At 37.4% G+C, this 72,089-nt stretch overlaps 2 protein-coding genes across 6 annotated transcripts in view; both read left to right on the top strand.

Moving 5' to 3' along the window:
* The window catches only part of LOC109065508 (plexin-A2-like), a 206,592-nt gene extending 172,833 nt beyond the window's left edge, over positions 1-33,759 (top strand). For all 4 annotated transcript variants that reach the window (XM_042713475.1, XM_042713473.1, XM_042713472.1 and 1 more), the window contains 15 exons: positions 3,976-4,215; positions 4,402-4,545; positions 5,365-5,599; positions 7,317-7,459; positions 7,844-8,112; positions 13,784-13,850; positions 14,788-14,934; positions 15,328-15,487; positions 16,815-16,918; positions 22,554-22,653; positions 25,527-25,717; positions 25,860-26,029; positions 26,156-26,368; positions 26,563-26,713; positions 30,837-33,759. In XM_042713475.1, coding sequence (XP_042569409.1) covers positions 3,976-4,215; positions 4,402-4,545; positions 5,365-5,599; positions 7,317-7,459; positions 7,844-8,112; positions 13,784-13,850; positions 14,788-14,934; positions 15,328-15,487; positions 16,815-16,918; positions 22,554-22,653; positions 25,527-25,717; positions 25,860-26,029; positions 26,156-26,368; positions 26,563-26,713; positions 30,837-30,932 — 2,430 coding nt within the window. In that variant the 3' untranslated portion in view covers positions 30,933-33,759. The remainder of the gene's footprint in view (positions 1-3,975; positions 4,216-4,401; positions 4,546-5,364; positions 5,600-7,316; positions 7,460-7,843; positions 8,113-13,783; positions 13,851-14,787; positions 14,935-15,327; positions 15,488-16,814; positions 16,919-22,553; positions 22,654-25,526; positions 25,718-25,859; positions 26,030-26,155; positions 26,369-26,562; positions 26,714-30,836) is intronic.
* A 17,646-nt stretch (positions 33,760-51,405) lies between these two features.
* Positions 51,406-71,716, top strand: si:dkey-261h17.1. 2 transcript variants are annotated; one of them, XM_042713470.1, is made up of 5 exons: positions 51,406-51,615; positions 64,071-64,253; positions 64,338-64,459; positions 68,987-69,133; positions 70,133-71,716. In XM_042713470.1, exons 1-5 carry the CDS (start codon positions 51,540-51,542, stop codon positions 70,322-70,324), a joined length of 720 nt encoding a protein of 239 aa, XP_042569404.1. In that variant the 5' UTR covers positions 51,406-51,539; the 3' UTR covers positions 70,325-71,716. The 2 variants fall into 2 exon arrangements, with proteins under 2 accessions (XP_042569404.1, XP_042569405.1); XM_042713471.1 differs by having other exon boundaries at positions 51,407-51,615; positions 64,338-64,420.
* Positions 71,717-72,089: the final 373 nt, after the last annotated feature.

The following is a 72,089-nucleotide window of genomic DNA, read 5'->3' as shown; positions in this document are numbered from 1 at the left end:
CTCTTCCTTTGGTGGACCATAAAAGAAGACATTTAAAAAAGTATTTTATCATTATTTGTTTTGTCCCATACAATGAAAAGTCATTGGGGTCCAATGTTGTTGTTTTTGTACCTCACTGACTTTCATTGTATGGACAAAAACAGTTGAAACATTCTTTAATATATCTTTCCACAGAGAAAAAGAAAGTCATCCATGTTTGGAACAAATCAGGATGAGTAAATGATGACAGATATTTCATTTTTGGCTGAACTATCCCTTTGCGGCATTACTACCATTTTCACTGAGTAACTTGAGACAGATTTTAGCCAGGGAGCGCCATCTCTATGCAACTCAAGCCCAAGAGAAATGCTTTGATTGATTAGTTTAGGTGGGTAGGTCTGTGCTTTGTGCTGAGTCATGTGTCAGTCCATGGAAGGACCTGTATCCAATTATTTCAGAGAGACAGTAAAGGATCCCAATTATTTCCACAGCCAAATACCTGCAGCTACTGTAGCCTGGTCATGGAAGGACAGGAGAGGAACTCGGATGTTATTAGTCTGGTGCAGGCCCTGAAGTGCAGCTAAAAAGACATTTGGTTTTGACCAACTCAGTATCTGCATTTCCTTCTGCTTACAGCAGGTGTTATTTAAAATACAATTAAAACCTGCTAATTAAATCCAGCCATGTGGAAAGCTAAATTTGTTCCCCCACTGTTGAAAAACTGGTAGCTTGATGTGGGCGGAAGTGAAGAAACAAACTGGTACAGCAAGACAAACTGTGACAACAGCCAGTGCGCGTCCAGCCAGTTTGAAACAGATGGCATGCAGAGGCAGTGCTTGGCTCTTCCAGGCTGTGCCAGGGTGGTTGTGGCCGCAGCATCTGTCTCTGACATGGCACTGCCACGAAAGGACAGAGAAACACATACGGTTCAATCTCATTAGACCCTTATCTTGAATGTGTTGTGTGCCATTTACAATGGCTTTTCAAATTAATGACACAAATGTTGCAGGTTCAGTGTTTGGTAGGGGTGGTCCATGAACTGGAGAAGTGCTAGAACAGTCCTCCACTGTCATCATTGTAGTAAGAAATCATTTAATGCTCACTTTTGTCCTAAGTGACTAACAGTACACTTACTACAGCAACGATGTCCCTGAACCAATCTGGTTTAAGTGTCTTGCTCAAGGGCACAATGCTGGTAGTTCATGTATCAGGCCTTATGGGGTTCAAACTTGCGACCTTCAATCACATAATCCTACATATTTTAAATACATACATGTATATCGATGCTGAATTTTTCCAATCAGAAATACAGTAAAAACAATAATATTGTGAAATATATTTAAATGAACCATTTTTTATTTAATCCCATTCATATTGATTATCATTTAATTAATTAATCTTAAATCTTACTGACCCAAAACTTTCAAATATTGATATTATTAAAACCACTTACACTCTGCAAAATGGTATTTTTACCATGTTAATAAAAAATAAAAAACATTAAAGTAATTCATTAAAATAAATGCTCTAATATGATTAGCATATAAGCCCTAATATAATTTAAATGTCTTTTTTGTTTATATCAGAAGTATCTCAATACATTAATTTTTCTGTATTGAGTGACTAATTGAAAGTCCTATCAAAGGCTTTTTAGCTCCACTAAGAATCAGTTGTTCTACAATTTGACTAGATCTGCATTTTCTCTGTGCCCTCTCGGTTACCTCACGTGGGGTGCTGTGGAGTGTGTAGTGGGATTACAGGTTTTGATGACAGTGTGACTTTATAGTTATTGAATCCCATTCATTTTTAACCAGATCCGGTCCTTCTGAGTTACAAGAGAGCTTCTGTTATCATGCAAACACTGTGCGTAATATAAAGTGCCTACAGAAGAGATCTGAGGCCACGGTGGCAGCGTCAAATGTTGTTTAAACCTACATGCCGTTTAGTCACCTGCAGTGAAAGTTGTAATTTTGGAAGCATGTTTTTTTATGTTTGATTTTCTTAGAGAAATGTAGTAAGTTGGTGATTGTGGATGATTGATATTTTGCTATAATTAGAGTTGGTCAGGTCTGGTAACCAGAAGACTGGAGGTTCAAGCCCCAGTTTGAGTTTTTGAAGGATTTAGCTTGTTTTCGTGCCTTATTGTTTTTTCAGATTCTCAGTTTGTTTCAGAACCCCCTAGGTTTTAACCTAGCAAGCAAGTATAAGCAAATACCAGTTAATCACTGACAAGAAAACCATCTCAGTCTCAGAATTGATAAATATCACTTATTATACACTCCTGAAGGGCCAAGAGAAGAGGAAGAGCAAAGGAATGAGGATCCAAAAGCTATGGAATGAGATGCACCCTCAATCTCGCGCAAATCAAGTTTGTGTGGTCAAAATGAGTTGGTATCGATTGTGGCTCTGGCTGCGAGGAGGTGAGATGTGAGTAGGAGGTGTGGTGCTCGCCGGTCCTGCCGTGCTTTGAAGATATTTAGCTCTAATTAAGTTTCTCCCCTGAGTGTCGGGGAGAAGAAAGAAATGAGATGAAAACCTCGCGGCACAGTCAGAGTTTCACAGCAATCAATTTTATTGTTCGAGAGTCAGCGCTGCTTTTTGCTACTCCGAGGAAACGGTTCAGTGCCTGTGCACGTAGACATGAGTACATCTGTCAAGTGTGACTGCTGATGTTTATGCGGTACTGATCACAGTTGTTGCACACTTGAGGTATGAGAGGGCTACAGTTTGCATCATTTCAGCCCAACAATGTAATCACATTGGATTCGGGGCTTAGCGCTTAGCGATACATTGAGCTTGTGTTGTTTGTGTTGCAGGTTCCAGACAAACCCAGAGAGACCAATCAAACTCTAGATTGTTTAATCTTTCTGTAAAATGTATATATCACAGAAAATAAAACTTCTGTAAGGACCTTTTTTTTTATTGTGGAAATATTTTCATGCTAATTAATGACATTTCCCATTACTTGTATTTATTTAAAACAAAATCTTAAATTAATGTTAATTGAAAACAAATACCACTATTATGTACTTGCAATAGCGCTATTTTAGTATCATTGATATACTATTATAGTTTTTGTTACTATTTTGAATAAAAAAAAAATTATTCCATTTTTTAACAATTTTAACCATTTTAAGTTGTTAAAATGAAGTTTTAGTAATTTTGTTGTTTTTTTCTGATTTTTTTGTTTTGTTTATGTTTCATATAAAACTGTGTATGTCAATATAGTTCTTATTCATTTTTATTTTAGTCAACAGTTATTTTAGCACTTAGTTATACTAAACTAAAATGAGAAATGATGCCCTGGCAACTAGTGGGAATAAAATGAATTTATGATTTTTATATTTTTTTCCTGTTCATAATTTTTAAAAGGATTTTTTTTTTATTCCAAGTAACATTTTTTTAGTTTGTATTAATAACACTGCTTTGCAATTTAAGTATTTTTCTTTCAGCAAAATATGATTACTTATTTATTTTGTTCAAAGTCAAGTCGAGTCACCTTTATTTGTTTGGAGTTTTATTATTTTTTTTTTGTGTAAATGTGGTTTTTTATTTTTTTTGTTAAAAATAGTTTGTCAATAATGCAAGAAGACAATAACAAAGAATAATTTTTTCAGCTAAAATCAGGTGACCCGGGCATGTTTTTGACAGGTTTTGTGATAGATATGCAGCTCATTTTATCTTGTAGAACAAAGCCTCACAATAATGTGTGACATGGCATGATTCATTCAGAAGAGCGTCATTTACACTTTTAATGTTTTCCCCTGTGGGTTTGTGAGTTTTGAGTTTAAAAGCTACTCTTTCATTTGTTCTCCAGCCCTGTTGTTGTCTAACAAAAGGAAAAACAGTTCGGTAAAACACTTGAAAACAGATGGTATCAAAGAGATCTTAATGGGAAAGAACTGAAGTGAGATGAAACAATGAATAACAATTACTCTCGAAATATGCTGATTAAAATGAAGTATATTTCTCACTGTCTCTCTCTCTCATTTCCAGGTGTGTAAGGTTCTGAACATCACGACTATGAGCTGTTTGGCTCCCTCGCTGACAGCCGAGTACAGGCCGGGTTTGGACTCAGTAAAGCACGCAGACGAGTTTGGCTTCATCTTCAATAATGTGCAAGCTCTTCTAGTATACAACAACACTAACTTCATGTACTACCCCAACCCTTACTTTGAGCCTCTCAACACCAATGGCATACTGGAACAGAAACCTGGCTCACCAATCATTTTAAAGGTACTTCCATCATCATGCTTGACACTTGGACCTAAGAGCTACAAATCAGACTGTTATTATCTAAGCATGTACAATGTTTCTTGAAATATCTGTTAACCGTAAATATGCATATACACAGAAATATCCAGTAGTGTAAGCTTTTCAAACGTACCTAACCATCATCCACATGTGCTGTGTGTGTATTAGGGTAAGAATCTGGTTCCTTTGGCCTCTGGAGGAGTGAAGCTTAATTACACAGTTCTGATAGGAGAGACTCCCTGTTCTGTCACTGTATCTGAGTCTCAACTGCTGTGCGAGCCACCAAATCTCACCGGCCAGTACAAAATCATGGTAAGACGTTTGCAAAAATATGTATATGTCAAAAAAAATGAATAACAGTTTTCACAAAAATATTAAGCAACACAACTGTTTTCGTTTAAAAACTGTAAACGTTGATCATAAAAAGAAATGGTTCTTGAGCTGCAAATCAGCCTATTAGAATGATTCCAGAAGGGTCATGTGACACTGAAGACTGGAGTAATGATGCTGAAATTAAGCTTTGCCTTCACTAGAATCAATTGCATTTTTAAGTATATTAACATAGAAAAAAAGTTATTTTAAATTGTAATAATATTTCACAGTATTGCCATTTTTACTGTATTTTAAAAAAATAAATGCAGTCTTAGTGAGCATAAGAGAAGTGTTTTTTTTTCCTTTCTAATCTGTTTTTTGTAAAAGAAAATAGTCAGCTCTAATAATCTGATTGAAAAGGGAGTCAGATTTCTGAGAACAATGTGTTTTTATTTGTTTTACATGCTTGAAAGGCCCTTCAGTACTTGTTGACTAGATTTGAGACCTGTGCTGTTGAGGAGGGTGTTTAAATGTCTTGTTTAAACGCTCATTGTTTACTATTGTTCTACCGCTGGTTGAGACTCAGACCAGACCTTCAGCAATGCCACAGTCTTGCTGCTGTCACCTGGTTCCCTAGAAACAGAAAACCAATTACTGTTAGTGCTGCCCAAAACACAATGTGTATGTGTGTGGGTTTTTCTATATTTTTGTTGGTTCAGAGAGTTTTACTCTCTGTATCTCTGTGTGTGCATCTTTATGTGTGTGCATTTATTCTTGATTGATTCTCATGTGTATATATATGTGGGTTTGTTCTCTCAGGTGCAGGTCGGTGGTCTGCATGTGTCCCCTGGCTCAGTAAACATCCTCTCTGACAGCCTCCTGACTCTTCCTGCCATTGTCAGCATCGCTGCCGGCGGCGGCCTCCTCCTCATCATCGTCATCCTTGTGCTTATTGCCTACAAGCGTAAATCCCGCGAGAACGACCTGACACTCAAACGACTCCAGATGCAAATGGACAACCTGGAGTCCAGGGTCGCGCTGGAGTGCAAAGAAGGTGAGAAAGACGCTGACATCGCCTTTCCACTATGTTGCATTATTGCTTATTTGTGTTTATTTGGGAGAAAATAATTTTTTGTTTAATTACAACCACACAACAGGACTGTCATGTCCTGGAAACCATAGTTTAATGAGTCAGATTAGAGCATTTTAATTTGTTTTTGACAAATCCGTATGAGATTTATGAGCTTTTCTATCAGGCTCCTATTAAAAAATCATTGCACGTTTTTGAAAATTAAGCATTCAATAACTGACTAATAACCTTTTCTTTGCCATTAAAGTGAAATTACTGAACCTCAACATAGGAGCTTGATAAAGATGCTCATTTAAAATAAAAAATCTCAAAATATTTAACATATATATGTATTATCAGTAGATGGGTTCTTTGGGAATAGAACCCATGACCTTGGTGTTGCAAACACCATGCTCTTCTGATTGGGTTTGGGGATTGTGAAATGTCACAGGATGGATTTGAAGTGTCAAATGTTTCTGTTAATGTTTTTTCACCAATTAAATCTTTAGTCATAAAGTGATGCAACACACATCAGCATTTGAGGGTTCCAGGAGGCTAACAGATAAAACCGTTTCTTACACACATTGCAGAAGAGAGCGTCCCTGACCTACGGTTAGCAGGTCTGAGAGGATAAGGTTTGTGTTGACTGATTCTGGAGCCACAAGGAATTTAAGATGCAGAAGTATTAAAGGGGCAGATTGAGTCCTGCACTCTATGAACGCCTGTGAGAGAGTGAGTTTAAGAGAGAGAGAAGGCATAGAGAGAGACGCCAGGCCGAGATGAAGAGGAGGACAGGTGAGGGGAGATGACAGAGTGAAGACATAAGGAAACGTGAGGGGAGAGAGAGAGAGAAAGAGAGATAGATAACTCCCTCAGGGAAGAGTGCTGCCCCAGGCTCTGTCAGAATGGACCCAATTAAATACATCCCACCTCCAGTCTCCAGCAGCAGGGGACAGGCACTTCAGCAGCCTGCAATTTATTCTCTGTGTGTGTTTGCGTGAGTGAGAAAACCATAAATAGAGAGAAGCTGGGAGGTTATTTTGGTTTGCTCTCTTAGTTACCCTTCATAAAAACATCAAACTGGACAAAAAGTCTTCAGAGATGCTGATTAGCAGTTCAGCAGTTCAGGTTTTGTTGCATTTGGACCTTTAATATAACTACAACGTCTGAATAAAACTCAAGAAATGTTCACATACTATCCTCATATATATCATATTTAAAGTAAAAGTTTCTGTTTCAGTTCATATATCATATATTTAAAGTAATTTAAAATAAGACATGATATATTTTTGATGACAGTATGCTCTAAATTCTCATTACTATAATACTTGTTGATCTTTGAGGTTAAAATATTATTTGATAATACTAATAAGGTTATATTATTATATTGTGATTTTCAAATAATAGGCATTCAAATTAATAAAAAATAAAAATGTTCTATATATTTTAATGCACTTATACTTGTTTTTTTCATCAAAGATATATCAGCATAAAGTAAAGCATATATTAGTACAACAATAAATAGTTTCCATGTGGAGATTTCAAACTTGATGATAATGTGCTTGATTTATAGTAAAAAAAAATGATCATTTATATAATTTTTTTAATAAGTTTTTTTTTTTTTTTTTTGGGCAAAACATTGAACTGTGAATGTGTATTGAAATTGGTTGTCTTTTTTTCTCCTCCCCCTTTTTGTTTTCAGCTTTTGCAGAACTGCAGACAGACATTAATGAGTTGACAAGTGATCTGGACCGGGCCGGTATTCCCTATCTGGATTACCGCAGATATACCATGAGAGTGTTATTCCCCGGCATCGAGGACCATCCTGTTCTCAGAGAGCTGGAGGTGGGCTGCAGTCTATATTAAGAGGATTTATTTCATCAACACTTTTCTCTTAACAAGCTGTGCTAACCAGGTGCAACATGATGCACATTTCTGTGCCATGTGACACAATCATAGGCAATCAGATTGGATATTTAATTTACAATTATTTGAAACAGGATTTTAGACCAATGAGACTACCCAGAGCAATGCCACATAAATAGAAAGCAAATGACCATAAAAATGTCTAACCTGGTTAGGACATTGTGTAATTTACAGCTTTTCATGTAGCATGTGCTCTTGTTTTTTTATTTAAATATGCATTAATGATATTAGTACATTAACAAGTTGTAGTTGGCTTATAAAAATGTTTGTATTTAACAGCAAAGATGTTGTTGTGTGTTCCAGGTGTCTGGTAATGGGCAGCTGTGCGTTGAAAAAGCTCTGAAGGTGTTTGCCCAGCTGATAAACAACAAGGTGTTTTTGTTGACATTCATCCGTACACTGGAAATGCAGCGCTCCTTCTCCATGCGTGACCGTGGCAATGTGGCGTCCCTAATAATGACGGCTCTCCAGGGTCGACTGGAATATGCCACGGATGTGCTCAAACACCTGCTGTCCGACCTCATCGACAAGAACCTGGAGAGCAAGAACCATCCCAAACTGCTGCTCAGGAGGTTTGCAGCTTACTTTATGTTTCCGGTTTCATTTAGTTTTTAGTTTACTTTGTAGTGTTCAATGAACACGTTACTAACTGAACTCAAAGTTTTGTGGTGTTGTCTAAGCTGAGCATAATAGCTATATTGATTCATGATCCATAAATCTACATCCCTCCAGTCTCTCAGTACGGCCCCATTGTCAGTGTCACTTATCATTTGTACGCTAGGTACTCATAAAACATTCATGAGCAGCTCAAATCTACTTGTTTTTTTCCTCTCTCTCGCTCTCGGCTGTCCTTTGTGCTTTCCCTCCAAATTTGTATTGGTTTTTCAAAGTCTTTCCAAAGAAGCGTGTTAACTAGAAGATTTAGACTAATAATGATTAAACAAAGAGTTGCCCAAGGGCTAAGCGCAGTCCACGGCCGCATTCATTACAGCCCCACATGATGGAGGCCGAGTGTATTTTAGCTTTAGCTGGAGGTGATTTGTTCCCGCCGACTGCGGCGCTATATCAGCTATACATCACACTTTGAATATTCAAAGCAGACAGGCCAAACAAACACCACAGCCATTCCTTGTTTGCTGTCTCTCGATCTTATTGAATGATTTTTGGTGTTTCGTTACATGACTTAGCTGATTAGTAGTCACAGTAAATAGATGCAGGGGAAATGTGGATTACGCCGTTATTTAACGTGACAGACGCCACATTTTCTCTCATTATCTGCTGTCATTAGGAACACAAAACACTAATCCCCCCACGCTGGCACGCTGGTTCGTGGGGATCAGGGGCCCGTGGTTTTAGATGACATTTTTTCCTTTTTTTCTCTGTGGGAATTTAGGAGATTATCAATTCGACATGCTCCTTTTGGACTTGTTCGCAGATCTGTGTCTTCACTTTTCCAGGAAGTATCTGGGGAACAAGGCTGTATTAGAAACCCAACAAATCTGTCTCTTTCTACCATGTTTTCATTTATTTATCATTTCCTTCTTTGTTCACTTTCGCATTCGGCCACATGGTTTCCTGTCGGTGTTAGGGTTAAAGGAACACCACCGTTTCTGGTGATCTCACTCATTTCTTCTCTGTTCCTTTAATAAAAGGCATTACTCGGTCTCTCTCACTCTCATTTTTCTCTCTGTCTTAAGAATTTTGATTTCAGTTGACCCATGTGAACAAACTCTGCCTGTCTTTCTGTATCTGCTCCTCATCTTAACATTTCTCGGATAATGGAACATCAGTGAGCGATTCATTTGCTGGTGTTTCTGGATCAAGCGGGTCTTATTTTCTGTTGTACAGATGAATTAAACACCAAAACAGCATGATTGGTTACCTTTGACCATTATAATTTCATATCAATGCCCCTTTAATGTGTGTGGTTTTTGTTTGTTTTTTTCTGTTGCAATGGACAAATGTTTAACATCATGTGCAACATCATGTTTTATATAATTTTTAAGATTGTAAACGAATATATTCTCGTTCTGAAGTAAAAAGCAACATTTAGGATTTTTTTTTCTTTGTGATTTAATAATTTATGCAGAGGGTAAAAGAATTTTATTTTATTTTATCCAGTCCAATCCAATACCTTGCCACCCACATGAGAACCAAGACTCAATATCCAGCACAAAGTACTTGGCCTCATCTCTAACTCCCTTTTGCAGTTTTAATAACATGTAAGAACCACAAGTATTGCAGCTTAAAATCATTGGCACACTGAACTGACAATCATAACCAAGTGAGCTATTTTGATGGTGTGCGATCCATCTACATATTCTTCAAGTAAGAACAAAGGATGCTCATGTGTGTTAAGGAAAATATTTAATGTCAAAGATGCCTGTAGGGCAGTTGCTTGCAAATGAGACATCTTTTAAGAATCAGACAATATCAACAGAGAGACTCATTTATTATCATAAAGTGACCCAATTGCATTTAGTGATAACCGACTGTGAAAAATAACAAGGGCCTGTCTGGTCTCTGCGGTCATCAGAGTGACTGTATGTTTCATTTCAAATAGCCTAAAGCTTCGTTGGTATTAATATTTGCTTGTCTGTTATTTTTTAATCTTCATTTGATTATGGAATATATGGAGACACAAGACTCAGACTTATTCTGGGCTTCTGGTCCCATCTGGATCAGCAGAGGGATGTGATTTTTTTGCAGTGAAGACTGATTCATCACTTCAGTGGGAAAGCCACAATGAATTAAACACGCAGCCGCACAGTGCATTAAAAGGTTTCAGTGGCTTTTTGCCATTCTTTATTGACAGAGACATTAGAGAAAAGACAGAAAAACACATGGGAGAAAGAAAAGGGATGCAGGATTATGTTGCTGGCTGCATTCAAACCTGCATCGCCTGCAACTCACCACAGCTCTGCATGTATAATGTATGGTTTCTGTTTGTGTTTTATTTTGTTGTAGTTTGGTGCATCTGATTCCTCAATTCTGCCTCTTTTTTTGTTGTGATATTATGTCCAGGAGTTAGTATAGTATGTTTTTTTTTTGTCAGCGCTATCCATTAGGCCACATCTCCAACAGCAAATTACTTCTTCACTGAACTTTTGAGTTTTCTTTTTTATCTTTCGCTCCCTCATGTTAATATCTGTGGAGGACTGTGGCTAAAAATGGAACAGCTCCTTGGCCTCAGGCTCTCTCTTGCTGGCTGGCTGGCTGTTTGTGTGTGTGTGTGTGTGTGTGTGTGTGTGTGTGTGTGTGTGTGTGTGTGTGTGTGTGTGTGTGTGTGTGTGTGTGTGTGTGTGTGTGTGTGTGTGTGTGTGTGTGTGTGTGTGTGTGTGTGTGTGTGTGTGTGTGTGTGTGTTTGTTCTCTCCTAATGAGATTTGCAGGCACACAGAGTCTCGGAATGGACTATTAGTGAGAGACATTGCGTTGTGTGTCGCCCCTTCAATGAAGCAGTTCTTTACCCCCTTAAGACATACACACACATACACAACTCATAAACATGCTAATAGCTAATAAAACTCTCATGTTCATTAATGAAACTCTTTTAAAAAAGCAAGCAAGCAAAAAGACAGAAAAATGCTGAAGAAAGAGGAAAAGCAGACATTATCTGAGCAGACAGAGGCAGAATTTCACAAAAGCCTGGTGTGATGAAGTTGTAGAGGATGCAAAAACTCATTAAGGTGCTCAAATAGCTACTATTAACTTTCTCTTCATTCATTCTCTCACCGGGAGATGAACAGGCAATGTGTTTGTGCTTCCTGGTGAAAGAAAATAGTGATTCGATTGCGATGAAGAGATTTTGGAGATTGACATCTATGGATCTGAATTATATTTTGAAGCCAGGTATTGACTCTGAACCTCTGCAATATGAAATGTGTCATTGTGCCAGGAGAGTGCCCAATTCCTGTGTGCATTTGAAAATTCCCGACCAATTTCACTTCATTTGATTTGTTAGAACTCATTTTCCAGCCATTTGTGAAACTAGTTTATGAGAAGCATTGAACCAGATGCTTCTAATAAACTAATTTCACAAAGGTACTGTATTTTAAAAGGAGGTAAATTTACTTCAGTTACTGGTAATTCAGCCCCTATTTGTAGGGTTTTTTTGCGTCCGTCATCGTCCATCATTGATCGCTGATTGACTTAGACAGGAAAGAGACAGGAAACACTCTTGCAAGACCTGATGCAACCAGCATCAAACACTCTGTCATTGTAGTGTATGTGTGTGTCAGAGCTCATAACTCAGTCTGACTCACACACACACTCACTGAATGAGTGTCACATATGAATGCATGCATCAGTGCACAAATACACACAGGTTCCTCTCGTTCCTGCATCCAAAGTCCCTCAGCTCACAGACCCAGAGGAAAACAGGTAGGATACAAAGGAAAGTTGACAGGCTTAAAAGAGAATATATAAACATGACAATGTTTTGTATAGACTGCCACACATGCTGCTGAATAAAACACACAAACACACACTGTCCTTTAGAAAAACCTTCTTGTCACAAACATGACGACTTTCCTTCATTTCACTCCATCTTGCATCACTCCTTCTATTTGCCCTCCTCTCGTCTCTCTCATTTAGTCTCTGTGTGAGACTGCCATTGATTTATTTACTAAAATGCACCATTATTGAATAAACATAATTTGAAGGCCCCGTTATTTGACAGCCATTTTTGTTCTTTCAGTTAAATTAGCATTTATTAACCGCTAATGCATTAACCCAGATGGTTGAATACCTAAAAAAAACAACAACAAAAAAAACATGCAGTATAATGCAAATCACATCATCTTTATGTTAATGGATTCTTAACTTAATATACAAACTCGAAACCCCTCAATGTGCCAATAACTTGTTTTTTTTAAAGCAGTCCATCCACTCAGTGGCCATCATGACTGTTTTCTAATATAGTTTCTGTTTACTTGAATATGAAAATCTACAAATCTGTATGTTATGCCAGTGAAATATGCCAAAATTGATGTCATAATTATAAAGGCCAGGTCTTCACCAACCAGTAGTTCGGCTCAGCAGCTACCTAAATCAGCTTGGACTAACCTATTCTAAAATTAGGCGACTATCTAGGGGGCAGTATGCATTCTTGTATTTCGTCTGCACTGTTTTTAAGTTGTTAATTAGTTTATGTACATATGTTTTAGATTGACATCTTTTACTGTCCTGTGCAGGGGCACATCTTTGTTTTTCATTAGATTTTTTGGGACAATGTGTAAAGTTTAGTTTTAGTTTTATTAAGTCATCTCACATTGTTCACATGGATATGCAATGATTCAAGATCCAGACCTGATCTCTATAAACACACCTCATCTTGTCTTGCCGATCAGTGCTTACAGGGTCACGTATGACCCTGAAGCGTAACCCCCTCAAACAAAATACACACACGTGCACATGCTCAAACACACACACACACTGTCTCTCTGAGGTTTAAGGGTCTCGTATGAAATTGAAGCGTAACCCCCTCAGTTGTCTCAGTGCATTAATCATAGTTATTTCCATACATTTTCTCTCACCCCGGTGTGCTACCTCACCATCCCCACGGCGGCCGAGCAGAGTGTGAACGTGTGTGTGAGCATATAACGTCGTAAGACATGGCCGCGACAATTACGCAGCTGATATTACATCGTCCTGTGATGCTTATGTGTATTTGTAATGTCCATAAGTGAACATAATACTTGCTGCCACAGAGAGCCAGACAGAAGGGGGAAAAAGTATTTTCCGGGGTGAAAGGAGGAATGTTTTGTAGGGAAAGAGAGGTATTGGTATTCCACAGGCGCAGGCAGCCGTCAGAACGAGGGAATAACCCTTTCATGTATTTTTCATGCTCGTTAACCACTCCCGTCGGGGTGCTGTTTGTTCTTTCTTCCTCTGTCTGCCTTATCTTTCCCTTACTCTTCAGCTTTCTACCTGCTCTGTCTTCTACAAACCTTCAGCTTCTTTTTCTCTCTTCCCAAATTATTGCCCACAGCTCTAGAGTTGTGTGTTTGTCATTTGTGGGTTTGTGTCTATGTCGTCCCTCAAAGCAAAGAAAGACAGAAAGAGACTAGGGGGTCAGAAGAGTCTGGAGTGACTGACAGGGAAGGCAACTGAGTTTTTTCACACTTTCTGTTTTCCTCTCCATCAAAACCCAGCCATTATTATAAGGGGGAAAAGAAAATATGCAGGTATTCTTGATAATAAGTGTTGTCATCTGCTAATGTTTGTGCATTTGTGTGTTTCAGGACAGAGTCTGTTGCTGAGAAGATGCTTACCAACTGGTTTGCTTTCCTGCTTCATAAGTTCTTGAAGGTAACTTGCTTCTTTGGTTTCCTGTAATAGTACTAGTCTCATCTAGAAAGACTTTTGATGCTCAGCATGAAGTCTGGTTCACTCTGCAGCTTATTCTTCCACAGAGCCGCCCAATTAGACAGGAAGCTCCAGTCATGTCACGATCAACTACAGTTTGTATGTTTGTAGGAGCTCATTCAAATAATTGGAGTCTCTGCAAACAGTCGTATGAGAAATATTAAAGACATTAATGTGTGTAGACTTTATGGTCAGACTTTAATGGTAGCATTCAGTTGTGCTCAAGGATATCATGTTTACTTGCTGCTACTAAGTGTCTCAAGCTAAAATATATTTTTATGTCTTGCATGAATTGGGATAATGCAGTCAGTGAGTAGTTTGAGGCAGAAACATATGATAGCAACCTGGGAATGTTTAAACACAAATTTGTTTCCCAGAAATGCAATTGGAAACTGCATGAAACTTACCAGTCAGCCTTTGGGGAATTTCATAAATTGTCCAGGTAAACATGTATGGGCAGAATATAATACATACAGCATACTAACATACATATTATGCAATAATAAACATTTTAAATGGTAGTTTGTTACGTACATTTTTGCCTCAGGACTGGCCACATGACTTCATTATGTTCCTATTTAATTCGCTAAATGACATCTTTGAAAATATGAAATAGAAAGTTTTGAAATAGAAATCCTGTAACGCTGTAAATGTCTTTACTGTCATTTTTCATCAATTTAATGTATCCTTACTCAATAGAAGTATTAAAAAAATGAATTAGTGTACATACTATATATAAAAATGAATTAGTGTACATACTATATACTGCAGAAATAGTATTATGCTAGTGTGATATTCCAAACAGACTTAGACCAGACAGCGTATAAGTAGTGATAAAGTAATAATAATAAAAATGTGTGTTTTGTGTCTGTGTCTACAGGAGTGTGCAGGTGAGCCTCTCTTCATGCTGTACTGTGCTATAAAACAGCAGATGGAAAAAGGCCCTATAGACGCCATCACTGGAGAGGCCAGATACTCCCTCAGTGAGGACAAACTCATCCGGCAACAGATTGACTACAAGACTCTGGTCAGCATCACACAACCTCATAGCCACACTAATAAACATAGTATCTAATAAACTCTCATGTACAGTATAACAGTGCTGTTACTGTGTGTGTGTGTGTGTGTGTGTGTGTGTGTGTGTGTGTGTGTGTGTGTGTGTGTGTGTGTGTGTGTGTGTGTGTGTGTGTGTGTGTGTGTGTGTGTGTGTGTGTTTGAAAGTAGACAGTCTGGCCGAGGGAGGGTACTGTTCATTAGTCTCTCATACCCTGCTAAGGCTGAGATTGGGGTCCTGCAGAGGGTGTGAAATTAGATTTCTCGGGCCAGGAAATGGCCTTTTCCAGAGCCACACTCCGCACCTATGGCTTCACCGACCACAGCCCAACATCTCATCATCCTCATTCCTCTTTTTTCACTCCAGATCTTAAACTGCGTCAACCCAGAGAATGAGAACAGCCCTGAGATCCCGGTCAAGGTTCTGAACTGTGACACCATCACGCAGGTCAAAGAAAAGATTCTGGATGCAGTGTATAAAAACATGCCGTATTCTCAGAGACCCAAAGCTGTGGACATGGACCTGGGTGAGTTTAACATGTGCTCACAAGTATGATATTGCTTTCGAAATTTAAGTAGTAATGAGTAACCAACATTTTAGACACAATATTGTTTCTTTGTCGATTTTTGTTTCCCCCAAAAAAAGTTCCAAATGAAGCCACAGCAGTTTGGATCATTTTGAATGAATTGTTTAGGGAATGAATTAGTTTTGGAAAAGATTCTTTCAAAGAATGATTCAGTGATTCACCCATAAAAACAGTTTGATTCCTGAATGAATCAGTGTTCCTGAACAAATCATTTGAGTGAAAGATTCACCAACTCACTCACAAAGATACTCACCTGTTTCATTCTTGATTTAATCGGTCCTTTTGAACAAATCGGTTAACTGAATGATTCAATTACTAACTCATAAAAAAACACTTGTTTAACTCCTGAATGTATCAGTGATTTTGAATGAATTGAGTGTTTGATTCATTGACTCACAGTATAAAGACAACCACTTGTTTAGTTCCTAAATGAATCAGTGTTTTACAGGAATTAGTTGGCTGAATGATTAATTTGCTCACTCAGAAAGAGTGAGTTGTTTTATTTCTGAATGAATCTGTTTTTGGACAAAACTGTTTGAATGAATTGAATGATGCACTTATAAGAAATGCCACGTCACCACCTACTGCCCTAACAATGTGTTCTGCAGAAAGAGCCACAGAAAAGCTTTTTTATCATTTCAGTATATAATGACCTCACATTTTTTTAAGAAATGTAAACTTCTTTTGATTTGATTTTATGTTGTCTGTAATGCATAAACAGTGATAGAAATGTACACTTTTTGCATGCACACAAGCAGGTGTGTGTGTGTGTGACCCAGGTAAAAGCTGACAGACGGCGCTGACAGACTGACTCCACATTTCATTTCTGGCACACAAACACCCATCTCACACATACAGACACCGCACAAAAGCCCCCTGTCAGCGCTGCAAATCATCCTTCCAGCACCTTGGCCAGAGCAATCTCCTCCCATGATGATGTTCTCTCTGTAGCTGCAGAACTGGCATTGCTTTTGCATGTGTGTGTGTTGGGGGTAGGTTTCTGCAGGCATCATCTGTGCATTTGGCAACCACGTAAACTAATAAACCCCATTCAACAGAGGAGAAAATCAATGATCACTCTCACTCTGAGCCTGTCTATATCCTATCAGCTCTCTCTTTAGCATTTAATTATACCCTACCGCGCGTAGACACACATTTCTAACCCATGTGAAAAGACACATTCAGAGCTTTGGATCAAATCAATCTGCTTTGAGCTGGGGGAGGTTCACTGTGTCTGTTTTAATCGCAAATGTTGATTTTTTTTTAGAGTGGCGTCAGGGACGAATGGCCCGAGTGGTCCTGCAGGATGAAGACATCACCACTAAGATTGAAAATGATTGGAAGAGGCTCAACACTCTCATGCACTATCAGGTACAAAAGAGGACACACACACTCATACATAATCTCATGGTGCCCTCTTCTGTCTAAATGAGTAAACATGAAAGGGGACGTATCATGGGTTTCCTTTGCTTTATTGATAGAAAAAAAAAAAAAAAATCTGATGTACTATGTAAACATCTCCCCAGTGCAGAAATAGCAAAAATTCATGTTTTACTAAATTTATTTCCTAGTTAACATTTATAAACTTCTTTAAAGCGACAAAACTGTAGATTATAGTACTTTGAAAACATCAGGAATATAAATAAAAAAAACACAGCAAGAAGGACAACATGCTACAAAAAGTAATCCTCTGTATATCCATTTAATTCCTCAGACAGCAATTAAGCTCGATACAACAACAAAACATTTCCTTTATCTCACAGTGCTCCAAAATGTCTCGCTGTGAGTGTGTGAGTGACAGTAGATCTCTCTCTGAATCACACTACACAGGACAATATAATAGAGGACAATTACACTGAAAATTTTAAGTGTGTAGCTGGAAAAGTGCTTGCGTTTGTCTGTGTGTGTGAGAGAGAGATTTTGTCCTTTAACTTCAGTGGATTAATTACAGCCTTTACCTTGCCTTTACTTCAGACACCACAGAGACAGCACATGTCAGAGCAGTTATAACAGCACTTATTGAGAGAGTGAGAGAGAGAGAGAGAGAGAGAGAGAGAGAGAGAGAATATGTGCACTTTGTGCCTTTTGCCTCTTTTTGTGTCCAGAGGAAATGCCACAGGATATGCTCACACATATTTTTAGAATTACTACTGTAAGAGCTCATATGTGCTGTCATAATGTGTGATCTGAGGATGAGACAGTCATGAAAAGAGAAAACAGAAACAAAAGGAAATGTCATTTATTGAGCGTTGAGCACTACCGTTTAATTTGTTTGTTTTTTTTTTGTTTTTTTTATATATATATTTTTATTTTATATGTTATATTGCTTGAAACTATAAAGGTTACTTTTGTATTCATGAAACCCTACATACATAAATATAAGTTGTTTCTCTGAGACAGTAATGAGATGGATACCAAATGGGGACTTTTAAAGTCTCTATGAAAGAGCAGCATCTAAGAGATGAGACTTTCCTCTGTGTACTGTATGTCATTTGGTGCAGAAGTGTGTTCATATTCATATTCAAACATATTCAAAGTAAATCACAAGGTATCTTGCTTAGGGAGCTGTATGCTCACTATTTGCTATATAAACGCTTGCTGTTTCCACAGAGACTGCTGAAATAAAGTTTAGAGAAAGGACAGAGAAAACTGAAGGCAGGGAGCTGTAGAGAACACTGCATTAAAATACATGACTCCTGAGCCCTCCACACAAGCACCCTCACCTCTCCTGAAATGCTACGGATATGCTAATCTCAGCCGTTCGCCAAGTTCCTCAGAGTAAGGGCATATTTAAAGAGAGCAGACAGTATAATCAGCAGCTGTGTCTCGCTGACATTTCATGCTGTGGCTTCATAAACCTGTGGTCACCATGTTCTTCACTGATTGCTCATTTGATTGCACAGGGCTGATTAGAGCACTAGCCTAAAAAAGGTTTTCATCAGTCTGAACGCTAGCGTGGTCGTTTTTCTCTAGGCTCTGCTGCTTCTCCCACTCGCTCGCTCTCTTTCTTCTTTCCCACTCATCCACTCTTACTTGAAATCAGTGAGTCTCTTGACCTTGCGTAGGTTGAATTACATTACAGAGGACTGGCAGCCTGTCCCTCAGGGGCCACTGTACTCCTCAAATTTCCAATTTAAATAGTTGGAGCAGCATGAGATACTGGCATTAACAATTCAAATAAACAGCTCTCTGTTAATGTGTAGATTATTATCCCTCACAGGGAATGTAACAGCAGTATTTATATAGCACAGAACTTTCAATAAGGCACTATAACTAGGAGTCTGCAAGAATATGTGTTTCCAAACTCCTCAACCTAAACTGGATTGGCAGTCTTAACTGGTTTAAGGTGGAGTTTAGCTGGCCAGCTGACAAGTGCCCAAAATCTTTCTAAAACCATAAAAACAAACACCTGCAGTCCTGTTTAAGCCCAAAGTATACTTCGGCCATCCGTGTCCCGTGACGGTTCGCACACTGTCCTCGTGACACAATTTATGTCATCAGGGGTGTCCACAAGCCAATTTTTGTGACTTGCGTGAGGATGGTCTGACTGCCGTAGGTTAAGCTGTTTTTTAAGTGCTGACAAAGCTCAAGGACTTACAGTCTGACATACAAGCGTGTTTGTCAACTGCTCATCAATTATACTAGACATGCAATGTAGATGAACGTTATAGTGTATATTTTACCAGTTAGAGTTGAATTCCCTTGGATATCCCTTTTTAGGCATCTTATTTTACATCTCAACGCATTTACTATCTTTGTTTATGATGCTTTCATCCATTTCAGTTATTAAATGCCCATCATTCTGCTGTGTTTATCATGTGGCAAAGGCGTTTCACGCTTTTTATGCTAGCGTGACCAAGCCTGCCGTATTTCAAAGAAGAGGCAGAATGGCGGACACATCACCTCATTCTTCCCCACCGCCGGGATGCGGCGTCTGAGTTAAAGGCACGTTGGGTTGCGGATCGCCATCAGATAGAGCGCAGACAGGGGGATCAGAGATACATGAGGAAAAGGGGTCAGTTGTCTGCATGATGCAAACGTTATCATGAGGAAGGCCTAACCCCTTATCACTCTCACACCCACTGGCGGCCCGCCTGCCTGGCAGAGGATTATACCTCAAGGGCAAATGCATCTCCCTTCCATCATTTAGGCTCCATACGGCCGCCTCCTCCACCGCAGAGACCCGCTGTGAGAGTAGAAAAGTAGATTGTACATTGGGCAGGAGGCTACTGTAGATGCCAAAAATAAGATTTTTTTCAAAGAAATTCATACATTTATTTCAGCAAGGATGCATTATAATTGATCAGAAGTAACAGTAAAGACTTTAACATTGTAACAAAAAATGTAATAAATGCTGTTCTTTTGAACTTACTTTTCATCAAAGAAACCTGAAAACTGATCACGGTTTCCACAAAAATATTAAGCAGCACACCTGTTTTCAACATTAAATCAGCATATTTTCAACATTAAATGAAATCATCATTTTTAACATTAAAGGGGTCATATGATGCGATTTCAATTTTTCCTTTCTCTTGATGCATAAAGCAGATCTGTAAAGTTGCAAAGACTAAAGTCTCAAATCCAAATAGGTATTCTTTATAAAAGTTAAGAGTCAACCACGCCCCCCTAAGTTAACCACGCTCTTTATAAAAGTTAAGAGTCAACCACGCCCCCCTAAAACGGCTCGTTCTAACACGCCCCCATGTCTACGTCACAATGTGGGAAGATTTGCATAGTGGGGATAAATTTTATTCTTTCTGTTGCCGCTGCTGACATGTTGTGGAGAAGCTGTGTGTTTTGTTGTGAAAGTGAAACTACTTTGTTTGTACTTCCAAGAGAGGACACAACTAGAAATCAGCGGTTAAGTTGTTTTTACAACACTGTTCCAGAACAGTTCAACCCAAATATTCAGATGCGTGCAGCGCATTTTATGGAGGATGAGTACTGTTTCCTGAACCAGAAGCCTGCAATGCATCTGTGTCACAAAGGCTGTTTCTATAAAGTGAGGCAGATCCAACTTTGCAAGGACAGTCTGGTGCTTCTGACTCACAGCCTGTAAGTCCGTTTTACATATTTAAATAATTTGCCAATGATGATTCAAACGTGAGTTTGAGTTTCTTAATGAGAACCGATGATGGGATGTGCACGAGCAGGATGTGCAATTCCATCACACGCTTGAGGCATTCGGCCAATCACAACGCGCTGGATAGCTGGCCAATCAGAGCACACCTTCCTTTTTTAGAACGATGAGCTTTGTAAAAATCGATGTGTTTTTTTACCTTAAACTGCATAAACACATTGCATTACACCAAATACACAAAATAATGTTCTTTTTTAGCAATGTCATATGACCCCTTTAAGTCAGCATATAAGAATGATTTCTACAGAATCGTGTGGCACTGAAGACTGGAGTAATCCAAGCTTCGATATCAAGAGTACTAATTATTAGATCTCTATAACACATTTATAAAATTCTCTGTGTTACAGCTAAACATAGAGATCAAGATAAGTACCTCAAAACCAGATAGTATGAGAATCGGCCAGGATTTTGCCAGCTTGCTTTCAGGAAGTTGCTTTCTTGTGCTGAATCGAGGTTGAATCAGTTGTCTTTGTGAGAGTAGAACTCATTTCCTCTGCAGCCCTTGACAGTTCAGATTAATACAGAAGATCAGACAGAGCGTGAGCACTCACAGAGCAGACACAGAAAAATGGAGAGTTTCACCCCAATGTATAAAAGTCCTGGACTACATAACCTCATCTTTTCTCATTTCTTTCTACTTTCTCATCCTTTAAATGACTAAATCACTACATTCCCTCACCTGTCAAACTCTTCCTGTTGGCCTGCCTTTGTGTTAGTATTTTTACATTACCCTCCATTCTAAATCTTAGCTACTCTCTATTCTCTCTCTGTGTACATGAAAGCAGCTGAAGCCATGTTGATTATGGTGTGGATTATTTATTGATATTGTTATTCATTATTTAAAGCTTATAGTACAGGTTGTTTTTTTATATGACTGATTCTTATTTTTATAAAGCTTATGGTGCAAGTTAATCTTTTTATTATTGTTTTTATATTTCCTTTTATTATTATTATTATTAAAAATTATTTAAATTTATAGTTATTATTTTTAACATATATTATTATTAACAATTTGACTCTCTGTGGTGAAAAGATTTTTTTTAATAGTCTGTTATGGATGGATTAACATTGTAGTTGCTTAGCAACAGGGATATAAAAAATATGCAAGCTCAGAGCTGTTGGTCAGTTTGAGTTACCTCAACCTTGCATTCATGATCTCCAAACCTTGGTGATACAGTACATGTGCATTTAATTTCCTTTTTCTTTTCTCTTCTTCTTGGACTGCTCATATTGCAGCTTACAGCTATATTTTGTTCTCATTCAGCTCAGTACTTATTTTTCTGGAGTGTACAAGGCACAACAGGCAGTGAACGATGCCATTACTTTTCAATGAGCCTCCCTCTCTCTCTTTTACTCCATCCGTCATCTATGAGTGCTGTAGAGTGACGAGTGTCCCAGTGAAGGAGATCTCATGTGCTGTCATATGTAAATATGGGTTTCTTGTCTAATCACAATCCTTTTTCTGTGAGAAACACGAGAGGCGAAACTCTCTCGCTTTTACCCGAGAAAAGGCTTTAATGCACATTTGATCCAAGTACACATGCAGCGAGAACACCCCTTATACATTTATAACTAGAACAGATCTTTTTGAAGCACTTTAACGTGGCTTTATTTCAGCACTGGGGAGAAACTTAACAATTTCACACTGTTTTTTGTAAAGCAATAGATACTGAGAATCTGTTCGGCAAAAATATATTTAATTCTGAAGTAATAACAACTCCTCAAAAGCAGAATAAACCGGCATTAGTTTTGCTCCACTATCTTGAACGTTTCTTGATAATAAGAGGCTGTGAAACCAAAAACTGTGAAATAAGGATTACAGGCAAAGGAAAGAAGCTTGACTTGAAAGTTTTATTTCTTGTACAGGTATCAGACCGCTGTGTGGTTGCTTTGGTGCCCAAGCAGACGTCCTCCTACAACATTCCACCCACAACTAGCATCTCTCGGACTTCTATCAGTAGATATGGTGAGTATATTTTTTAGATGATAATGATGGTGGCTGTTTAGCTAATTAGAAGTTTGAAGTTTGTTCATTGTTTCACAATACAAAGGTCTTTGTGGTAAAACACAGCTGAAGATTTGCTTTTAATTATGATTGTGTGCACAAGCCACGTGCTGCAGTTTTGCTTTGCAGCCCATAGGATGCCCAAGGGAGCCTTCTGGGCGCCAGAGAATGAGAGCGAGAGACCATGTCAGGAAGGGTCAGAGAAAGAGAGAGAGGTGTTAGCAGTTAGTGTGAAGCACAGTAATGCTGATTTATCCGCTGAGATTGGATGCCACCCGTAATGGGCACATTAGCTCCTTCCCCATAGCGTTGCTTTGAGGGAGTGCCACAGGGCTCCCCATCTGGCCCGTTCTCATTTTCACACTGAGCTGCAGGCCACTCTCTAATTGCTAATTACTTAAATACTTCACACAGGCAAAAAAACTTGACTGACACACAGCCAAATACCAGGGCCAGTGATGAAATGGAGCCCCTTGTACGTTGTCACCTAGCAACCCTGCCAAACTACGCACACAAACATCTCACCTGGCTTCAATTCAGTAGATCCACATGAAATGCAGCCTGTATCAGTGTATTACATGATTCTGTTAAATCAAAGCTTGAGGATGTGTCTCACATATATGCGGTATAATGAAAGAGTGTAATTATCATCTCTTATCATCTGTAAACATAATGACATTTAAAGTTCAGGGAACACTTCAAATAGCCAAAGACGCAACAAGCAACCTGAGAAATACTCTATAAAGCTATCTTTATTTCTCAGCCATGCTCTCGTTAACCAACAAACCTTAATCTGTTTGTATCCTCCCCCTGAATTTGGTAGTTAACAGTTTTTAGGGTCACATTTGACACTTTGATCTATTTTATTGCAAAAGGCTTGTTGTATATTTTAGGGAACTCATCAAATAGGAATGAGATGGCACAACACAGCACTGTTTTTGGCTGTTTTTACAACCTGCTCTTGTGTGTGGTGCATAAAAAGCAGCTATCTCATCTGGCAGAGCCCCGGTGCCCATCAGTCACGCCATGGCACAGCGGGCACAGCTGTGCACAGGCACCCGCTGATTGATTCATATCAATTTAATGCTCAACACTTAGCAGCTCGGCTCAATTTAGCATGCCAGCACCCCTGGCCCAAAATAACACACTGCTCACACACCTCTGACTGGCTGAACAGGGCAACATACACTTTGAAAATGCACGGCATCGATGTACACACCAGATTATACTGGTATGTGCTCAAGTGGTCTTATTAACACCCTACTATTTTTTAAACATTTAAGTGTTTTTTTATTATTGTTATTTAAATATTTTATTGAAATTATAAATATGAACAGTATATTTACACATTATGGTATAAGCATCCAGTTCATAAGTGAGTCAGATTTGAATTCATTTACTGCTCTGTACTCAGATTTGTTAGATTATGATTCTTTAACGCTAATTAAATAATACCATACTATTGATTAAAACAATTTCGATAATATGAGATAACTTTTTATGAGATAATAAGTTAGAACAAAAATCAACAGTTTACTTCATAATTTCAATTCTTCTAATAATGGTGACTTAGTATGACAATTCTGACTTTTTATCTCATAATTAGTACCTATGTCATATTTTTGACTCTTTATCTGATAAGTATGACTTGGTATCTCTTAATTTCAACATTTAATTATCTAATTATGACTTAATTACTTACCAAAGCATTATTTTCTTATGTGCTGGAATAGTTTACATTACTGTACTGGAATACGATATTTTTTGACCAAAGAACCAAATCACAGGAATCATTTGTTTGTGAATTAGACTACACTGGATGTGCTGGAGGATTTTTGCATGCGGCCAGCAAAGAAAACGCAACAGAAAAACAATCTTTTAGCATCTTCCTCTATCTCATCATCACATTCAATTCAGACTGCAAATTTGCAAAACATATTTTTGCTGTGACTTTTGTATATTCAACAATGCTGGAAAAACACCACAAAAGTGGTGTTAAGGGCAAGTTAGTTCAGTTTTCTGTAGTGTATACAGACACATATACACTCTAGCAGTAATTCCTCAATGCCAATACTGTGGCAACGGCCAAAAGGGCTGTAAGTTTACAGTAGCTTAAGGTGGCTTGAAACTACAATCCACTTATTGCTGTACCCCTTTCTGCTAACACCACCATTTCTCTTGGGGTTCTCCCTAGTGATGCTGATCTGCTCAAAATTCCACTTCTGTCTCGAAATAGCCAGGGCTATTTGCCTTGCTTTGCTGTTGCACATGCCCTTTGAAGCCAGGTGATGAGGAGAGAAACCGAGAGAGAGACTTTGAAAGGACATGAAAGAATATATCACACCATTGTGAGAAGCCAGTCTGACCTCCCAAGAGAGCACTCAACCACTGCTAAAAAAAGCCACACATCTAATTGGAGAAAGGAGCAAGAGACTGATTACTTAACACGCAAAGATGGAGGAGAAAAGGAGATGAGATGGATGAGCAGGGAGCTTAACTCATTAGAAATCTTTAGATGCATTGATTAGGTCCTGCGATGCAGACGTTTAAAGCATGTCTGCAGCACAATGAATCAGGACGAGCCAATTATGAAGCCTTTGAAGAAGAGGCCAGGGAGCGCCAACTCATCTAGCTCAGTTTTAAACAATACTCGCTCTACAGAGAGAAAGAGAGAGAGAGAGGAGGAAAGAGATATAGAGGGTTAGACAGAGTAAATGAAATGTGAGAGGGCCATGCTCTTTCTGTTCATCCCAATGAATGACAACACAGAAGAATGGAGGTGTAGGAACATCATAATCCTCCTTCTTTATCTCTCTCTCTCTCTGTTCCCACAGACTCGACATTCCGGTACACAGGCAGTCCAGACAGCCTGCGCTCCCGTGCTCCTATGATCACCCCGGACCTGGAGAGCGGAGTCAAAGTCTGGCACCTGGTGAAGAACCATGAGCACGGAGACCAAAAGGAGGGTGACCGCGGCAGCAAGATGGTGTCTGAGATCTACCTCACCCGTCTGCTAGCTACTAAGGTGCCACCTCTACTTTTAGTGGTTAATTGTAAAAAAAAAAAAAGTGTTTCCATTTTATACACACACACACACACACACTTCAACAGTCTGTCAACTGTCAACACACAGGTGTCAACAGTCTTGTCTTTCGTTTGTCTATTAGGGAACGCTACAGAAATTTGTGGATGACCTGTTCGAGACTCTTTTCAGTACGGTGCACAGAGGCAGTGCTCTTCCGTTAGCTATTAAATACATGTTTGACTTCCTGGATGAACAAGCGGACAAACACAGCATCCATGACACTGACGTCCGTCACACCTGGAAAAGCAACTGGTGAGAAGACACATTCATACGCACTACCTAACCTCAAGAATGACAGTTGTTTTTACCCGGTATCTGCAATACAAACCAATGCAACCATTCTTTTTCTGTGTTTGTGTGTCTGTCAATCCCTTGTAGCCTTCCTCTTCGTTTCTGGGTGAATGTGATCAAGAATCCCCAGTTTGTTTTTGACATCCACAAGAGCAGCATCACGGATGCGTGTCTGTCTGTGGTGGCTCAAACCTTCATGGACTCGTGTTCCACATCTGAACACAGATTGGGCAAAGACTCGCCCTCTAATAAGCTGCTTTATGCTAAAGATATTCCCAACTACAAGAACTGGGTAGAAAGGTAAAAAAATTTAATTGTATTAACAATATTTTAATTTCTTATCTCTGTTTTTGTAGTATTTTGTAGTATTGTAACAAACTAAACCTCATAGTTCTCTTTTTCTTCATACAATGTTAATAATTCAGTAATACAAACAAGCTCTCACACTAAGTTGATTTGGGGTATTGACTATCGCCTCCTGGCTGTCTCCACAGGTACTACGCTGACATCAGCAGGCTTCCAGCCATCTCCGATCAGGACATGAATGCGTATTTGGCAGAACAGGCACGACTGCACTCCAATGAGTTTAACATGCTCAGTGCCCTCAACGAGATTTACTCCTACATTAGCAAGTACAGCGAAGAGGTGAGGCGAAATATATCAAAACACACTGTCAACCCTAATTTTCAAAACATCCTTATTTAATATATATTTACTCATTGTTTACCCTAATTTTTCAAAACATCCTTATTGATTTCTAGCATTATATTAATGCAGACTGACTTCCTGACTCTGCTCTGTATTGAAATTGACCAGCTCCACTGTGTAGAATGCCTGAATATAGCCACAAAAAGTAAATTATAAAACATTTATGTTGTTTATGGATTGATGGTTCTAGGCTAAAGAGTGTGAGGAAGATAATCAGTTTATGTCTGTAATTTATATATATTTTTTTATATATCAATACAGAGTTTTTTTTTGTATTAATTGATATTTGATTTGAGATGTACTCATGAAATAGAGTTTCATAGAATGATGTCATCTTTAACCAGTCTCTAAAGCCAGCAGCAGCAGCAAGCTACAGAGTCACACACACACACTTATGCACAGTGTGGGGAAAGACAGAGAGCGAGAATGAATAGGCTTCTGATGAGGAAGATTACACACAGCTAGATCACTGACAGCCACTCCGACACAAAGAGCACTAGAGTAGGGCCCACGATGGAGATGTTCCAACCGTAATGGCAGCTCCACTCAGGGGACCCATTAGTCTGACCTTTACTTTACACAGCATTTAGGGCAGCATGAAAAGCCCGGAGACACAGCTCCGCCTGCAGCCTCTCCTCTCGCTCTCATGTAAATATCGTTTCTTTGGTTGCTGGTCTGTTTTCTCTTGTCCTCACATTCCCGTGAACTCTCAATCCCTATTTTTTTTGTATCCTTTTCATTCTTTTACACACAGGGTCTGTCTTTCTACAAATAGAGCAGTGATTACCAATGCAGGAGTATGTTTATACCAGGCGTACTTCAGATTCCAGTGGGTACTTAGGAAGATTTTGAGTTTGCTTTGTAGATTAAATCAGTAAATTTACATTTAATAATTGTAGCAAATTTTAGAGGTGTCACATTTGACGTTCTTTTTATTTATTTTGTTTTTGGATGTTTTGAGGACAGAAAATATAATGTATGTGACTATAAATAGCTAATTATAGAAATAAAATACACTAAGTACTACAATATACACTTAATACTTTATAATAGTACATCATAGTAATAGTATATAGTAGTAGTAAATTTACTGTATATATATATATATACTGTGTATATATATAAAATACATGGACATAAAATGTTGATTTGAGTTGAAAATAATGTTTTATCTTTCATGTAGATATTAATGTATGTATATTATTATCAATCTGCAATGCCAGTATATATATATAGTCATCAGAGGCCATTTTTAAAACAGTAACCGCTCAAGATGCAGACACTTAACTTTTCTTAATGTATGAAGATAAAAATAGTATATTCGATATCCAATTTAATAGTAGTTCAAATGAAAAGAAAAGGAAAATATGTCTGGTTTGCTGTGAATAAATTGAGCCTTGTGGGAGACAAACAATGTTTGGAAAGAACTAGTGTAGACCATCAAGCCACCTGCTTGTGTTTATTTTCTCTGCCGAACTCCAAAAAAGAAAATGCAAGCACAATGCTAAGAGGAGAACATTGTATTGTTCACCCAGCCAAATGTGTGTGGCAGGACACTCCGTACTTGCATGCAGTAATTCAGATTCATTATACAATGCGAATAGGACAACTGAAAATAATTACCTCTGTCAGTGCTCTAGAGCACTTAACCTGATGAGAGAGGGAGAGAGAGCGCTAGACAGAGAGAGAGAATATGCGCTCCTCTTAAAATGAAGGCGACTGAATCAGACACAATGATGTGGAGAGTGCTCCTGCAGCTGTGCTGAAATGCATGAAAAATTCAGTGCACGCGCTCCTCCTCGAATACATGCTCACGCTGTGAACCTCTAACGCAAGCTCGCAGCGGCTGCTGGAGTGATGACCTGCCCCATAGCTACAGCCACAGGGGCGAAACGAGCAGGTGTGGGCCCAACTTGGCTCCGATGGCAGGCGTACTGAGAATACAGGGTTGCTGATTGAAGATGAGACAGACATCTAGTGCTTCACGATCCAGTTGATGGCTTCCAAATTTGATATTTACACGTGAATGCTTCTGAGTTTAATGGTAAAGTTACACTAATGTAATTCCTTATTTTCAGTGAGATGAAACTTAAACCCGAGCAATGGTGGACTGAACTTGGTTTGGATGTGTGGGGTGGTATTGCATATATTAAAGATCCCAAAAAGTCTACCCAAAAGGTTGCAGATTTCTTTGAGATTAAGATGTGGTGCCTTTGAGCAAGGCATTTAAAGAGCCAGTTCACCTAAAAATCATTTAATCACCCTCATGTCATTCCAAACCTTTATGACTGTATTAATATGTGGAACACAAAAGATATTTTGCAGAATGTTCATGCTGCTCTTTTAAATAAACAAACTTCTGTATATTCAAACTAGGTGTGACACTATTAGTTATGATACACACAAGAACATGTGGTGGAAATAGCCAAGATTCACTGGGGTTTCCTTGTAAGGAGAGTCAGAGGATATTATGCAATTTATTTTTTGTGAATTTGAGATTTATTTTAGTGGGAATATGCATAGATGGTATCCAAAAGAGCTAAACTGCACATTGCTTTTTACATATTACAACTAAAATATTGGATTGTTTCTCACATAGTTACATACTTGCATTGTATATACCATTTTATGTGCTTTTTTGTTATTATTGTTAACTCAGACTATTAAAAAAAAATATTTTTGTTAATTGAAATAAAGCTGAAATAAAAAGGTTTCACCATAGCAGTACTTGTATAGTTTGGATAAACATCTCAGTTGAGTGACATAGCATTCATAAAGCAGTGGATCGCTGTGAGTTTGTGATCAATGAACCACATTCTCTTTGTTTACAATCAATCATTCTTTCGCAGTTACAAGAGGAGATTTCCACATACACCCACCCTCCAGTGCTCTCACGTCCATCGTTTTAGGCTTTGAAAGCTATCATTAATGAAGGCCCCATCTTGCCTCGCTAGATGTGCCCATATCAATCTAGTTTCCCATTATTTTCACTGTTTGATGTACAAATGAATGGCAGACAGCAGCCACAATGCCCCTTCCTGCCGTGTTCCTCAGACACCGGAGTCAGAGATTATGACATGAGCACAGAGAGGGGTCGATCCCATCTTCCTGCCCTCTCTCAACGTGACTCGACATTTTTGACTGCTATGTTTAAAAAAAAAAACAGATGGAAATGAGAGATGGCACTCTGCAGTTTGGGTCAGACTCAAGTTATACTTTCCTTTTTAATGAAATATTCATGAAATGAAGTCTCTGGCAATTTTTCTCTCAGAGGATGAAAATTAGTCCAAGTCTCCTATCACAGTGAGCAGTAACTGGTCGGTGATAATTAGATATAGAGTATGCCGTCTGAAGAACGTGTCTGGTGTTTAATGGTTGTCTGAAACAGTTTTATGCTTTAGTTGAAACATCAGCTTTGGTCACATTGAACCCAATTCTACTTTGTTGTTTCAAATCAGTTTTTTAGGTCTGTCTGCACTGTCAGTTTGCAAGTGTTGATAGTCAGTCTGTTTGTTTAGACAGCGTAGTCATTATCTACCAAAAGACTTTCCTACTACTACTTTTTTCAATACATTTCATTCTTGTGTTGTAGAAAAAAATTTAAACATCTTATTTTAAATTGATTTGATATAATATATATCATATTATATTATTTTATATTATCTAAGCACTCTTAAGATACCTTTAAGTAATTCGTATTTGTTTTATTTCACTCATGTTTTAAATAAGATATATTTTAATATATTATGTTTTTAGTGTTTTTGTCATGTGGATCACATTAAATGCTTTATAGTTTTTAATTATGAAATTGATGACTTAACTACGATCATTTCTATCGTTTGTTTTTTTTTTCTCCCCTCTGCTATAGAGTCATTTCATTTTTGTGGCCATGCTCCCCTTCTGTCCTGGGATCACATCAAATGCTTTATACATTTTTAGATTTTTACATCCTTCATTATGTTATTGTGTGTTCTTCAGAGTATACAAAATCTGCCCCCTCACCTGAGATCTGTCATAACGCCGTACAGTGATTAACGCCTTCCTGCGTTCTTTTTCCTAGATCACTGCTGCACTGGAACAGGACGAGACGGCGAAGAAACAACGACTGGCCTACAAAGTGGAACAGCTCATCGCTGCCATGTCACTAGAGAGCTGAGAGAAAGATAAATCTGGAACAATGGATGAAAGACCTTCAATCAGTCGAACCATCATCCAAAGCCTCGCCACACAAAAGAGAACAACACTGGCTAGAGACTTGACACCAACTATAGCTTGTGGGTTTTTTCTACAGTTTTGTGAAGAGGTCACCTTTAAGACCAATGGACAACTATTTGCAAGTCACAAGGCTTTCATCTTGAGGATGGGATCAGGAGTGGAAACAATGGAGTTCCGTTTTTATTTTTTCAAGGAAAAAAAATACATTGTGGGAGGAGCAGCTTCCTGGCACATTTTTTGTTCATCTGGTTTGTTGGCTTTCTTTTTAAGTTCATCTGGTTGAATGTGCCTAGCACTGATTTACGTGATGGATGCAAGACACCAATACTTCCTCAAAAATGTGCTTGCTAAAACCATTTCAGGAGGATTTGAAAGAAGGAAACGGACATCTACTGCCTCGCCATTACCGTCCAGTTAATGGCATTTACTTCCAAATTTTATTTTTATACATGAGTGCTTTTTGAGTTTGTTTTGTTGAGTCGGCTTGTATAATTCCTCATCGTTGGTGTGGCGAAAATTCAAGTCTCTTTCTTTTCTTGGAAAGCAGTGGCTGCTACCAACACACGCTAGTACAAACTTAGACTTTCGAGACCACAAGGCATCGACATTGTCTGGGAGATAATGAAACTCCAACAAAAGGGGGCCAAAGTTCAACCAGCATGTCCCTAACTCTTCAATTGACCAGAAACCAGCGTCAAACTGGATAAACCCCGCTCTATGGTCTCTCTATGTGCATATGTCCTGTTTTCTACATGTAAGCGTATGTGAATGTACAAACGTTACTCTATTTTGTCTTCGCATTTTTGTTGCTTTTTTAAAATAGGAGTCAGTTGAGCTGATCTCCGTGGTTAGTCGTCCTAAAGAACTGAAAATCCCTCTCCATAATAGCGCTGCTGAGATTCAGATATGAAAGCGGCGAGGAGTAGCACATTCAGCTCAAATCACGCGTGGAGAACCCCACCTTCCCTTTCAAACGAATGGACTCGCTTGAGATCATCTTACCAGAGAGTATTAATTATTATGTATGGTCCAATGTGTGTGTAGTCTGCATGCATTATACAGTACCTCATATAAAAAAAAATAATGTCTCCTTTCCCATTTACGCCTATGTTCAAGTGCCAAGAGGTTACGTGAGTTGTGGATGACTCAGAGGAACGCTGATGATGTAATATACCATGTCACTTCCTTTCTGTACACACCCGTCGGGATTAAGTGCCAAAAGATCACTTATTTACGCACTTGTCGGTTGATGCTTTATTAAGGGAACGAACCCTGTATACTGTAAAAAAAAAAAAGAAAAAAAAAATCTCTGGTTTTTATGTTTCGCTCTCACCACTCGCAAATTCAGGTACGAAAAGACCATGAGCTTGGAACGGTATTTGTAAATATAAAGTATTTGGAAAATACTTTAGTTGTCTGGGATCTTGATGGCTTGAGTGGGTTTTTCCAATCTCTTTTTTTTCCCTGTCTTTTATTCCCCCGCCTGACATGATGTATGTCAACAGAACGCATGAACAAAAGACAACATAGCTTTCATTTATAATGCATGATGGCAGGTAGAGCTGTTTTTGAAGATCATCCGAACCAAAATAGACAAGGTCGTTCAGGTCAGTCATCTTAGGTTCATAGAGGTATCAGGGAGAGACTTCTCAGCTCAGTTTATACGGTAAAAATGCAGTATCGGATGTGAAGACATAGATTGACGCGGCTCAAATGGCGCTTGTTGTTTTCCCCCCTGTGGCCTTAGAACATTTAATCTGTTGTTTCTAGTTCATTTAATCAGCAATGTGTCATTTTTCTCCGTCTTTGTTAGCTGTGTTTGTGACTTATCAGATAAAGAGAGCCAACGTAATGATGAAGAAGGGTGTAAGAGGCATGCCCTCACTCAGACGGGTGCTGGGTGGTGTCTGCTGGAGTGTTTGAGAAGCATAGGAATGAGATGGAGAGAGAGACAGACCCCTTTAGCTTCAGATTCCTTCTGCTGCTTTGAAGCTCGCCTTTGATCTCAACTAGTCGTGTGCACAGTGTGATCAGGAGATAAAAAAATACACATCAAAAATAGGATCCAGTGCAGGAGATTACAAAAGAAGAGCTGCATGAAAGACAATGAATTAATCTGTTAAAGGAATAGTTCACCCAGACGATTCTGTCAGCGTTTACTCGTCCTCATCCTAAACATGTTCGACTTACTTTCTTCCATGAAACACAAAAAGGAGAAATTTTGAAAGATATATTTTGGTCGGTCTTTGACATACAATTGCAACGAATGGTGAATGACGCTTTCATGCTTCACAAAGGATGGAAAATAGCATCATTTTGCTTGTCAAGTAAATGTATATTGATTTAAGAATGTTTAGATGTTCTTCTGCTGTGTTCACTGGAAGAAAGGAAGTCATTAAATTACAACAGATTTTCTGTTTTGGGATGAACTATTACTTGAAGTTATAGTAATTTCACTATTCCTGAACAAACGCACATTCCTCTAACTAACACACACTGTATAGACAACATATATAAAATTTACAAGACATGTCGCATGTTAGTGACATTAGGGTACATGACAAAGCTTCCTACTTTTGGTTATCCATAGTCTTCCCCGTTTTCCATTTATCAGAGCTCATCCCAGCTCTATAAGGGCAAGAGACCTTCCATTGGCCCCGCTGCACTTGAGGTTTTCCCAGTTTTAATGTGAACCTTGTTTGCTGCCACATTAGTCGAGGAGGGATGTCTCTCCTGCTTCTGCAAAAAAATAAAATAAAAAAAATTCAGAGAACAAAATATATTCTGGTCCTAACGTTTTGTTCGAAATGATGTGGCACAGGAAATTGCACTTTGTTGAGAGAGATTTCAGTAGCTCAACACTTATTAATGTTTATTAGAAGATATTTGATCCCTCAAAAAAAGAGAAAAGTTAATTGTAATTTTTATTGCGCTATTCTGCAGAGCAGAATAAAATTTGACAGCACTGGGCAGCTTTCTGAAATATCAGCAGTCATCTGTGGCGGTCACAACTGCTGCTAATTTTATATATTTGGCACGAATCTACAGTCTTGGAATCAATTTTGTGCACTTTTATTGTTTTTAGCTCATGTTTTGCTCTGTGATGGAATAGCATGCTACGAACAAGTGAAATGTTCATATTCTCTTCATATTACTAATCGTAGGAAACAAAAACGAGAGCGAGAAATGCTTTTGTAGTCAGTTTGATCACCTTAGGGGTGAATATCCTTCCATTTTTAATCACGCAAAGCTATAAACGAATCTCTCTTTGTAGACACTGGAGTTCTGTAACATAGTACATAGAAATAATAATGACCTCGATGATGACGATGATAATAATAACACTTATGGTTGTCTGTTCTTCTTGTTTTTTAAGTGTTGTGAAAATTGTAAGAAAGTTAAAGTATTTAAAAAGAAAAAAAGTCGGTCTTGTTTTTTTAATTGCTTTTGTTTTGTTTTATTATATTACTGTGTACCTATTGTAAATATGAAGCACACCTATTTTGCAAGCCAAGGATTCACTTTGTACTGTTGTTATATATAAATAAAATTTACTGGTTAAAAATGGTGGTTCTACTCGACTCGTTGAGAAATATTTCTGTGGTATACTCTACCCTGTCATTGCCCGAAACAGAATGACTTCTGTCAGCCCGAGGGGAAAAATGGCCACACATTCATCCCACTTAGTTGGGGTTCATCTAGGGATGCAATTTAAACCCTGCCATCAATGAACACTCACACTCCGACTCGCTGCATAACAAGGTAACCAATGGAGCTTAAACAGCCCGGTGCTGCAGTTTGTCTTCTCACATAGCCATTATCCCTAGCTGGACATTTCTCTCACGCCACACTCAGACAAATTACATTACAGTGGTAATGGGCCAGTGCTATCTGATTGGATGGCCATGCAAAATGCCCCCAGAGGAGGCTGAGGTGGTTGTGCTTTTTTTTTATCAATACAGATGTCTGGTTCAGGCAAGAAAACCACCAAATACAGCCTAAGGCAATGTGTTTTGTAACTTTATTCACTGCAACCTTGATTCACTTTTTTTTTAAATGCAAAGTACATACGCTGTTGACCACTAAGGTGACCCTGTCCCATAAGACGCATCATAAACAGCTGAATGTTGTCATAACATCTGACAGGTAGTGATTTAGTGGCATACTGTGGTTGAGTAAACATTCAAAATTCACTCAGATGAAAACATCAAAAACATGTCCAGGTAATGTATGTGTGCTGTCAGGACGCTGACAAGATCCGCAGGAAATGCCATGACGGTTATATACTTCTTGTCAAATAAAATTTATTTTTATATTAACATTATATACATCACTAAATCAACCTTAATACACTAATAACACCAACAAAACCAAATAAAAAAAATTAAAATGTTAATATTATGGAATTTTGTATCATTGTTGGAGCTGTTATTGCATGAAAAATTGCTACGGAAATTTGTGTTCAACTTTAGATAATTGTGTATTTGGTCTGTTATTTTAGTATTATTCACATACTATTATAATAGCTTTTATTTCTATATTTTCACTTATTTTAAATTTAGGTCAGTTTTTGTAATTTTATTATGTGCTTTTGTCATTTTTATGCAACAACAGTATGTAGATTTAATTAATTTGTATTTAAGCTTCAGTTTTAGTCATTTTAGTTCTTTAACTTGAACTTGTTAATTGCAAAGGCAATGTCTTAATTATTTTCTAATCTAAGTGTTTTTGACATTTTTATTACTTTTTTTATTATTCTAAATAGCTTCAATTAATTTTATTTAAATTGTAGTTTTAGTCATTTTAGTTCTTCACTTAAATCTATTTCAGTTATTGCCAAGGCAACATTAAAAAAAAAATCATCTCATATTTATATCAGCTTTATTTAAAAATGAAATGAAAGTGATGTAAATGATGACAGAATTGTATGAACTATCTCTTTAAGAAGCCTGGTGGGGACCCCAGCATAGCAGCAGTCCATGCTAGAAAAATAGCAACCACAACACAACATATGCTGGGTAGCAGCTATGCAGTGTTTTTCAGCAGGGACTTCACTGGGGTTGCTGAAGAACATGGGGATGTGTGGTTTGGCTCTGTTTCTTATTACCTGCAGGGCTGCAAGAGCGATCACTACAAACAGCTGCAGCAGCTAGCTAAACAACCTGTGAGAAAAGAGCTGCTGGTCGATTTAGTTTTCACCATCCATCACCTAACTAGTCAAAATTAGCTAACATAGTGAGGCCTGTCGCTAATTAGCTGGTCAAACAGATAGAGGTCCCATACAGTCCAAGTGGCTCAAAGGGCCGCTATCAACCACGTTACAGCCAGTCATAAATATTTTGGTGTGTGCTCTGCCGAAACCTCTGATCGCCATTGAGGTGCTGCCCAAGGCAGTGGAGTGGGTTTTAGTGCAACTTCATTAGCCGTGATACTTCACCGTGAATGCTGATGGCTTATCGATATGTTTTCATGTGGGAATGTAAGAAGCTTTCAATACCAAGTTAAGAATGTTTGTCAAAAGAGGTGCTTGTTTAAGCTTAATTGGCAATGACATCAATTTGAAATGGCTATTCTATAGCAGATTAATGTATATGTAAATAATGAATTTTCAAAATTTAATTCATTATAAAAAATATACACAGATATACAAGTAGTTTTCCATTTAACAGTCAAAAGGACTAAATTCGCACTGTATTATTTGTATTATTTAGCTAGCAAAGGCTACCATTATTTTTTTTTATGCTAACTGTACCAAATTAGCACAGTGTTTACTTTCATTCACTAAAATTACAGGACAGGACTTTTTTGTTGCACAACCATGCAGTTTATAGACTTTACATAGAGTATACATAATATTTATCCTGCCAGTCTGGTCAAGGTTAGGTTGGTCTTAGATTATATTTGGTTAGATTTTTTTGTTCGATTTTCTGCAGTAATCCAAAATCCTAGTTTTTTTTTTTTTTTTTTTTTTTTTTTTTTTTTGTCAACAGAACCAGGCCTACAAAACAATGTCATGTCTGCAGCACACTGTATAGGACTGCCGCAATTATACAGTGTGCTGCATACATTTCGTGCCCACTTACATGAAGATACTGTATAAATTGCACAGCTTCATTGATAATAATGCAAGGTTTCGCAAGAGTGCAGAACTCAAAGGTTATGAACTGAACTGAAGTGATTGACAGCTTCAGTGATTATAAAGAGAGTGTTCTTTGCATGCTTTCTGTATATAATTTATTCACAATTTGAATAACAGTTGTTTTTCAAGTTGATAAAAGAAACTGAAGTTGACTGTTAAGTAACAGCTAGCTAAGCTGAACCAAACACTTATGTTTATATTTTGTTTTTAAATCAGTATACAGACCATTTGCAGGCCTTCATGGACCACCAGCCAGTGGCATAGAATACGCATTAAAATGATGTTAATTTCAAAGTAACTGTAATGTACCCATAAAAAAAATACAGACGCTTTGATCAATAATTTGGTTTTATCTACAGTTCACCTCTATGGTGGTCCTCCAGCGATGCCAAGGGTGAAGAGATGGGCACTGCTGTCATCCACAGGCCTCTAGCAGACGGCCTAATCCTGGCTTCTCTGACAACAGCTAGTCACCGCATCCCCCGAGGCTAGTTACAGAACTAAAGCCTCAAAGATCTGTCCACACAGGGTACCTGTCAGAGAGAGAGAGAGTGGGAGGAAATGATGAGGGGATGTAAGAGCTGAACGTGTGAAGGCAGGAGAGACAAAGCAGAATGAGCAGTGTGGCTAATACTGATGAGAACAGGAGGGCAATCAGGGAACTAATGATGAAATTATAACTTTAAGAGGAAGAGAATGGAAGAAAATAGCACAATAATCAGACTGTGAAAACAGAGGTGCGGTTCTGAATGAAAGAGCAAGAGATTAAAAGAGTACAGGAGGAACAGAGATAGAGGGCAGCACGGCTCTGTGTTATTGGAGGAGAGAGGTGTGCAGAAAGAGTGGAATGTCTAAATACTGATTTAAAGGAAAATTGGTGGAGAGAAAACGTCAGGGTGAAATCACCCTCCACATGTCAAAGTAGAGTTATTTATAGAGAGATGGCCTGTTCACCTGATCTATCTGTCACTTTCCTTTCTTGCTATCTCTTTCTCTCTCTATGCCAAATTTGCAGTTATAAGGAATGAGATTCAATGTAAGTTCAGGGGAATTGCAATTTCTTGCCACTAGCGCCACCAAATGTAATAGTAATGCCTTTTATATTTTTAAAGAATATCACACAAATTTTCATCCATGTTTTAATTTAAACAGTAAACCTCTGCAGCACTTTGCCAATTTATTTTTAATGTGATTACATTTTAAAACCACAATTAATTACATGTAATTACAATGCATTTATTTGATTAGTACCGGTTTTTATCATGAATTATAAAAGACAGAAATCCACAAAAATAAATCTTATGAAAAAAATACAATTTCATACAGCACTTTAAGTGTTAACATTTTAATAAATTATTACATTGTTAAAGTTTTATGAATTCAATTGATTAGACAACCTTATTTATTTATTTATTTATTTTAAATAAACCATCAAATCTATGGAAAAATGGGAAAAATGAAACCATGGAATTTGAGAAAAGATAAAACAGACTTCATAAGACTCTATCATTGTCATCATTCTACTTTGTGAGTCATAATTCAGAATATCAACATAGTACACTCGTTTCTGTCAGAACTGTTGAGAATAAAGCAGTAAAGCAGAGGAGTTTTTCTTGGATCTACATTCCTCCAATGTTCTCCCTGTTTCGTTAAACTTGTAATTCATCCAGTACCACTGACCTACAAGGCTCACTAAGCTCAAGTGTTCTGACATTCTGTTGTGAGTGTTTCTCATTTTTTTTTTCCTGACAGTGGTAGGAACAGTTTGGTAAACAAATGTAGAGCACTTCAATGGCCCTCAGTGGCCCCTCACACTCCCACACCATCTGGGTTGAGCTGTCGAGCCTTGTCAATATATATTGTTGATGGACATCTAAATGTTGCATTCACTTGAGAGCTTATTAACCAAATTCAGTCTCATTGTTACACACACACTTTGACTTTAGGCATAGTTGGGCATATGCATGCCAAGAGTGTCCTGCTGGCATGTTTATTAACATATGCAAATGTTTGCTACCTATGAATCCCAGAGGGTCAGTTGCTAATTAAAACACCTAACACCCCCTCACACTTCTTGATAATTAATCAGTGATTGGTCCCTAAGTCTGTCATTATTTGCTCACCCTCATATTTTTTCAATGGAACACAAAAGGAGATTTATGAATAATTATAGAACTATAGTAACCATAGGCTGTCCAAGTTTGGCTATGAAAACCAAGAAAAGTAGTCGTCGATATGACATAATAGAACAGTGCTGTATGCTTTTGAAACACTGCTTTCTGAAGCTTCTTTGAAACTTTTGCGAATCAATTGTTCTGAACCACTGATTTAAATCTTTTAAAAAGTCCTGTAATGTATTCCAGTATTGCTGTTATCTTACCATTTTTCACCATTGGGATGGCTCAAACCATGGCATGTAGATAGAAAGAGTCATGCAAAGAATGAAACAGAAGAATATGTTCCAAAATACATTGATTTTCAGAATAAAATATATATATTGCATTTTATTGTTAATACAGGTCTGTTGTCACATGACATTTCTTACCATTTTTGCTAATGTAACGGCTCAAACCAAGTCAAAAATAGGAAAAGAGAAGAACATATTCAGAAAAAGTGTTTTTTCTAGAATATGAATCTGATGGTTAATACAGTTTTCTTTTATGTATTTATATAGAAAACATTCAGATTGGACTTGCCTTTTATTTCTGTCAACTTCCTTATCATATGTATCCTTACTGCAGATCAAACAGAGGCATGGAGTTGTAGAGATATTACCATGTTTGCCATTGTGACGGCTCAAACAGAGGCATGTAGGTGGAAAGAGTCATGCAAAGAAAGAAACAGAGAAGAATATGTTCAGAAATAAAGTGATTCTTGCTGCACTTTAACACAAACTTATACAGGTTTTTGATGTTGACATGACATTTCTTACCACGTTTGCCATTGTGATGTCTCAAATTGTGGCATGTAGTTGGAAAAGAGTCATGCAAAGAAAGAAACAGATATTCAGAAATACAGTAATTTTCCAGAATGAAAAAATTATGCTGCACTTTATCACAACTTAATACAGTTTTTAAAATGTATTCATATGCAAAACATTACATTTTACTTAACTTTTATTGCTGTCATGTAATCTGTCTTATCATATTCACCACTGTGATTACTCAAACCATGTCATGTTGTTGGAAAGAGTCAAGCAAATTACAAAACTGAAGAACATGTTCAGAAATACAATGATTTTCCAGAATTAAAAATTCATGTTGCACTTTCACAAAAGTTAACAGTTTTTTATGTATTACCATGTTTGCCGTTGTGATGGCTCAAACCTTGGCATATAGTTGGAAAGAGTCATGCAAAGAAAGATTTTTATTTTTTTTTAAAGCTTCATGTTGCAGTTTAACACAAGTTAATACAGATTAGTAGCAGAATGTTTACTGTAATGCGCAACTGAAGTCTAGCCAGTATTCTATTTGGCCCGTAACCATAGCGATAGTGAATAGTGCCACACATTATATGGAACACCTGTAGTTGTAGGGTTTTTTTGTTTGTTTGTTTGTTTGTTTTTTTTTTTTTTTTTTTTTGGAGTTTGACAGTACTTTGTTATTAAAGGTTGCCTTTATCTGAAAGCAGAATGTGAACATTTTGCAAAAGATCTGTTTTTGTGTTCCACAGAAAATCATTCAGGTCAGTCCGTTAAACATGAAAAAAGTTCATTAACTTTACCAAGACCATATAAAAGAAGTGCTGAACCCAAAGCTTGTACTGCCCAGACAGTTTAGTTTAGATAAATACATGATTCTAAAGTTCAGCTAAACAATGCCTATACGTCTCTCCCTTCATGTCAGTTCTGGGTTTTCCCCAATAGTTTTTCTCTCTTTCTCTTTCTGTGCTCCCTTGAATCTATTGTCCAGGTTGAAGCGTGTCTGGGGTTGTAAGGGCTTGCATTTGCCGCAGTTCTTTGAGAATTATTTAAGGCATAAGAGTTACTGCGAGATAAATATTTGATGCACAGAACCTGCGAGTCTGTGCTCAAGCCCAGAGCAAATACATCAGAGGCAAACAATACCCTCTCTCTCTCTTTCTCTCACACACATAGACATACACACCTGAAACAAGACTATAAACTCTTTCTACATTTCTTTTTTACTAAAATAAACTAGTATACAGACAGAGATAATTTCAGTGGCTATAGAGGTTTTAGTTTCTCAGTGTTGCTCAACACTTTCAATCAGGTCTCATGCATTTCTAAAGCACATTTAAAGCGACCACCTATTGTGTATTTTGAGAAACAAGGATAGAGTAGAATACAATAGTTTGGAGTAGGTTTATTAATTTTACTGAATTCATCACATGGGCAGATGCAGCTCAGTGATGCATCTGAAGATGACGAATGTTTGGGGATCAAAGACACAATCTGTTTAATGTTTTCCCAGCAGCCTTTGCTTTTACTAGACTTTGCTGGTTTATGAAATATGATGTGAATGATAATTACTATGTTCACAGAAGATTGTATGTTTGACCATTAGAGGGCAGCATTCGCTGTCTGCTGTGACAGTAGATTTAACTGGTCTTATGTTGCCATCAAGTGGCAGAAGGTAAATTAATACTAGACTAAACATAAACCATACTCACCTCAGAAAAACTGTAACCAGATTTGCATTTCCCGAAGGAATCTGCCATACAGATGCGAGGAAGAAGAAAACAGACACAATTTAATATGCAAATAAATGCAAGAAAAAACACTGATCACAAATTCAGTATGCAAATATTTCAGTGACCTCATTGCTGTTGATTATATCCATGTTGAACATTCTAAGAGATTTCTTTATTTCTTTGAAAGTTCCAAAAAGAAAAAAATTGAATTTAAAAGTGTGTTTGTTCAAGCTGAATTAATTGCAGAAAATTGTAGAGAAGATGAAAAATATAATGTTTGAGGATTACCTTGTCTTGCAAGCACTGTAATTAAAATGTTTGATAGAAGATTTAATCTTCCTGAGTTCATACAGATAGTGAACTCTATTATTTATCAGGTTACTGTGTTGAATAAGCTTTCCAAGGTATCTATCACATGCAAAATCCTTGTGTGAGAAATCCGTCAAATGAAAACATGACAGTCCAACAGCATGACCTCAGTTTGGATATGATTATGATGGCAGATATAATGAGAAGCATGTGCGTGCCCTCCATAATGGATCGATCTCACAAGCCTTTGCTGGCAAAACCCATTTCACTCTGTTCCAGCTTTCTCCAACACTAACACTACATGCTTCATAAGATTTACAGTAAAAATAGACTCCATAACCTAGACATGCTTTACAACTACATGCCATTTCAGGCTCACACAAAAATATTTGAATTTACAATGCAAAATCCCTGTTTGCTTTTTCTCAGTTCTCTTCCAAGTCTTGTCTCTTACTCATTTTGCAGACAGGCCTCAGTCTGATATATTGTATCAGATCATACGGGGAGAGAGAATGAGAGTGATCAGAGTGAAAACCACGTAGACGAAGAATAACATCCGTATGTGTAAAAAACGGCACTGTGGGAAGTGGGTTTGGGCGAGAAGTATTAAGCTATGAAATGACTGCACTTAAAGGGTTAGGAATTATGCTTTATTCTTCTTGATATATCCAGGTCTCACTTTAAGTGTTATTTTGATATCTGAAGGAGATTTAAGAATTTCACAAGGATTTAAATCCACAATAAATCACTTTAAGAGCTGCCAAGCCACCCAATCAGCACCAATTAGGACTGGTCATGTGGTGTGTTCTGTCCTCTTCAATTAGCTAAAGACAGAACGTGCTTAGAGCAAGTGAGTGAGAGAGAGAGAGATGAGATGATGAAATGAAGGATGTGGTTAAACACACATCAGAGCCAGAACATGACAGATAAATTAAGTGTTTGGCTCCCAGAACCACGCTAGTACAGAGACAACTGGCATCAATGATAAGAGAATTTGTGTGTTTAGGCAGACTTTTGTATCATGCGTTTGTCTTTTTAACGGCAGTTTTTTTCCATCTCTAATGTGTAAATGTACCATAAAGTAGTCAATGCGATTTGTGCACTATATTAAAAGTCTTCTGAAACCATAGTTACGTATTTACTAGCTGATGAGCTGTTACCTCAAGAACCATTGTGACCAGATCAGGAAATGTCATGCCCCTTACCATAGCCGCCTTTGAGCTTCAGTGTAAATATTGCATCAAAATCAAATCAATTTGAGCGTGATTTAAACCCAGATGATTGTAACCACTCTAAGCTTGCCTGTCTTGGGAAAGCTAGCGTGTCTCCGACATAGTAATAACACTCGTTGTCTTCTCTAGAGCAGCTCAACCAGGTCCCATTCGTCGATATTTGTGATATCACAAATCCCGGAAAATTTGCATTGTAGTCCCAATTTTCTTTCTTTTTTTTTAAACAAATTGTTCTCTTATAATGGTTCTTTTTTGACTACATAATTCTTTTAAACTAATTTTTTAACAAATCTTTTAAATCTGTTTTTTTTTCTTTTTTTGTATCACTTTAGAATCATTTGTTTGTTTTTTAAATAAAAAAAAAATTGATTCTTTTGAACCTTTTTTCTCCCATAATTCCTTAAATTCCTGGTAGTTTAGTCTTAACAAATCAATATTTTGAATCTCTTGAACTGCTTCTTTTTTAGATAATTATTTTGCACCAGTTCCTTTTTTAACCATTTTTTTTTTAAATAGGTTATTTAAATTGGTTAAATTGGAAAAAAAAAAAAAAAACATCAACAAATAGCAGCAACTGGTTCTTTATATATACTATATATATATATATATATATATATATATATATATATATATATATATATATATATATATATATATATATATATATATATATATATATATATATATATATAAATCATTCTTTAACAAATCTTAAGTTTCTTTAAAATAAAAACTATTTGGTTTTAATGCAATGAAGTTAAGTGCATTTTATGCATTTTTAAGTGTATCTTAAGTTTCCATGATTTTTACAGCCACTGTAGATCTCTATGTGAGTCCAAAAGCAGATGTACAGACACATACTGTATGTAGGATGTGAATTGCGTGTTTTTTCACATTCTTGTTTTTTTACTCTGTTAAATGTGACTTGTGTTTTGTTTCCATACTGTTGAGGTTACGCTTTCTGTTGGGTGTGGTGAGGATGTTTTATTAGCACATGGAGAGTCCTCCCTCCTGAGACAACTGCTAAAGTCAAACATCTGCACATGCTCAGCTTGGACAACAGGCTATAAAGAAAGAAAGGAGAGAAGAAACGATGGAGGAGTTTAGAACAAATGAAGGGGAATTTGGAAAGAGAGCAAGAAACACAGTGCTTAGTGTTCTTAAGTTTTCACTGCATTTCATGAACAATTTAGCCTGATAACTTTAAAGTGATTAGAGACAAACCGGCTGTAAGTGGTCTGCGTTATCTATTGGTTGCTGGTGACAATTACTGGCATGTTATCAGTTTAAAACTATAATCACTATAAAAATCAGTTCAAGCTGAGTTCTTGTTGCAAGAGAGATTAAAAAGTTATGTACGTGTAGGTTATGTAAGTTATGTAGGTACGTGTCTCTCTGCTTTCGCACATTTGTCCATTAAGTCATCGAGCAGCCATGGCCTGAAGTGATTTACTGGTAAAAAAAACTGGTAAAGACTCCTCATAAAGTATATAAACAAATATTTATAGAGCAGCCATGCAGAAATGCAGTGGTCAATACAGGTAAATTTCAGCACTTGAATAAAGTCTCTTATGCCTACACTGCACTTTAAACTGGGACAGCGATCAAAAAAATCCTAAAATAAAGCAAAACTTATTTCACCTTTAAAATTTGGCTGCCTTGTAAATGATCTACAAATAAAAAGCCCCCAAGACATACAATACAGTCAATTCAGGGATGGATGTGGCAGGAAGTAATAATCAATTCCATCTGGATGCCCTCACTGAATTGATCTTAATAGAGTCCAGAAATAAGACCAGTACAGATGCGTCACAAACGCAGTTCAAATAAAACAACCATATCTTGATCCGCCACAGCACTTTCCGCTAAAATCAGTTTCCTCTGTGAATCCCAGTCTGATTTTTTTTCTCATGGAAAAGTGCCCACTCTCTGTCCATCTCTGGTTTGCAGAATGTTGTTTCAGGGTTGGTCTCTTTTTCCGTGTGTCTTGAAGTTAACCAGAGGACAATACCACTCTAATAAAACATGGAAATTCAAAAAGGTATGTGGAATTCTCACTTAAAGGGATAGTTCCTCAAGAAAATAATACAATTCTGTCATCATTTACTCATCCTCATGAGTCATTTCAAACCTGTAAGACTTTCTTTCTTCTGTGGAACACAAAAGAAGATATTTTGAAAAATATCAATAGAGTTATCAATTAGAGTAAAAAAGTCAATAGAGACCAATTGTGTCTCAACCCTATCTATCTATTGTTTGTCCCGGACAATAGAATGACGCCATCAGTGCAACAGGATAAGTGTAGGACAGTTTCTCTGACCTGGGCCAGGATCTTGAGGGTCGTCTCCCAAAGAGATGTCCACATTTAGTTTGATGACAGGGGGTCAGATATCCACACACACTCCCACTCACAAATATACACATACCAAAGAAAGACAGGAAAGCAGGCAATAGTTGGAAAGGAAGCAAGGAGTGTTGGCTGTCACACTGTATGGTACAGGGTTTCCTGTATTGTTTCCTGCTTTTCATGGACAAAGTGACTTCAGTCTCATCCGTTCTACAGGAATGCAATCCAGATTCCTGTGAGCTCCTCGGCATCCGCCTATTTTCAGAGGGGAGCTCAATTCTCACCTTCTGAATGTTTTTGATAGACACATTCAGCGGCTCCAGTAATCTACCATAGTTCCACATTTTACTCAACAGCTGCTTGTCGCTGTGTTTCTTTTTGGCTTGCCATTTGTTTGTTTCTTTCTTTTTTTAAGTATCCATTGAAGATATCAATGTAACATTTGGCATCAGATGTGAGCACAGACCTGGTCTTGGTCAGTCTGATCGCTGCTTGTTTGAACAGGCCCTTCGTTTTTGTTTGGACAGACAAGGGAGGAATTTAGAGGCCATTATGCATGTGTCGTTTTAGTGTATTTATAGATTTCAGAAGCTTTTGTCATGACAGTTGTCGAGAAGACGAGCCAGTGTAAGTTATGTTGCCATTTTAAAACAATTTGGGAGCTTTGGGCTCAGCTGTGCTCATTAATCTGCAGTTTAGCTTCACAAATTATTTTGCAGCCATTTAAAGATTAAAGGTCTTATTCTTTCACATGCACTATTTGTTACTGATGCTTCGATTTGTACAAACCTCCAATCCAAAGTATTAAACTTAAGTATGTAACTCATCCTTCAACATTTGTGCTATGAACATGAAAGATAGGTCAAATTGAGCAGGGTGTCCAGTCCTACTCCTGGAGGGCCAATGTCCTGCAGAGTTTAGCTCCAACCAGCTACAGCACACTTGCCTGAAAGTTTCTAGTGAGTCTGAAGACCTTAAGTGATTCAGGTGTGTTTAATTAGGGTCGGAACTAAACTCTGCAAGACAGTGGCCTTTCAGGAGCATGTTTAGACACCTCTGTTCTATCACTGCACTGGATCGCTCATGCCCCTAACAAATTGTGAATTATGAACACTGGACAAATTCACAACAGTTTAACAGAAGTGTCACTGCATGCAAACCGCAGTCTCGCAGCCCCAGATTTCTCAGCCCTTCCCGACTTCCTTACTAGAGTCAGGGGAAGCTCAACACTCTCTTCAACTAGAGGTGAAAAGCATCTACGCAAATCTAGAAACATATCCAGATGCTACATTAACTGAGTTCATTCTTTGGCATTTGACAGCATAGTAGAATTTGCTACTAGGACTTTGCTACTAGGCATTTGACAGTATGGTAGAATTTGCTGCTATGTTATATCCAGGGGTGCACATAAGTGGTCCGAAGGTCCGCACGCGCCCAAAATAGAAAATGCGCTATATAAATAAGTACTGACAGCGCATTTGCGTACCAACATAGTTGAAAGCTGTTAATACACAATTACCATTTTAGATCGACAACCTGTACTATATAAGATTTCTTTTCAAACTGAAAGCATAAATTTAGGCTATCCCATGCCGTTTTCAAAACACAATGCAAAACTGGGACATTCATTCACTGATGCTCTTTAATCAGCGCTCTTTAATCATCCGGAAGCGCGTATACTTACTTGCCTTACTTGACGCTTTTATTATTTAGTTTTAGATGCTTTTATCCAAAGCGACTTAGAGTTATATAAAGTGATTCTTCTTAATAAGGCAAACAAAGAAAGTAGTAGTAAATATTAGCATTTTATTTTTAAGTTTACTATAAAATAATTATATTTGTATTTGATACTAGGCCTACCTTTTTTTTTTATAATATTATCACACATTATTATTTAGTTTATTATTTTTATATAAAAAAAACTAAAGTACTAAATAGTAAAGTGCATAACTATAACATTATTAACTATTATTATATATTATATATATATATATATATATATATATATATATATATATATTTAATGGGTCATGCTATGAAGGTATATGCAGTGTGAGGTCCAAACCAAGTAATAGCAAAAAATGTTTCTAGATAATAATTGAGCACCGAATCAACATATTCAAATGATTTCTGAACAATCATGTGACACTGAAGACTGGAATAATGGCTACTAAAAAATTAACTACAAAATATATTTTAAAAAAGGTTATAAAAATAAATAAATGCAGTTTTGGTGAGCATTGGAGACTTCTTTCAAAAACATTAAAACATTTAATAAACCCCAAACTTTTGAACAGTAACACACAGTATAATCAAATTTCAACATATTTAGGTACAATTATTTTAGCTGCCCTGTTAACACCCAGCCCTATTACTAATATGCATGAGCACAATATTCTATGTGGAAGTTATTCTTTTTGGAAGTTGTATGTTATTAACATTGTGGTGGTTTTTGTATTGTGGTAGTTTTTGTTGACCACTGCATGGACTGAAATATAAACAAGGTCACGGAAGGTCAAGTGTCTGACCATTTACCCACCACCCGCTGTGCCTCATGATGCCTGAACGACTCCAAGACATGGCCCACAGCCACAGGAAAGGTCTGTTTGTCCACTTTTGGAGCCACTGAGTGAAGGAACCTGTTCTCTTCTGTGTTTTCACAGGCATGGCTGTGGGAAGAGGAGGTAGAACATACTCGTGATGAGGCAATCTCTTCTCAAAACCCCTGAGACTCTGAAAGAAAAGAAAAAAGGAGGAAGAAAAAGATGATTAGCCTTCCCAATGGTAATTCAAAACAGGTGCCTGAATGTGCTTTTTTGTGGTGCGAATGTGCACGAATGCTGTATGTTTTAATGTTTCATGTTATGTAAACCAAAAAAACCAATGTTATGTATTCCAAAAAGAATGATTTGACAGGAATGAGATGATATTAAGAAGATGATATTGTAAGTTTTGTATTTGTATGTAGTTTTTTTATGTAAGGGTGCTGCGCCATAGTAGTGAAAACTAAGGGCTGGTGAATAGAAGGTTGCTGGTTCAAGCCCCATGAGGAATGAGTTATGAAATACTGTACCCCTGATTAAGATGCTTAACCTCAGGTTATTCCAGGATAAAGGTGATGACAATCTTACTGCTCAGAAGTTGCCCTTTCATAGCTCAGTTATATTTTAATATATAGATTTTCTCTGATATTTCTTCTCGGATGAAAAATACACTACTGGTCAAAAGTCTGGAATAATAAAGCTTTTTAATAAAGGTGTCTTAAGGTCAACAAAGCTGCATTTATTTGATCAAAAATACAGTAAATATAGTAATACTGTGAAACATGTTTACAATTTAAAATAACTTTTATATTTAAAAAATATTTATGTGGTGGCAAAGCTGAATTTTCAGCATCAATTTTCCAGTCTTCAGTAATTTTGATTAAATGCAGCCTTGGATGAACCTTTCAAACACATTAAAAAAATCTTCATTATTCCAAACTTTTGACTGGTAGTGAAAAAATAAAAGCAACTGTTAAGTATATAGAGCCATAAAATAAGGTGGCTACATTTTAATGAGGTCTTGGATGATAGATGGGGAAAAAAACAAAACATCAAAAGTGTCTTTTGCCCTTTATTTAATCACATAGCTGTCTTTGAATAACAGTTGAGATACTTGTATTTTTTCTTTTATCTTGGGATTGTAATGAGTACAAGTTGATTTTGATAAATGCACACACTAAATATTTGCTTACGTACTACACGGCCATTAAAAGTGCAAGCTTGTTCATTTTTTATTTGTCTGTCTGCTTAAGAATAAAAATATCATCCACTCTGAAGCAGAAAACAGATGAGTTATGGTCACGCTAAGAGCCTGGAGCATCTTGCGTTACAAAACCACAGCCACAGGAATTAATTTACAGATTTGTTCTTTTCATTTAGTGCATCAGTGATACATTCAAGAGACATATTGGTCATTTGTAACTGGAGTGGCTTCTTTGCATAACGCAGAACAGCTCAGGTTACGTGTGGCTCCATATGTGGAGGCTTGGCCATGCGATCAGACTCTACTCTCACTAGGGTGTTAAGAGGTCCTATTCCACCCAGTGCTGCTGGCCAGAAACCAGACAGCCCAGGTGCATGTTGTATGCTTGAGCTAATCGATCGTTTCACTTCCAAAAAGACAGAACATAAAGGAAATCAGTGTTGCAGTGTGTGTGAGAGTGTGTTTATTCTCTGAGAGGTCAGGAAGGAGCTACAGCGTGAGGTTCACCCAAACTCCCCTTACCTCAAAATGAGAGGGAAACAAAAAAAATCAGGCTTGTGGGAGGAGGACACGTTCTTCACTCTCTCTCCCATCTGGTCGAAATGTTTGACAAGTAATTTTGCAAGCAGTCCCCAAGAACACACAAAGCTGCTCACGTAGCACTGTTTCCAGATGTTCTCTGTGCGGCGCCAACACACAGATACATGTGAACAATTCCCGCCCAGTCACACTGAGGAAAAATGTTTGTCCAGGGAATATGGGTTTGCATGAGGGTGTGCGCATGTTTAGATGCATTGGTGCATGTGTGTGTTGGATTGTTCAGTTTGCCTTCTGTTCTGCACTTCCCTCCTGTGTGTGTGTGTGTGTGTGTGTGTGTGTGTGTGTGTGTGTGTGTGTGTGTGTGTGTGTGTGTGTGTGAGTGTGTGTGTGTGTGTTGGTATTTTTGGGTGATTGAGGGTTAAAGATGACTCACTGTATTACTCATGGTCCAGGGACACACAAATCCAGCATGTGTGACGTGATGTGCTTTCACAAGCTGATCAGCTAAACACAGTATAAAGTCTGTAGAGACATGAGAAGAAAGAACAGTTTGGTTAATACATTAAACATTTGGCATAGTTAAAATAACAAAAGGGAACTGTTAATTTCAAATCAGACTTACCCTTAAAATTGCAAACTTAACTTTATCTGGGTTTTACATTTTTTTAGATCCTGGTAAAGACACTCAGCCAGCCCTGGGACCTCCAATATACAGAAAATTTTAGATATTTACTGTAACACAAAAAGAGTTTTAACTATTGAAGACTACTTAAAAAACAATTATTATTGTGGTCATATAGTTATAAGTTCACACTGAGGCAAAAATTAAATAATGACATATAAAGCCACAAATATGACATATAAAATCAGAATGAATCCAGCTTATGTCATCGTGTACAAATTAAAAATGTAAATATGGAATATTTTTTAAGGAAATTATTTACATTGAAATTATTTATTTATCTGCCATGAAGCCCTCGTATAACCCTCTGTGTACCAATGGATGAAAATCATAATGTTATTATGGAGTAACAAATTTTGTAAAAGTTGTAATAATATTGTAAAAGTTGTAATACTAAAATTTATCACAGTTTTCACAAAAAAAAAAAACATCAATAAAACGAACCATTATTAATGTAGTGCTAATAATAATAATTGAGCCCCAAATCCACATAATAGAATGATTTCTGAAGGATCATGTGACATATACAAATATATTTAGAAAACTACCAATGCAACCACAAAATTTCTGAAGATTAAAAAAAAACTATATAAAACATGTCAAATAAATACATAGCCACAATTATCTCTTATGCTATAAAACAAACACAACATGAAGGAGGTGCCCTTCCCTGCAAGAAGATAAGGGCGACAGAGAGAGAGAGAGAGTGAGAGAGAGAAAGAGAGAGATGTGGGGGGAGTGGAGAGGGGCCATATAAAACCCCTGGAGCACAAGCCATGCTTTATCCTGTGACCTGCTCATTTCTGTCTTAGGCACAGGAAACCCCTAAACTCTCTCAGCCTTGCCCCAGTGCCTGCACACACACACTCACACACCTCAGAGTGCTCAAAGAGACGAGAATGGCTGTACGAAGAATGAATGAGCTCTGGAAAACGATGGCTCTGGCTTTAATGTCCGGCTTTCTTTTGCTTCACAGTAAGTTCATATGAAGTCTTTTGTATACTGTACTTTAAGTTTTGTGCCTTACATGCAGCGTTTTATGATTACACACTCTTTTTATGTTCTTAGTTGATATTCTGCATCATCCATTTTCAAGCTTTTTTATTGTATGGATTTACCTTGTTTCCTCACAATTTTTAAGGAAATCATTAAGTGGATACATGTTATTTTAAGTTGTATAAAAGCATCACTGTTTTTGAATGCTAGTATTTCAGGTTTAAGTGGCTTTTATTCAATTTTACTCTAAAACAGTCTCACCTTAATTGATGTGACAGCTGGCAGTTTGTAGTGTTTACTCAGAGGAGACGGAGTTAAAAGGTTAGCGGGAAAACTCAAACAAAGAGCTCTGGCTTGGAGTGAAAACATGCCGTTGATCGTAATTGCGGGCTATATCCTGCTCTCCGTCTGGGTGGAGCTGGCTGAAACATGGGCGTATTTGTGTGTGTGTTTAGGAACTGAAGAGGTTTGAAAAGCCTGGAAACTGTCTGAGGAGTCTGTTAAGCATCTTTGTCCTGTTTTCTGTGACTACTTGTGGTGAAATTGTCCTTTTGAAAAGCAGACGTACGTGTTGATTTGTTGTAGGCTGAGATGTGGACCACAGCATTTGATTTGTGTTCTCTTGAAGGTAGATAGATGTTTACATGATCAGCCACAAGGCTGAAGACAGTTGTGCGTAAAAGGCACTCTCCTTCCAGGGAGTTTACAGCATGTCCATTATTTCAAAAAGGAGTAAAAAAAGCTGGTTTGTAAGTGACGGCCTTGTGGGCAGGGCTGAGCTGTACGCCCTATTCCCTTTTCCCAAGAGGTGAGAGTAACACTGTTTAAGGGTGGGAAGGTTTGAACACAGAGCAGTTTCTCAAGAGTATGGTGGCTGAACCGAACAAATATTTACCAGGAAACTAGTGCTGTTAAAATTGAAAAAACAAAACATTATAAAAAAAACAACAATGATTTTCTATAAGAAAAGTCATCTTAACTACAAAAACTGAGACTTCCATACCAAACAAATCCTCAAACAGCACGTAATCAGTTTTCAAGCTAAATGAAAAATTGAATTAGGCAGCCCCCACCTCCTCTTGTTAGCGAACAGAAACTTGCATAGTTAGTCAAAGCTAGAGTGTAATGTGAAATCTTAAGTTATCCTCAAGTGTTCTGCTCGGAGATTTTAATAAAAGTAATGTGAAATTGTAAACCAGCTGAATTCATTAGGCTGTAACAGCCATGCTGCTGTTAAGACTTCGGAGGTTGCAAGAAGACATTGTTAAAATTAAGCCTCTTCCTATCCCTGCTTAGAGACCGCAAAGCATTATATGTTCCATTCCCACCAGTCTGTTAAATGCTTGACAATATAGTGCAATTGGCACTCCTGTGAGATTTTGTCAATGGACGGTCAGAGCATAGCAATATGGAAATATGTGAGCATGAAGTTTTAGAACATAAAATTAATGTCTACTGTCTCTAGGACAATGTTAATTGACTGCAAATTCTTTGATGCAAGTTTTACCAAATTTTATATAAAAAAAAAAAAAAAAAACGTCAGCACCAAAAAATTATTAATTTCAACATCACTTTGGCACCATATTCAGCTCATTTCACAGGATTCCATGCCTTCACTTGAAGCTAAAACTGTTGTTTATATGTTTTAAATAACATGAATCATGACATGAAAAACCTTCAAATTATGATAACCAGATCAGTGGTTTCAGCCATGTGGACAGGCAACCACACTCTACAGTTGCTGCAGAATTAAATTAACCAAAGCTAAGTGGCTAAAAAGGGTCAAATTACATGGTATTTGAATGAGGACTCCAAGGAAAGACTCAGAAGATAGAAGTACTGCATTCCAACTGGCCACCCACGGTTTAAATGAGACAGTGACCTCCCAACACAAGTATTGGTCTTTCAGAGGTGCAACCGATGGATGGAAAGGGCAAGGAAGAATGATTCGCTATACAGCCTGTTGGCAAATGTGTTTAGCTGAGCTCACATTCTCCCCATAGTTACGTTAGCCACCCTGAATTTCAGTTACCACTTTTTCCCAAGTTAGGAGTTCACCCATTATACACCCTGGTAGCAATGTGTCATTTCAGGGGACAGGTGCCAGGATGACGGTTGGTGCTTCCCAAGCATCATGGAATATTATTGAATCTGGCTGAGATTTGAGCTCAACAGAGAGTGAGAAAACACCCCCACACGTCTTTAGCTCCCTGGCAGACCTTGCGTCCCTGGAGCAGTTATTTTCCTGGTCCTAAACCACTACTGTGGTGTATTACAGTTAGATATCTGAATAACATCCAAGGCCTAGAACAACCTAGTACCAACAGAAGCCAATTCATCCACCCTGATCTGAACCAACACATGGGAATTCCTGAACTGCACAATACAGATGATGTTTGAAGGCAATATTATTAAATACATAATGTATTTTTATCGCATTGGCCAGTACAAGCAAAGCTATTTAATGGACAGCAGATGCGTATTTTAATTGGTTTAGATACACAAAGACACAGTCAAGGCACACAGGAAGAGGAAATTCATGCATGCCAGTGCATCATGCATGATAAAAACGGATGGATGGCAGGGGTCATTATGAAGCAAGGAGTGAAATTATGAGCTTGTGGACCTCGTGTACCTTTGTTTTTGGAACATTCTCCTAGGCTAACGAATGTGACGATGCACACTTTGGCCAATAAAACAAGCAGCTGCCATTTTCTCATGGCCTTTAGCTATTGCCTGGCATTCCTGCAGTCCCAGACCACTCCGGTGAGGTAAAGGCATGTACCCAGGGGTGTGAAGCCTATACACAAATGTTGTAGGATATCTTACATCACTCCGATTTGGGTGTGCTTGGTCTCTGGCTTTTTAGTGATGCATATTGATTGAAACTGAAAGGGTGGAAAAACAAGCAGTTCATTCTCTGATTATGGCTTGATTAGTTAGGGGCACAATTTCTGGCAACATTGTTGACTTGACTGTACAGACGCTACTGTAAGAGAACTGAAAAGAGTTGGACGATGACATCAATGAATCAGCAATGAACTGACATTAACTGATAAACTGACTGTTTTCTATTGTCCTCTTGCATTATCAGCACACGTTTTTCACTGTAAAGCTGCTTTTACACAATCTGCATTGTATAAAGCGCTATATAAATAAAGGTGACAACTTGAAAAGTTCATCTGAGCAAACAGTAATTATGACAAGCTGCATGTTTAGACATTTATGTCCATCACGTCACTTATAATTAAGAAAATGGCACAAAACAACTATTAAGAAGCATATTATGAACAAATTTAAAATTACAACTAACAGTCATGTTTAATTAGTACATCATCTTAAATGAGAACAACAAGACAATCTGGATACATAACAGGGTTTGTTGTTGTCGCTCTTGTGAGTCTGTTATTCACTAGTTCCCCTGGCACTCCAGTGAAGTTTTGCTGTTATTGTGTCTCTCACAGCTGGCATGCAGTTTCCAACCGCTCTCACTCTGACACTGTGCTCTGGTAATATGACTATACAAAAACCTGAGTCCAAACATTAGTGTGTAATTAGCCTGTGGTTCAACAAAATCTGTAACCAGCGGAAACTCTAAGACACCAGTTGGGCCCAGTCATCATATTAGTCAAATAGCAACTTGGAAAGTGATGGCAAAGTTTCATATCCTCAGAAACTTTAATTATAACCTTCAAGTTTAAATGTGTTCACTTTGATAAGAAACTTATGTAACATGCTTTATGTAGACAAATATTTGTGTATTTTCCGTGATTAAGGTAAAAAAAATAATCTTAATAAATGGTCCAACAGATATATAAATAAATTAAATATAAATCAGTAAGAGTAAGTAATGCTCATGTTATTACATACATATAAAATATTATGTTATATTAAAATGTATATTATTTACTATCAAATGAAATACATATTAGAAAACTGTACCCTATTTGTGGACAGAGCCTTTTCATTAATTGCTTATTACATTCAAAGATTGAGTTATATTATTGTTGTGTTTTAGTAATACTCATTATATGCATGTAACTTTATTGATAATTTTGCACTTCTATGGTGGATTTTGCCTGAGGAATAAACAGAGTTGATGTGGCTTGGCTAAGCCTCTTTAACCAGTGGGGTAATTGCCGGGGTAATTAATGTTCAGCAAGCAGCACAACACTGGGGCAATTCTACCTAATGTTCTCTAATTGAAAACATAAGATTGTAGCCTTTGCTTGCCATCAAAAGCACAAGGACTTTCTCGTGTCTTTCCTCCTTAAACACCGCATTACAGAGCCCAGGGGATTTGTTATGGTTAGCCAGAAAGTGAGAGAGTGGGCAAAACCCAAACCCAGTTCTTGTGATGAGAAGTAAAAAAAAAAAGGCAGAAAGAAAAAAGATAGTCGCACCAACACCCCAACACTTGTCTTTCTATTGTGGCCTTTTCTCCAAGCATTGTATAAGTTGAGCATGGCAGCGGATCAAACATTTAGATATCCAGTTACATTGTCTGAATCAATCTGCATGATGATGTCACAGAACAAGAGCTTGGAAATAGTCCATGGACAGCTGCAGCCACGCAATGCTTGTGGTGCTGACAGTAAGCTGCTAAAGGAGGCGGCAGCTGGCAGTTAGAGGGGGGTGACAAGAAGACGCTTGTTTTGGACAGTAGGGGGTGCTCTATAAAAAAAACAACAACAAGGTTTAAAGTATTAAAAACACAAAAAAGTGTTAAAAATACACAAAAATATTATAGATTTGTTGTTCTCAACTGGTTTGGCCATGAGACCCTCATTTTCATGACCCACTTTTTTAGGATATATATATATATATCAACAAGGTTATATATATATTATTTATATATATAATATATATTTACTTAAAATACAAATTAATTGTAAAAATATGACTAAATAATGATGAATAAACAGCCTATAAGGAAAGGCTAGCAGTCCCAAACTAGTTTTTGTTCTTTAAATTAAGTTGGTATGAGCCACGACAGTCATTTAGACATATACAAATTAACACAAAGTGAAAATAACATGACATTTTTGGGGTTATGGTAACAATAGTTACCATGGTGAATTTAATATACTAACATAGACTGTTCATGAAACATGGAAACTGCTCCTGAATCCACCTTTTTTCCTCAACGCGAAAGTAAGCCTATGGGTGAGACTTCCGTTTCATTAGCCGCTATAGGTAAATAACGAGGAGAATAACAACGTGCAGTAAACGGTAAAACTGTTTGCAGTACAAACCAGTGTGTTCTTAATTAAGATAACAGATAAAATAGTATGATAGGATACATCAATTGTCAATATCAAGCAGCAAACAAACTGTTTTGTACAGCTAAAAATAGCTGGACGCAAATGAGACCGGAAGCTAGACCCATATAATTTACAAATGGCGGCGCCCATTTTTACGTCAGGAAAAAGGTGGATAGAATGAATATCATACCGGCGGGGCTTACCGATAGGTCAATTACATATACATCTCGAATTGAGTCCAAAGGGCTCAGGAATGGGAGCACTGTGTGAATGGTTAGCACACTGTCTATAGTTTCTATCTGGTATACCTACATCCTGTCTGGCTTGGGGAACATTCCACGCTTGACACTGATTTGATTAATTCCTTCACCCCGTTTTTGTTTTGTCAGAAAACAACTGGGCTGTGGGCTCATTGCTAAGTAAACTCTCAGGATCAGTATGCTCACAAATGGAAATAGTTCTCCCATAGTTGGCGTGGATAAAGTGACCACTGGATTTGTAGTGTGTCAGTTAAAAGTGCCCTTAAAGTTCTTTGACCTTTTGAAAAATAACATTTTGTGATTGCACTAACAGTAAATCACAGGGGCTTCAGCTGGAAGATTTTTAAAATAAACCATTGAAAAAGACAACAAATACTACTAAAAAAGTGGAATGTGAAATGAGAAAAGCCAAGTCATCTTTGAAATTTTTATAACTTCAAATGATGCATGGATTGATGACAGAATGACAGAACGATAGATAGAATGATAGAATGACAGAACGATGTAAGTGAACATATAGAGCTCAGACCTGCTTAATAGAGAGCACTGGGCTGCAGCTGACTGTCATCACAAAGACATGCTCTCTTCGGCCTGGGTGGAGAAGCGATGAGTCCCAGGATGCTGTTCAGCCAAACCGGCTGCAGACGTCAAAGCCTGATGATAAGCACAAAGTACACTGGTAGGAGAATGCTTCCCTTAACATCTGTGCATCTGGAGATGGAGAGAGATGGACTCCACCCTGCTGGACAATACATTAGTGATTATTAGAGTGATTACTGATGCTTTTGAGTTGGCTACATCCATCATCACACTCTTTCCTCTTTCACTAAGCTGTATATTTAGGTTTCTCCTGTTTCAAGCAGACCCAGAGGTAGGTCAGAGATAAGAGATCTTGAGATGGCCTTCTGTCCCGCTAGATAATCACATCACAGATCTGTGTGAGGACAGAAGAACAAGAGGAGGGCTCTGTTAGGAAGACTATCCCAAAGTTCAACAAGCTTGTGATTTAAGCATTAATGGGGCTAGAGATTAAAAACATGAGCCGTGAAAGGCAGATCGCTTATCGCTGCATTCCTACTGAGGATTGAGTTTAGAATACCATCCAGAAATCCTCCAGAGTCAGAATGAAAGCAGACATGCCCCTAGATTCCCAGAAATAAATGTCTCTGGGAAAATTGCAGTGACATCATTTTTAGTCTTATGAGTAGGCCCATAGGACATTTATAGAGACAATGATCAAAAAATAACCTAGAAAGCTTTAAAGTCCAATTAAAAAAAGGTTATCTGGAGTTCTTCTGCCATCTTTCTAGCTCCACACAACTACATAAAGGTAAAAAAAGACAAAAAAAATCCTAAACCTAAAAAACTACAACCAAGTCTTAAAGGAACAGTTGACCCAAAAAATGAAAATTCTATTATCTGCATAATTGACAAAAGTAAATGACAGAATTTTAATTTTATTTTTGGTGTATTATTTTTTTGATGTGGTTATTTTTTTATAACCTTAAGCATTTTATGTGCATATCTCATGTTTCCAGGGATTCTGGAAGAAGGAGGAGGCTTTAACTCTCAGGTTTATATCAGAGCTGTCAGAACATATCTGGCTAAGCTTACTGGCATCCATTCAGGCACAGCTGAGAGCATGGGGGATTTTGAGAGTCTTTGCCTGAGATTGTCTCATTACATCAGCCCAGACGTTCCAGAACACCATGGAATGGATTAGAATGATTCAGAAATCTGGAGAGCACATTTGGTCCCTGTTGTGTCACTTTCCTTAGGAAAACAATGATTCTGGTCATATTTCTGTTCTACTGGTGAATGAAAAACACGCACCAAAGCGGTTAGGTGGAGTCACGTACTATCACTCTTCCAGAACTTTGTTTGTGTTTGCTGTCGGAGCATCCAGATGTCAGTTTGATGACCAGATTTCACTGCATCACAAATTGTGAAATATTAGCTATGTCAAGATGGTTATCTCATTTGGGATGAAAATTTGATGGGTTGAGTTTTATGCTTGTTTGGACTAAGACAACTCACATACTTTATCCAATCAGAACCTACATTCTCCAATTTCTGTATCATACTGCCATGGTTACTGCATTAATAAATCCCCATTATTAATCTCTATCCTTCATCTCCAGCATAACGCCTTAGACTCTGTGCATATTTGAGGGTGTGTGCAAGTATATGTGTGATGAATGTAGCTATAAAGTGGCATGACTGAAGACCAAAGTTAGTTTAGTAGCTTTGAAGTGAGACATCAAGACAGATGTGAGTGCAACAGGCATTTCTTTATGCATTTTGTAACTTTAAATCTGTACAAAATAATATCAAGATGTTTGTAAACAATTTATGCAGTTTAATGTGACTAGTTATAGATTTTATGCATAAATAAATGCATATTATGAGTGTATGCAGAAGCTTTATGCATAAAACCTACATAACATTTACAGGTGCATCTTAATAAATTAGAATGTCGTGGAAAAGTTAATTTATTTCAGTAATTCAACTCAAATTGTGAAACTTGTGTATTAAATAAATTCAGTGCACACAAACTTAAGTAGTTTAAGTCTTTGGCTCTTTTAATTGTGATGATTTTGACTCACATTTAACAAAAACCCACCAATTCACTATCTCAACAAATTAGAATATGGTGACATGCCAATCAGCTAATCAACTCAAAACACCTGCAAAGGTTTCCTGAGCCTTCAAAATGGTCTCTCAGTTTGGTTCAGTAGGCTACACAATCATGGGGAAGACTGCTGATCTGACAGTTGTCCAGAAGACAATCATTGACCCCCTTCACAAGGAGGGTAAGCCACAAACATTCATTGCCAAAGAATCTGACTGTTCACAGAGTGCTGTATCCAAGCATGTTAACAGAAAATTGAGTGGAAGGAAAAAGTTTGGAAGAAAAAGATGCACAACCAACCGAGATAACCACAGCCTTATGAGGACTGTCAAGCAAAATCAATTCAAGAATTTGAGTGAACTTCGCAAGGAATGGACTGAGGCTGGGGTCAAGGCATCAAGAGCCACCACACACAGACACAACAAGGAATTTGGCTAAGGAATTTCCTCTGAACCACTCGTCAAGGAATTTTAACGTCAGAGGTGTCTTACCTGAGCTAAGGAGAAGAAGAACTGGTGGTCCAAAGTCCTCTTTTTAGATGAGAGCAAGTTTTGTATTTCATTTGTAAACCAAGGTCCTAGAGTCTGGAGGAAGGGTGGAGAAGCTCATGGCCCAAGTTGCTTGAAGTCCAGTGTTAAGTTTCCACAGTCTGTGATGATTTGGGGTGCAATGCCATCTGCTGGTGTTGGTTCATTCAAGTCACTGCACCCGTTTACCAAGAAATTTTGGAGCACTTTTTGAAGATGCTGATTTCATTTTCCAGCAGGATTTGGCACCTGCCCACACTGCCAAAAGCACCACAAGTTGGTTAAATGACCATGGTGATGGTATGCTTGACTGGCCAGCAAACTCACCAGACCTGAAGCCCATTGTCAAGGAAAATGAGAAACCAGAGACCAAAAAAAATGCAGATGAGCAGAAGGCCACTGTCAAAGAAACCTAGGCTTCCATTCCACCTCAGCAGTGCCACAAACTGATCACCTCCATGCCACACCGAATTAAGGCAGTAATTAAAGCCAAAGGAGTCCCTACCAAGTATTGAGTACATGTACAGTAAATGATCATACTTTCCAGAAGGCCAACAATTCACTAAAAATGTTTTTTCTATTGGTCTTACTGTATGAAGTATTCTAATTTGTTGAGATAGTGAATTGGTGAGTTTTTGTTAAATGTGAGCCAAAATCATCACAATTAAAAGAACTAAAGACTTAAACTACTTCTGTCTGTGTGCACTGAATTTATTTAATACACAAGTTTCACAATTTGAGTTGAATTACTGAAATAAATAAACTATTCCATGACATTCTTATTTAGTGAGATGCACCTGTATGTATTTTATGCAAGAACAAATTTAAGCATAAAATTTATGCATACACTCAGAGAGCACACTTCCCGACTGCCCACATAAAAACTGGAAAGTACTTTCTCGATTTGGCAAACTTAGATTTGACTGGCTGACTTCATGCAACACAAGGTTTTTATCAGTCCGCCTGGAAACAAAATTGTGTCCACAAGGTTTAATCAGAGGTCCCCTGGCAATGAGGGAAAACATTTACATGGAAATTCACTGGTTAGTAAAGAAGACTTACTCCCAAATTATCTAGGATTACTTAATTCACCACAATTATCAGTGTTCACTGCTATATGGATGGATGATGGATTCCCTGTAGTGTAAGATACCAAGAAAACACACCTTTTGGTTATTTTGCATTTGTATTTTAGCAATTAACATCTAGCTAATTTACCTTAAAATCCTAAATTACATAACTATGATGAACTAATTAGATTTTCTTATAACACTTGGGACAAAAAGTATGGAAAACAGGACATTGCTAGTGTGCTTGATCATGTGTTGCTGGGAGTGGAATTTAGTTTTGTACACAGTTAAAGACGTTCGTCATCGTACACATTAAAAAAGAATGTGCCGCTTCTCATTTGTAGAAACACACAAATACAGAAGTATACAAGGGTGTTCATGTACACTGGTCTTGTTTATGTGATGTTAGGAGAAGAGGGAACATTCTTCCTAACAATTATTATATCAATAAACATGTCAGGTTTTGGCTTGTGTAAGTCAGCGCTTAGTTTTATTAACATTTTTAAGAGCTGTAGGATGCTAGCCCAGTTCAGCCAATTAAAATATATGGTTAGCCATGCACAGTTTCAAGTCCGATAGATGTGCTTACACGATATTCAGGGTGTTTCTGTAATGAGGGAGGGGTGCTTCAAGCTGTGAGTGTGGGTGAGGCCTATCATGGTGGCCATGCACCCATAAAATCACAAAATGCTAAGATTCACAAACAGAAAATGAGCTATTACTAGGAGATTTGAACTTGACCAAACACAGATGGTCATTTCTTGGTGTTAACTAAAAAAAAAATTCATTGTTCCAGCACCGCTGCCTTAAAATATAATGAACTTGATACAGTCACACCTCTTGAGACAAAAGCAGAATCAGTTTCTGATCAGACTATGGCAGATATCTTAGTATTGCTAGTTAGACCACCCAGCATGAGCTCCAGATGGCATTCTAAAGCCTGCATGACAAGTTTGATGGCAAAATGTGTGGTGTCCTAAATGACACCAGAAATTGTTCTAGATTTAGAGCTTGGCTGCTCAAATCCCAAATGCCAAAAAAATCTTTGTCTACTCTTTGCGCACAGAATTTCTGGCACGTTATCACAAGAATTAATTTCTAGTTGTCCCCTGTTCCTTAAAAAACAATATGCATGTAAACATGACTTTAGTGTGGAAAATAATCACAATCTATTATGTGTAATAAAAAACCTTGACTGTGTCAGTCAAAAGTGAAAACTTAATTCGTTTTTCTTATAATATTACTTTTAGCAAGCATTCAAGTTCAATGACTGTTGGATATGGTGTAGTTAGTTGAGGATACATCACCTAAAACAAACAGGCAAATTAATTCATTTGTACTTTACACCCGGCCACTCGCTTCCTGCATTCCACGACTCAAGACATAACTCTTTACTAAAGAGTGTGGTAATGTACAACAAAGACAAAGGTCTTGACTTTTCGAGGGTGATGTTTATTTGCTTAGTCGGTGTCAGGAGCATTACCCCCCTGCTTAAGTTATTAATAATGCAGAGTGGCTGTGCAAACAAGGCACATTTTTGTAAAGGGGGGAGACAGAAGGCATTAAATAACAGTCAGAAAGGGCCAGGCTTTTTTAACCTCTTCTTAACCTCAGGGTGCACCTACCACCCACATGCTAGCAAACACTGAGCAGCAGCCTCTGAATAAGAAGGATCTGACACTCTGGCCAAATACTGCAAACCCTTATTGATTGCATGATATACAAAGTGGGTGGCATGAAAATTTTTACTAAAATCCAAACTGTACCATTTTGCAAAACTTTTTAAATTATTATTTTTTTAATTAATAGTTTTGTTATAATTTCGTAAATTATCATATATTTTCATTAAGAGGGTTGCCTGCATCAGTGCTATGTATGCAGAAGTTATAGCACCTGTCCATGGCAAATGAAAATATATTTTATCTCAATTGAGAAAGTTAATTTTGAATTTAATATAAAAACATTACATCACATTCTAAACAGAAAAACAAGAACAAAATGCAACAAGTACAATCCAATTCACGAACAAATTACTTTTATGAACAAATTCTCTTAAGTAAATCAAAAACATACAACACAACCAGTGCAGTGTGATTCACATACAAATGACTCTAATGAACAAATTATTTTTAGTGAAATAAAAACATACGGCGTAACCAGTATAGTCCCATCATGAACAAATGACTCCTATGGGCCAATTCTTTTCAGTCAATTAGAAACATACAAAACAACCAGTGTAGCATATTTCCTGAAACAAACACTCTTTTGAGTCAGTTATTTTAATGAATGGTTCAAAAAGTCAAGTTACCAGTTTGAATCAGAGTGAGAATTTCATGTCAGCAAAATGGACATATAACTGAAATGAACACTGGAATTGAATCTGAATCTAATTAAAACTAAACAAATCAAGTTCTTGTGAGTGAGAATTAAATATACTGATGTGCTGCTCTCTAAAACCAATAAATATTCAATAGGAAGTACAACACCACTGGGAAAAAAATGAGCTATTTTCAAGCGAATTAAACGAGACGGCACATTAAACGCAATTTTGCGCAAATTTATCAGGTTCTTCATTATTTATGTAATATGAAGCTACATAATTCACCAAGGTGAGGTGGAAGTGCAACCTAAAGCTTGTCTTATTTGACATTATCTTGAACATTTTCTGTGTTTCCATATAGGTTGCTGGGGACAGGACCAGACAAATCAGACCATTTCGGGAGCTAATGAGACTACAGTTCCATCAACACAATCTCCATCAACAGGTTCAAAAGCAGGTCCAACAATACAACCAACTTCTGTAACTGCTGTTCAAGGAAAAAATGTCCCAAGCCAGCGAAGTTCTCTTAACATTAGTGGAACGAGTATGAGCCCTCAAGATTGTCCCTAAATTAATTTCTTATGTTTTTAGTTGGTGATACTACTAATTCTTGATTCTTTGGTTTTAGAATCTCAGTCAGTCAACACTTCTGAAGCCACCCTGACTACATCTCTACCAGGAGGACAAGCCCTGTACACCAATGACTCTAATGTAAATGTGAAAGAAAAAATACAGATGGCGAACAATATGGTAGCCTATATGAATTAGAATTCTGGGAGGAAAAAAAAGGTCAGAAAGAATGTAGATTTGCTATTTCAGTTAAGAACTATCAGAGTTGTTTTGTGTGTGTGTGTGTGTGTGTGTGTGTGTGTGTGTGTGTGTGTGTGTGTGTGTGTGTGTGTGTGTGTGTGTCTGTGTGTGTGTGTGTGTGTGTTGTTTGGTCAACCAGGGCTCCAAACTGCGACTAAAACGGTTGCATTTGTGACCAAAAATATAACAGGTAAAGCTGTCAGCTGTGTGGATATTGGCAATATTGTTAACAATTCTAGTTTATAATCATTAATAATGTGGTTCCTTCTTAACAAGATCTTAGGTCTATGCTTTGTTTTGTTAATGTTTGGATTTCATTATTTGAAGCGCACTTTCCGTCCAGTAATCACAAAAAGCTTTGTTACTTTTTAGTAAACAAAGTATCAGCTTTAAAATTATTAAAAATTCATAACGAAATACAAACAATAATTAAAGTTTTTGGCGTTCTTTAATGCGATCGTTTTAGCGTTCAAGTGGCAAGTAGGCTACCATTTAATCTTTCTCTTTATTACTATAGTACATAATAAAGATGAATTAACATCAAAATGCAGGCTATTTTATAAAAGAGCCTACAGTACAACTTACTGAAATGTCTTGTGTAAAAGCTCTTTCAGTGTTTCAAACTGCAGAAAATGTGTAAAGCTTGTAAACATTGCAACATAATATAAATTTTCCCTTAGAATAACCATTCGGTGTCCATAAGCTCATCAGTCAGCTAGAAAAATAACTATAAAGAGGAACATTTTGCTATATTTATGCGCTATTGCATTTTAATATTTTTACTTAACCTGTTGTCTACATGATTCAACTCCTCCTATAAAATTGCATTTTACTAATTAAGATAAACAGACTGAAAGTGTGAAAGACATACACTCTCAAAAATAAAGGTGCTTAAAAGGTTCTTCACAAAAGCATTTTTTGGTTCCACAAAGAACCATTCAGTCAAAGGTTCTTTAAAGAACCATCTCTTTCTCAACTTTTTATAATCTGAAGAACCTTCTTTCGCCACAAAGAACCTCATGTGAAACGTAAAGGTTCTTCAGATGTTAAAGGTTCTTTATGAAACCATTTAGACAAAAAAGGTTATTTTATGGCACCGTGAAGCACCTTTATTTTTAATAGTGTATGACAACATTTACAGGATGCATTGAGGAACCCAAACTGGCCAAGTGATGCTTATGGTCCATGATATTCAGTTCATTTGACCAATGCTAATTTAATTAATAAATTATTACTACTATGAAATATACCATACTAAAATCCATGTACTCTTCTTTCAAAAATACCATTGTACTGCCTTTATTAATAATAACATATTACCATCATAGAACCATGGTACTGCCATTTGTAAGGAGAGTACTATAAATATAATTTTATATGCAAAAAAAGTACCACAATATTACCATTTGATACCATTAATGTACCACTGTACCTACAAAATACATTTCTTTGCAAAGGAACATTGTGTTACTGCATTTATATTTTAATTTACATGTTCATATGTTACAGTGAGGCTATTTCAGCATCATACAAATGTACCCATCCCGTATTTACCCCAAAAAGTCATCAGAAACTATCTAAACTCCACTATTCTGTATCTCTACAAGGCGTTACAAGTATTTCTACTTTGCCGACCCAAACCAACGGACAGAGTGACTTCAGACGTTTTAAGTTGCTGTAATCTGCATCCATTTACATTAGAAAGGAAGGAAGCTTTATGTCTGAGAGGATAAAGTTTAGCAGGGCAGTTTGAGCTGTTGATGCCTGTGAGCTCAGATTAGGGAGATCCTGTTTTGTCATTTGCTATAAATAATCCCTCCACACAAAAGATGAATGAGTGGGAGAGAAGAGGGGCTTCTTCTCACTGCTGCCATGTGGTTATGAACCCAGCAAAGAGGTTAGACAGAAGAAATGGGGGGAGTTGATGAGTGTCCACTGTTGGCAAGAACAGATCTGAGTTCGCTGAAAGTACTGTGGGTGAGATGACAGCTGCGATAGGTGCAGGATCAGTATTTTTTTTTCATCATGATAGGCATTGGTTATTCTGGCATGACACCATGTGCTATATCATACTGTTGTAAATGCTACAACAGTATGATATAGCACAGGAGACAGAAAACTCAGTCCTGGAGAGCCGATCTCCTGCAGAGTATAGCTCTAACTTGCCTCAACACACCTGCCTGGAAGTTTCAAGTAGGGGCCGGCGATATGGCAAAAATATCATATCACATTTATATATATATATATATATATATATATAGAGCCGATCTCCTGAAGATATATAATAATCATATATATATATATATACAAGTTATAAAAAAAAATCACAAAAAAAAAAAGAAAATAAAAACTAAGAACAAAGATACACATTACAAGTACACATAATATAAAAAAAAAATTAACAAAACGGTGCTTTATTTTTCAGGTACAGTAGGTGTATTTAGCAATAGAGTTCAAGAAATTGAATGAACAAATAAAAAATTAAGCACTATATACACTTCACTGTATAAATTATACATTGATTCTTATCAAATCAATTGTATTATAGTTCTTCAGGCAAGAGATGTTATTTTTCTCTTTGTGTTTTGTTTTATTAACATTAAAGCAATAGTTCAACCAAAAATGGAAATATTATCATCATTTACTCACTCTCAAGTTGTTTTAAACCTAAATTCGTTTCTTTCTTCTGTTGAACATAAAAGCTCTTTTGAAGAAAGTGATTAACTAAACAGTTGCTGGTCCCCAGTGACTTCCATAGTATCCAAAGTCAATGGGGACCAGCAACTGTTTGGTTACCCAGATTCTTCCAAAAAATCTGCTTGTCTGTTCAACACAAGAAAGAAATTAATACAGGTTTGGGACAACATGAGAGAGAGTAAATAATGACAGAATGTAAATTATTAGGTGAACTATACCTTTAATGCAGTGGTTCTCAATTCCAGTCCTCGGGACCCCACAGCTCTGCACATTTCGTATGCATCTCTTATTACTTCAGATGTTTGTTCTGTTCGACCATAAGTGCCCTGCGAAGTGAACTTCACAGAACATTTCGCCATGATTCCAATTCGAAGGGAGCGTATATGTTCCATTCAAAGGGCATTAAAGTGTGCAAGATGTGAATATAAATTGTATTTATTTACAGAGGTATATTATATCACATTTCACACTTCTCTAGTAAGTTTTGTCTGTGTGTGAAAATGCCACAGGCCGTGTAGCGCAAATCTGTGAATGAATGTTCTGAAGTGAAGTAAATTTCAACTGATTTCCCGTGTTCAGGGAGTAGGGAGCAATGAAGGCTGTGTAGGGACCCTGTCAATCAGAACACAGTTCATGCATGATGCTCTCTTCGAACCAGCTGGTTATCTGAATCAGGTGTGTTAAATAAGAGAGACATGCAAAATATGCAGAGCTGGGGGTCGCCAGGACTGGAATTGAGAACCACTGCTTTAATGACAAGCTGCAGCAGGTTAGTACTGTCACTTTAAGACCTGCACGCATCTAATATATACAGACAGTCAGGCACACATCTGTTTTTCTCTCAACTGTTTACGTTCACTTTAGACATAGCCAGCTGTGTTTATATGTAAACCTTGTGTGTTTTTGACAGTATAAGCACAATCAGATACTAAAGATAACTTAGTCCAGTAACCAGGTGCTGTTTGACAGGCTTTTTAGCATGTGCACACTTCAGGTTTATGAAAAATTAACTTTTGAAATAAGTGCAGTGTCTTGTCAGTGTAACTCTACAATTGAGTTAACATTTGATGTATGTCGCATTGTAGAGTATGACGGAGTATGACACATTGACGGAGGCACCAGAACTGCTACTGATAGAATGTGCGCTGTAGCATGATACTACGATATTTCTTCAAAAAAAGCAGATCGTAGAGACATTTTAATCATCCACAAACAAAAATCGTGATATCGCACACCCCTAGTTTCAAGTATACCTAGTAAGACCTTAATTAGCTGGTTAGGTGTGTTTGATTAGGGTTGGAGCTAAACTCTGCAGGACACTGGCCCTCCAGGACCGAGTTTGGTGGCCCCTGATATAGAGTCTCGTAACAGTATAATATAGAATATGAAAAATGGATATTAATTCAATGCATTTTAAGATTTGCTAAAGTTAAAATTTCACAGTGTTATTAAATCATTAGTGTTTCTAAAGACTACTTTTAAGTGAGCTTTAGATGAAAGCAAAGGTAAAATGTAAAAATAGGGGGAAATTAGCATACACAATTAAATATACAATATCTACCAATATCGGTGGCTTAATTTGTAATCAGCTTTATTTTATCAAAACAGACCTATGACAAAAATTCCTGCTTGTTGTTAGGGGACACCCAAACTGAATCAACATCACTTGATCAGATAACATACAAAATATGACTCAAAATGCTGTTGAAACTCCCCAATATTTAATCCCTGTTTTTGTTAACATCTTGGTGTTTACGTGTTTCTCTACAGCTGAATCAAGAGAATGAAAAAAATTCCTCTAGGTCTCCTGTTGTTTTCATGTCTGTGCTGGTGACCGGCTTATTGCTTGCTGCCATAATAATTGGTATATACTACTTCAAGTTCCATCGCCAAACCAACGGCAAAGGCATGAAACTGGTGAGTATCCGACTTACTGAACCCCAGAAAAACATCCCATTAATTGTAATATAATTTTTTGAGGATGTGATTGAATGTTCTAACTCAACACTATGCAAATCTTTGAAGCAAACTTACACATTCATTCACTTCCTGACATCTAAACCCTCAAACTGATGACTTTACCAACTGTATCTCCAGCACCTAGTGTTCCCAATCAAATTCCCATTTTGAACGTGTTATGCACGCATTTTAATTGCAAAATTCAGTGTACAGTATTTGGTAGGAAAATGTTGCCAAACTCGTAATTAAGAGGGAAACAATTGGCAGCATATCAGTGCAGTGCAGTTCCTCCAGCACACGCCTCATCGAATGCTCAGAACCGCACAACACATGCTAGTGAAGCACTAACTGTTTCATCTCCTTGCCAATAGTTCTAAGCTGTTTTCCTTCTCTGTTAAATGATGTGAAATGATGAAAGTGAAACAAAGTGCACTCTCGGCAGCCCTCTTACAATGGAAAAAATACTTCGATTCATAGAGCAGGATTTCATAGGCCATATGCTTCTCAATAAATGCTTTAGCTTTGAAGATGCATCAGGAAAAATATTCCATCAAACAAAAACGATTTTATGGAAGTTTTCATATTCTGTTTAAAGAACACCATGACCTTAGTTCAAGGGTCTTGTTCATCAGTTTTGATACAAAAATACTGACTTAAAATGAAAATCTTAACTTTTGTAGTTTAATGCACTCTTACGAGTCAACAGTTGTATCATTTGTGTCTATTGTTATTCATCCCAATTTTAGAAGAAACATCTCAGATAAAATTGACATTTAATAACAAACTCCATTAAGTCTCCTGAGTTATACATTTTATGCACTGGGAATACTCCTGGGGTTAACTGTCTTGAAAAATTAAAAAAATAATAAGTAGTACAAATATTAAAATAATAATAATAATAATAATAAAAGCAAAATAAAAAGTAAAATCTTTGTTTGTATTTTGTGTTTTCCACAGGCTGAGGATTCTTACATGTCTCACGAGGAGAACCAAGGCAACACTCTGGTGTCTGTGGCCCCTCTAAATCAACCCGAGCCCCAGGAGAAGCCCAGTCTTAACGGAGAGTCACAAGAGGTAGTGAAGGCCCAGACTTCTCCTGCTGCCACCAACGGCCACTCTACTACCAAAACGGCAGACACTGAGCTGTGAAGAAGCCTATCGGCCACAAAGGGTCTGGGTGAAACGCTCAGTCCCTGCTCCTTAAACTCAGCTCAATCTACTGCATATTGACCTTGGCCGTAAGAAGGGAGACAAAGACTGAAATTCCCACATTTACATGTAAATATGGCGCAAAATGTTCATACGGAACAACTTTTGAGGCAAAGTTAAAGATACGGTAATAATAATAAATATTATAGGATAAAAAATGGGATAAAATAACTGGTCAAGTAATCCTCCTCCCTATCTAAAAAAATAAATGTACACGTTTAGCCCCTTTAAGTATAATACAGTACTACTGTGGGGTGGGGACCTTTCCCATGAGTCATTGCTGGCTTCCATAAGAGCAGCCAGGGCTGGAATGGAACGCCGGGAGGATCCTTGCTTCAGTTCCAGCGCGCCACAGCTTCCAGCTGAGAGTAAATCACATCACACCATAAAGAAATGTTCAGAATTCAATGGACGTGAGTTGTGTTTTTGTTTGCGAAAGGTTGTTTGTGTGTTTCTAGACTGTATGAAACATTCTGTATGTTCGTCTATGTGTACAGTATGATTTGACTAGTTAATAGTCTTGTATAATTTTGTTAATATCACTGCATGACAAAGTAATGATTTCTGGAGTTGTTGAGTATGAGAAATCTGTTCAAGTGTCAATGCGACAACTCCATTTCATTGCTGCCTGCAAATAACCCTTAACATAAAATCCTACCAATTAGATATGCTGCACAGCCCTCTAGTGCTCAGGGTGACAGCTAAATGTTATCTGACATTTCTGAATTGAGTTACAGCTTTACCGTACTTTGTAAACCAGTATTATACTCTTTTTGTAATATTTTTATTCTTGACATTTAGATGAAGTGTTTATAGTATTGAATGACTGACTTAATCATTTGAATGACCTGCCTTAATTATTAGACATTACTCGGGTGGGTGCATTTTATTTTGTATCTACATTTGCTACTACACTGTAAAAAAGTCACAAGGCAAAGAAATTATGTAATTGGTTGCAGCCATAAAACCCTGGACCATCACTTTTGGTTTTAGTCAATTCACTCCAATCGAATGAGAGACAGTGCAGACAAAAAGAACATTTCTACACTACTTTTAAACCCAAATCTTGTTTAAATACTTCACACTTATGCACAAAATTTCTGACACAAATCTGACTAAACTTGGGGTCAAAATTTGGTGCTAGAGTGACTGTATCTCTTGAAATAAACCAACAGAAAATTATATGTTTTAAACGTATATATGTCCTTTATTTCAACTATGACATTTTGTTTTAACATTCCTGTGTTCCATCATATTTTGGATCGGTGTACTAGCACTGTATTAAACTGATGTATGTTTGTGATAAGAATAAAGTCTTGAAGAATAAATTGATATGTGCTCACTATTCATTTCTACTTTACCCCTGTGAGACCTCATCTTTGTGTGCCTTGGATCTATATGATCCAATTTTTCATTTATTTGGCTGCTAGCCTGTTTACTCAAGAATTTTTAGTTTGATATGAAATCCACACGTTTTCTCTGAATCTCTTCATCATTCTTGAACATACATGCAAAAATTTGACTGGTATCTAAAGGCCATTAGCAAACAGCTGGTTTGCATAAGAGAGGGTGATGACATCATAGAGCAGGGATTTGGGTGGGGCTCAGTGGTCGCTCATCACTTTAAGAGAAATCAAGTCAGTGTTTATGTGTTACTGACTGCTGTCCCATGCTTTCTGAGTTCTGTCACTAATCCAACGGAAAT

Source organism: Cyprinus carpio, chromosome A23 (assembly GCF_018340385.1).
Source record: "Cyprinus carpio isolate SPL01 chromosome A23, ASM1834038v1, whole genome shotgun sequence".
Classification (NCBI taxonomy): Eukaryota; Metazoa; Chordata; class Actinopteri; order Cypriniformes; family Cyprinidae; genus Cyprinus; species Cyprinus carpio.
The sequence above is the reverse complement of the archived record's forward strand: the minus strand, read 5'-3'. Positions and strand labels throughout refer to the sequence as shown.

Bases quoted from the DNA above. Each gene is read 5' to 3' on its own strand.
- si:dkey-261h17.1 (XM_042713470.1), top strand. From the start codon at position 51,540: ATGGCTGTACGAAGAATGAATGAGCTCTGGAAAACGATGGCTCTGGCT. The intron at 64,460-68,986 runs GTAGCCTATATG...GTTTCTCTACAG, and splicing joins TACAGATGGCGAACAATATG to CTGAATCAAGAGAATGAAAA. The intron at 69,134-70,132 runs GTGAGTATCCGA...TGTTTTCCACAG, and splicing joins ACGGCAAAGGCATGAAACTG to GCTGAGGATTCTTACATGTC.